Source organism: Anomaloglossus baeobatrachus, chromosome 4, assembly GCF_048569485.1.
Source record: "Anomaloglossus baeobatrachus isolate aAnoBae1 chromosome 4, aAnoBae1.hap1, whole genome shotgun sequence".
Taxonomy (NCBI): Eukaryota; Metazoa; Chordata; class Amphibia; order Anura; family Aromobatidae; genus Anomaloglossus; species Anomaloglossus baeobatrachus.
In genome coordinates, this window is record NC_134356.1 from 436,731,063 (window position 1) to 436,795,242 (window position 64,180).

Genomic DNA, 64,180 nt, shown 5'->3' on the forward strand with positions numbered 1-64,180 from the left:
CACTACCACGCTAGGAGGGGGTTTCGGGACGTCTATGGCATCTGCTGGCGTTGTGGGACTCTCCATGGTTTGAAATATTCCATGTGCATCCAGGTCCACAAGTGACAGGGTGCCACTGGTTGTGATCCCTTAAATATTGTATGCCTGGTGCAGCACTTGCAGTGCCTCTGCCTACTTCCTCCCGAAAGTGCCAGAATACCGCGCCCCCAGTGTTTGACGTCACTGCCGCCGGAAATGACCCAGGAAACCCTGAGTGCATGCCCTGAATTGGACTTTGTTGCAGTGGGACCATGTGTGCAGGTGCACACACTATATCCGCCCCCTTACGGCCCTGCCTGCAGCATGGAGCAGTAGCAGGTATTCTTACTGCTGGCGCTAGCTTCGCCCCTGGCCAGCCCAGCCTCCAGCATGTTGCAAACGCCGGGAGTACCTCACTGCGGCGGCCAGTATGTGCAGGTGCACATACCACATCCCCATGGAGCGGTCGGCATGGTCCGTCAACAGTGGCAGCGGTACACTCCAGGAGGGAAGTCGCTGCCACCCGGAGATGCCGATGTCGGCCGCATGTAGCACCGCATCCATCCCCCTATGGCCCACATGAGGGAGACACAGGTAGGCCTGGAACTTTCCCCAGTAAATAGAAAAGAGTCCGGCACACTAATAAAGAATGTTCACAAAAAAGCTCTTTTGAGGATTTTATTGACTTCTATTATTCTTGTGAGGATATCAGAATAAGCACATGTTCAAAGTCCAACGTGTCGACCATAATCTCTGGTCTTTCTCAAGGACTGTAGTATACAGAAAAAAAATAATAAAGAACAAAATAATAAAGAACATAGAAATACAGACAGTGAATACAATGTACACCATACAATTAAGTTAGAAACATATATAGAACACTGTCAAAAATTACAACATGAGACATATCACAATTTGTGAAGAAAAACCGGGATTGCAAAAAGTTTCACAAGAATTTACAATATCCATGAGGAAGCTTTTTTCTTTTTAGACTTTTTAGAAAATACAATATATATATACATCCAATATGTCGATAAAGAAGTATATATGGAAGGAGGTACAAGAATATACAAACAAACCTCAATGGGTTGTAGGATAACGTGTCTCACACGAAGCGAATTGTTGTGCTTTTCTAATGGTCAACACTCAAAAAGAGCCTGGGATTGAGGAGGAATAACAATAGTAAGAGACATACATACGGTCAACAGTTAAAGGAGAAACGATGTTGTGACTATAGATAGATTGTTTGAACAACTATATAACGGTAAATGTAAGATACAAGTACCTTAGCACCCTCAAGTTAATGATCAGAATGTTAATGATCCTCTTATCCACTCTGTCAAAAAGGCTGTATGACAAATGACACAAGATTCACTGCAAGGGAACAACCTGTAATATTGTGTTATTTATATGTGCCATTCAAAGGGTAGTAGTTACCTATCAAATCAGTTAGGGAGGAACTCTTAATGCCACCAGGGCCGTTCATGTATGGTAACTGGACAGAGAGGTTAATCGTAGCCCAAAGCACCGAAAAAGTAGAAAGACTCCAATTCATGAAGCCTGCGAAATACCACATATATTGTGAGAGAATGTCTTTGATACAATGCAAAGGACCAGTGCTATACTACCAAATGACATGCATATAAAGGTAAGAAAGTCAACTGTTACTGATTAGGGGTACGTCTATTGGATTGTTGGAAACCCCAATTAAATTATTGTGGACAAAGTCCTGTAATAAGACAAGAGAGAAAGATATCCATTATTATATAGGGAGGCTATACCGCTATGTATAATGAAAAGCATAGAGGAATAAAGGATATTTCTTACCCGGTGAATGAAAAGGGGTAAGGTGTGACTCAGGTGCGGTCTACAAGACCTAGGTATATAATTAATGAAATGTCAGGAACAGAGACAACTACAATCTACATCGTGCGCTCATTGTCATGCTCATACCTGCATTGGTGGTCCATGTGGTATAGGTGTCTGGAAGTGCCTGGGAGTGATGGCTAGCGTGTCCGGTACCTGGTTTAAGTAGTGTCTGAGAATCACGCCTAATGCTACTGCTTCCTGGTAGTGAGACGCAAGGTGGTGAGGCGTGGAACGCATCTCGCGCATGCGCCGCCCGTGACATGGGCGGCGCATGCGCGAAAGGCAAAAAACCACGCCTCATAGGAGGATCGTGATGACACAGTGCGTGACACTCCGTGCTCACGCGCCGCCCGGCTACAGGCAGCGCATGCGCGACAGGCACCACATACACCATGCCCCAAGGAGGAGTGAGAATACCAAAGAGTGGGAGGGAGCTCATCATACGCATGCACCGCCCGATCGGCCAAGCGGCGCATGCGCAGAAGGAAAAACTCCCCATACGTGAGTGTAACAATACATAGTGTTAGTCACCAGTTGTAGTAGGGAAGGTAATAATCTAGAAGAGTGATGTCATTAGTATAATGTAATCAAAATCTAAATATTCATTTGGTAATACGACAACTTTACAGTTATGGTATAAAACAATCGCTTGTCAATGAGGATGTCATAGATCCTGTGGAGAAACGGAGGATGAGATAAGGTACATGATACCAAATAATCTAGAGGAAAACTTCGTATTCCCGGTTTAGGCCCCTTGGTTCAAGGGTTTTGAGAGTTTGGATCCAGTATGCCTCCCTCTTTTTAAGCATCTGGATCCGATTGCCACCCTGTCTCATTGGTGGTACATACTCTATGATCTGGTATCTCAATTGGGCTATGGTGTGATTGTGGGTGATGAAATGATGGGGAATAGGAAGTAGCATCTGTTTACAGCGGATGGTGGATTTGTGCTTGCTGATGCGGTCTCGGATATGCTGGGTTGTCTCTCCAACATATCCGAGACCGCAGGGAGACTTGATCAGATACATCACGAATGTAGAATCACACGTAAAAAATTTGTGAATGGGGAAGATTTTTCCAGAGAGTGGGTGGCTAAATGAGTCTCCACGGGTTAGATTGTTACATTGTAAGCATCGTAAACAGGGAAAATTACCCTTTCTAGGGGTGCCAAGAAACGTTTGGCGTGGGAGTATCTTACCGGAGCCTACATCTGCTCGTACCAAACTATCTTTTAGGTTCTTAGGTCGTTTATTACAAAACAGTGGAGGTTCAGAAAAAATGTTATTAATGTCATGGAAGAACTGTGTTAAGGATTCGCGATTGCCCCGCCAGAATATGAAAACATCATCGATGTATCTCTTCCACGTAATGGCATATTGAATCCATAATGGGTGACACAATACATGAGTTTCCTCGAAATGTACCATATACGCATTCGCCTAAGGTGGCGCTAAATTTGACCCCATTGCGGTGCCCCTCCTTTGAAGAAAAAACTGGTCCTGAAATAAGTTGTTCTCAAGTACTAGTTGAAGTAAATCAATGCATAGAGAATTTTGTGACATGGAATGGAAACTGTATTTCTTGAGGAACCAGTCTGTTGCTAATAAGCCATCACGGTGTTCTATACTGGTATATAGGCTATTGACATCAAACGTTGCCAATAAGCTACCTGGTGGGACTGATTTTAGTTCATGTAGATGGGCCAAAAAGTCGGACGTATCCTTAGTATATGCCGGAATTTGTGGGATTAGGGGAGTCATAATCCTTTCTACTGTAATTGCCAAGGGTGATAAAATAGAATCTGTTGAGGCAACAATCAGACGGCCCGGTGGCGTTTGTAGGTTCTTATGGATCTTGGGCAAGATGTAAAATACGGGAGTGATGGGATGGGCTTTAATGAGAAACTCCGCTAATTTATTATCAATAGTCTGCTGATTCAAATGAAAATCAACTCTCTCTTTGATAAGTGTCTGAATTCGAGAGGTGGGGTCCCTAGGGATGGCTTGATAAGTGGATGTGTCCCCAATTGTCTATGAATCTCCGATAGATAATATGACTTATCCATTATAACTAAGGCCCCACCCTTATCCGCAGGTTTAGTAATGATCCCGGAATTATTTTTAAGGTTTTGTATGGCTCTATTCTCGTCTACTGTCATATTGTGCCTAATCCTCAGTTCTCCTGTTCGATGGATTTTACGGTCTTATCAATCTCATCAGAGACGAGAGAGATATATGTCTCAATAGAGTAGTAAATTTTAGGTGTACTGAAAGAACTTGGGATTTTAAGATTTAACGCCCGTAGGGAAAAGCTGTCCCCCTGTGTGGTGGTTGTCTAGGAGGACTGATTATCATCCCTGGTCATGAAATGCGCTTTGAGTCTAAGTGTTCTAAAAAAAAGTCTCAATTCCTGATCCAACACAAATGTATTAAATTTGGGTGTAGGGCAAAATGACAATTTCTTCTGCAGTACATAAATATCTAAAGGGGACAAATTATATGATAAGTCATAGACGACATTCGTCATACCTGGGAACGCGTCTGGACTTGATAAGGTGTTGTGGCCCCCACTGCGCCTCCTCTTACTGTGCCTTGTCTTCCTTTTGGGCCCTGTCTGGGTCCTAAAAAATGGCTAGAACGTGCTGAGAATTGTTCGGTATCTGAGCCTGAGGAAGTGGAGTAGCGGTTTGTCCGTACACGGTATCTGGAGGAGTCCTCTATGAAACGCCACCTATACACACGATTGTTGGTATAATCATCTTGATACCTGATGAATTTTACTCTTTTCCTTGCCTGAAGGGTCTTCTCAAACTCCTCAATTGTCTCTTTAGTCTTGGATCTGATCCTTTCCCATTCTGAACTAGGTAAAGTATTTGTAAGTTGTTGGCTCTATGGATCGTATTTTGGAACTGGTATCCTCTATTTCTTTATGTAAGTATTCAATTGTTAATACAATAATGCCCATCGAACATTTGTTGAGTATACTTTCATATTTTAAGCAATATTCTTGATTTTCTGCGAATAGTGTGGTTCGCAGCTGTACTCTTAATCCTCTAGGAATCCTTTGAACCTTGTGGTATTCCGCAAGTGTTGTACAGTGAAGGCCTAATGCTTTGTGTTTTCTAAGTTCCTTCTCATAATCACGTGATCGTATCTCCTCGGATGGTACGGATAGGAAAGAATTTGGTATATTCACTTTAGATAAAATATTAGTGACCTCCGTATTGTACGAAAAAGTGGAGAATGACATTGGGTCTTATAATTTGGATGAAAGGAGCTCAGGGCAAAAAATTAAGTCCAAATAGAGTAGTCAGGCCTGGCTCAACTATAAATTTAAGTTTAGGTGCTCGGAAAAATAATGTCCAGTAAATAGAAAAGAGAGTCAGGCACACTAATAAAGAATGTTAACAAAAAAGCTCTTTTGAGGATTTTATTGACTTCTATTATTCTTTTGAGGATATCAGAATAAGCACATGTTCAAAGTCCAAAGTGTCGACCATAATCTCTGGTCTTTCTCAAGGACTGTAGTATACAGAAAAAAAATAATAAATTACAAAATAATAAAGAACAAAGAAATACAGACAGACAACAGTTAAAGGAGAAACGATGTTGTGACTATAGATAGATTGTTTGAACAACCATATAACGGTAAATGTAAGATACAAGTTGATAGGTAACTACTATGGGGAGATAAGGTATGCACACCAGTGACTATGTAAGGGGAATACATTAAATAGCAGAAACTGCTGTGTGAATACTGACTTGAAAAATCCAATAGCTATATGTAAGAGTGTGAAAAATGGAATCTGCATTACTGCCATGAACATATGAATCAAGAGAAATGTAGCTACTGAATTGATCAATGCAATAGAGCCCCAACACTACGCCAAAGTATTTCTCTACGTTGGGGTCCCTAGCTTGTGTGTGTCCTCTCATGCAGTTAAAAAACTTACCGTGTATGGGAAGCTGAGACCCAGGCTATTTATGCGTATGATATGGATTGGCAATAGGTGTGGTTGGGGAGGGTTCACAAACGAAAAACTACTAACAATAAGGAATAACGTTTGGAACACCATTCTAAGTCTGAACTGGGTGCAAAAACCCAAAAAGAGTGAAAATTTTCACTCTTGCATATAGCTATTGGATTTTTCAAGTCAGTATTCACACAGCAGTTTCTGCTATTTCATGTATTCCCCTTACATAGTCACTGGTGTGCATACCTTATCTCCCCATAGTGATGTTTTTTTAGGTTTTTGCACCCAGTTCGGACTTAGAATGGTGTTCCAAACGTTATTCCTATTTGTTAGTATTATTTCGTTTGTGAACCCTCCCCAACCACACCTATTGCCAATCCATATCATACGCATAAATAGCCTGGGTCTCAGCTTCCCATACACGGTAAGTTTTTTAACTGCATGAGAGGACACACACAAGCTAGGGACCCCAACGTAGAGAAATACTTTGGCGTAGTGTTGGGGCTCTATTGCATTGATCAATTCAGTAGCTACATTTCTCTTGATTCATATGTTCATGGCAGTAATGCAGATTCCATTTTTCACATTTTCACTTTTACATATAGCTATTGGATTTTTCAAGTCAGTATTCACACAGCAGTTTCTGCTATTTCATGTATTCCCCTTACATAGTCACTGGTGTGCATACCTTATCTCCCCATAGATAGGTAACTACTAACCTTTGAATGGCACATTTAAATAACATAATATTACAGGTTGTTCCCTTGCACTGAATCTTGTGTCATTTGTCATACAGCCTTTTTGACAGAGTGGATAAGAGGATCATTCACATTCTGATCATTAACTTGAGGGTGCTAAGGTACTTGTATCTTACATTTACCGTTATATAGTTGTTCAAACAATCTATCTATAGTCACAACATCGTTTCTCCTTTAACTGTTGACCGTATGTATGTCTCTTACTATTGTTATTCCTCCTCAATCCCAGGCTCTTTTTGAGTGTTGACCATTAGAAAAGCACAACAATTCGCTTCGTGTGATAAACATTATCCTACAACCCATTGAGGTTTGTTTGTATATTCTTGTACCTCCTTCCATATATACTTCTTTATCGACATATTGGATGTATATATATATATTGTATTTTCTAAAAAGTAAAAAAAAAAAAAAGCTTCCTCATGGATATTGTAAATTCTTGTGAAACTTTTTGCAATCCCAGTTTTTCTTCACAAATTGTGATGTCTCATGTTGTAATTTTTGACAGTGTTCTATATATGTTTCTAACTTGATTGTACGGTGTACATTGTATTCACTGTCTGTATTTCTTTGTTCTTTATTATTTTGTTCTTTATTATTTTTTTTATGTATACTACAGTCCTTGAGAAAGACCAGAGATTATGGTCGACACGTTGGACTTTGAACATGTGCTTATTCTGATATCCTCACAAGAATAATAGAAGTCAATAAAATCCTCAAAAGAGCTTTTTTGTGAACATTCTTTATTAGTGTGCCTGACTCTTTCCTATTTACTGGACATTATGTTTCCGAGCACCTAAACTTAAATTTATAGTTGAGCCAGGCCTGACTACTCTATTTTGAACTTTCCCCAGGCAGCACCGTAGGTATCCTCCTCCAGGAACAGGAAACACAGAGGCTGCCACCTTTTTTATCTCTGTAGGTTTCCTGTTCATGGGGCAGACATTCTCTCATGTACAGTGCTGTCATGGTGAAAGGAAAACCAGATTATTTCTGTTCTTTTGTATAGTGGCGTAAGGGGTCAATATAGTAGATGCTCTGTTTGCCCAGACTCATGGTCTCTCTTGTAGTATTCTGGCGAAACCTAATTGCGCCTCTCGGAGACTGTTGTTTGACAAGTTTTGCATAACTTGAACCTTCCCATAGGGGTCCTTTACAATGAACTTATGTTGTGTCACGTTCTTGAAGGCCTTCCTATCCCTTTAGTACTGGGCTTCCCCTGGCTGGTTAGGCAAAATCCGGAGGGTGATTGGCAGTACAGGGAGATTATTAAGTGGTGTGATTTTTGTAAGGGCTCATTCACATGACCGTTCCGTTTGTCCTGTTCAGTTCCTGTTTTTTTGCGGACCCACGTACAGGACCATCTTTTCAATGTCTGTTGTGCAGGATTGGATGGTACACGGTAGTACTTCCATGTGCATCCGATCCTACAAAAAAGCACATTGGATGCCGTATGTCCGTTTCGTTATTATGGAACATCAGTAAAGTACAGAAGCACGGTCTGATAGAGCGCTAAGGAGGCCACAGTATTAGATTAATTTTTTTAGAATTTATTGTTTTCTAATACTGTGGCCTCCTTAGCGCTCTATCAGACAGTGCTTCTGTACTTTACTGCTGATCTTCCCCCCTGTGGGTTCACGGCAAGAGCTGCTTGATAGGGAGAGGTCAGATTACCAGAGACGCCCAGTGATCTGTCATGTGACCAGCTCTTCAGGAATTTGCTTCCCTGGATGGACATCGTGGGCTAACAGGTTAGAAGAGCTCTGACACCACACTCCCGCCTTATACCGTGGTTGTGCGAGGGCTGCACAACCACATTAGGTGAGCAGATTCTTGTTCTCCTCCTCACTGCTATCTCCCAGAACCTTCACATGCGCTCCCTTGTTTAATTTTTATCCAGTTATTATGGAACATGTCCTATTCTGTTCCGTAATAACGGACAGTGACTCAATACAAGTCAATGGGCCCGCACAATCCCCGGAAGCCACACGGAAGCACTTCTGTGTGACTTCCGTCGGGTGCACCTGCAGTCTGTGTCCCGCTCCCTGCCAACCCCACGGTTGCCCGCAGTGCAGTGTGTCCGCATATGCCAGCACTGCAATGTGTCCGCATATGTCAGCACTGCAATGTGTCCGCATATGCCCGCACTGCGACGCGAGCAGCCGCGGGTTGATGAGCGCTGCCGTCAGGAGGTTAGTAAGTTCATTACCTGCGGTGATTAACTCCTGCTCTCCTGACGTCAGCACTCGTCACTGACCGCCACGTTCTCACATCTCATCTTGCAGGCGGGCCAGAGACTGTGACTAGCGGTGACGTCACGTAATGATCGTCCTGGGACCCCCTTATTGGATTACGCCGGACCCGGATTTGTTTTTTCGCTTCAATAAATTGGTGAAAGAGGAAACGTTTTGGGGAGTGTTTTTTCAAATAAAAATTTGTTTGGTCTATTTTTTTTTGATTACTGACTGGGTTACTCATGTCGGGTATCTGATAGACGCCGTGACATCAGTAACCCCAGGGCTTGATGCCAGGTCACATTACACATCTGGTATCAACCCCATATTTTACCCCGTTTGCCACCGCACCAGGGCATCGGGATGAGCTGGGGAAAAGCACCAGGATTGGCACATCTAATGGATGTGCCACTCCTGGGGCGGCTGCAGCCTGCTATTCTTAGGCTGGGGAGGGTCCAAGAACCACAGACCTCCCTAGTCTGAGAATACCAGACCACAGCTGATCACTTTACCTTGGCTGGTGATCCAATTTGGGGGGGGGGAACCCCACGTTTTTTGTTTTAAATTATTTAATTTAAAATAACAGTGTGGGGTGCCCTCTGTTTTGGATTACCAGCCAAGGTGAAGCTGCTAGCTGTGGTCTGCAGGCTGCAGCCGTCTGCTTTACCCGAGCTGGCTACAAAAAAAATAGGAGGGGACTGCACATAATTTTTTTAAATTATTTATTTTTTTGGCTAAATACAAGGCTAAGCATCCTTTAGTGCCACATGAAAGGCACTAAAGGGTGCAAGATTACAAAATGCTGGTGAGTGGGACATTATGTCTTTCATCTATTATCTATCCCTCCATTCACATTCATTCCTTTATTTATCACTCTATATCTCTGACTATCTCTCTATCTAGCTAGCTTCTGTGTTTTGCGGTCCACAAAAAAAACGGAAGGCACACGGATGACACACGGCCCGTATAAGGAACGGAAGTCACACGAATGCATTTGTGAAAAAAACGGACCGTGTTTTGCGGACGAAATGGTCATGTGAATGAGCCCCAAGGATAACTGTTTGAACAATCTCCTCTCTACTGTCACTATGTGCTCTGATCTTGTTGAAGGCTCACGAGGATGCCTCTGCTGCTTATCCTTTAGAGAAACTATGCGATTCAAAGTTTTAGCGGAGCATCGTAAATCGTTCATGTGGGTCACCCAGGTAGCAAAGCAACGAAGCAACATTGTACCTCCATTCTCGTGGTGTTTGATGGTCAAGGTTGCATCAGGATGTGGTCGATTTTGTGTCTATCTGGAATGTTTGTGCACTTTCTAAAACCCTGTATACTCACCCATCCGGGTCTCTCCTACCATTGGCTATACCTGACAGACCATGGACAGATTTATCTATGGATTCTATTACTAATCTTTCTTCATCCTCTGGAAAAACTGTAATTTTAGTAGTGGTTTGTAGGTTTAGTAAAATGCACACTTCATTGCGTTATCCACTGTCCCTAATGCTAAAACTTTAGCTTAAGTGTTTGTCACTGCGTTTGTGAAGCTCCACGGGGTTCCCTCCGAGGTGGTGTCAGACAGGGGAACCCAGTTTGTATAAATTTTGAAAAGCATTGGGGGTACATCTCTTGTTTTTTTTGGTGTTCCATCCTCAATCGGATGGTCAGAAGGAACATCTGAATCAAAGTGTAGAAACATACCTTAGGTGTTTTGTGTCTGATCAGAAAGATTGGTCATCTTACTCACCCTTGTCTGATTTTGTGTTGAACAATCGTCGCAATGAGTCTACCAGTAGGTCACCTTTTTTTTGAAACTAGGTGCTAGGTTCATTGGTTTGTAGAGTGATTGCAGTCATTAATCCTGTGGCCTTTCGTCTTGAGCTACCGCAAGCACTTCAAGTGTAATGTTTTTCACAGGTCATTGCTCAAGAAATATGTTGCGTCTTTGGAGCAGTCACCCTTACCGTTGCTTCCAGTTAGTGTTGATGGTAATTTAGAGTTTCAAGTGGCAAGAATTGTGGATTCTCGTTTTCTTCACCGGTCTCTCCAATATTTGGTACACAAGAAGGGTTATAGTCTAGAGGAGAGTATGTGTGTACCAGGATTGGAAGTTAATGCCAATAGGTTGTTGCATTCCTTCCATGCGTCCCATCCAGACAAACCTGGTCCTGAGGGTCCAGAGGCCCCTCATACATATCCATGATGGAACACTAAGTGACATGCTCAAGGTGGAACTATAAGTCATAGAATTAAGAGTTAAACATTTTTTAGGATTTGTGTCATGTTAAATAAATCAGCATCCTTATAAATAAGGTGGGGTAGAGGGCGTGCCCTGGCCATGAGAGAGTGAACACCAGCTTCACAGTAGCTTCTCGGCCTGCAGTGATTAGAAACTCTCCTGCTGACAGGAAAATCAGGTGTCAGGGGGGGAAAAGAAAAAAAAAAAGAGGGAATACAGCTCCTACTTCAGTCGAATCACACGATAACCATAGACTGCTTTGAAGCATGCAGTGCTTCTTTCCAGCAGCGTCTCCATCTTCCCACTTAGAGGCCGAAAAAATGGTGTTAGCATCGGCATCTCAGCATGTCAGGGATGGCTCCCATGGTTTCTACGTCACTGCTGGTGGAAGAAGAAATGGATGGAGACTCAGCTACAGCATGTAATCCTCATGCTTGTAAGATCTCCGAGGTGCTTTTTATGTTGGACAATACAAGGGGTCAGCCGTCCAGCCCCTTAACCTCCCCCAGAGTCAAAGTTTGCAGCAGCACTTTCAGGGCCTGAGGGAGTCAGTAATGGCTCTCGCTACTAAAAATGATTTAGATTCCATTGTTTCAAGAATTGAGTTGTCCTAGGAGCAAGCCATTAACATTATTCAAGAACTGGGGTCTTTTGACAACAGGATCTCTGAATCTGAGCTTCCACATACAGTATATCCTTATCAAGGAGAACAACCACCTTGGAGAAGCAATTTGAGAAATCCAGGGCTCAATTAAAATACTTTGCATTGCTCCTGAATGATCAGGAAAATAGAAGTAGACGAAATAACGCGAGATTGAAGGGCCTGCCTCAAAGTGGGCCTCATGAGCTTGTAGAGACAAGGGTAATGGCCATTCTTAGCCTCCAGAGGTCTGCCAGATACGGTGTTATCTATAACATTGACAGTGTTAGTAGACTTTCCAGACCCAACTCTAGGCTTTCCTCTACTCCCAGACATGTTGTGTCACCTGCACTATTATGTGAATAAGAAACAGATCCTACAAAGGGCTTGGCTGCATGGGTGTGTAATTCTGGAAGGGACAGAGGTGAAGCTGTATCCTGACGTCTTTATCCATACTCTGAATATGAGGTACTTGTTTGGCCCCTGCTGTCCAAAATAAAATAGTCTTAATGCATCTTTATAGGTGGGACATCTATTCCAGCTTATTGTACATAAAGTAGATTCATCTTTCCTACTGAAAAAAACCCATAAAGGACCTTCCCAGTCTTCCAACGTTTTGGGATCTGATCATAACTTTTTCAGATTGGCTTTCTTTTGAACACCAGAGACCCTGCTGGAGGGACACAGAAGACGAAGATTATTCATCTCTTCATCTGTCAAGGCAGGCTCAGCAATTACATCTACTCAGCCGAATTTGTCTATACCCACTCCAACTCCTTTGATGAAAACTTGACATGGCTGTTCTACTTAATGAGTTTCTAGTTGATCTTAATTTTAGCATTGCTCAGATGTTTATTTTGTATAGTAGGCAGCAATGGGTGGTTCTTATTTGGGTCAATGTCTTTTACACAATCCTAGGTACTCGATTGAACTATAAGTATCTTGCTTGGAGGGATATACTGTATATTTTCCGCCTTCTGAATATGCAAAGTTTTGTTTTCAGTAGGAATTTAATTTTGTACCCTCCCCCAAATGGTTGCTGGGGGGGGTGTATTGCTTATTGATCTTTTGCAGTCCAACAAGCTCCCTCCACTTGGTTAGTTCCACTTCCATCCTACCCTAAGCAGGCTCCAGGCTGGTTCCTGGGCCTCTCTGCTTCTTATAAACATGTTTCTTTTTCCTCTTTTTTCAGCTCTACCTCTTCTAGCTTCTCTCTCAAATCTCTCTTCTCTATCCATTCCTTGTTACTTCTTTCTCGGCCCCCCCTTTTTTTTTCCTCTATCCTCTTCAGTGACTGGATCATGTATAAGCAGGTAAAGTCTGTGATTCATGTAGGCTCACTGAATGTAAAGTCTCCACAGCCTTGAAAAACACTATTCTCCTGAATATGCTATGGAGAAACAGATTACAAGTAGTCTTTGTACAAGTAACCCACTATTGTACAGGTAAACATTTTAAGCTTTCAGACAGATTTCCAATAGTTTATTATTCTCACTCTCCTGACTCAAATCTTTTTGCTATCAAGTTCGCTTGCTTCAGAGTTTATGGAGTCTCACTCTGATGAGGCAGTTTTTTTTTTTATTTCTCCAAGGCCAAATTGCCTTTCAAGTCTCCTCTTTTGCATCTTTAGATCCTCATACTGCAGGTCAATTTGTCCCTTGAACCTTCGGTAGATATATATAAAAAGGGGACCTCGTGTATACCACCAACTACAATATGACGTATTAGACAGAGGCTTCTTGAACATAAGTTGATTTACACCTGGTGTCTTCCACACCCATGAGAGTGGAATTACACATACTATTCAGTACATGACACTTATTTGTGCATAAATTACTTTTTCATCAAATATAGAGAACTACATTTGCTTGTTAAGGTCTCAGTTAATCGCATTTTTCTCAGACCATGTTTTGGTCACTCTCATAGTCTCATCATATTCCCAGGTATGGGCACTGGATACTAAATATGATATTAAAAGACCAGACTACTATCCAAGAAATCAAGAACTAATGGACTCTTTTGCCACCAACTCTACGGAGGGGATGTCTCCAAATATAATCTGGGAGGCTCAAAGGTGTGGTCAGGGGAATCTTTATGAAAACACGGTTCTCATGTAAAGCAGCAGTGAGTTTCAGCAATGATTTAATGGCTGACATTTATATACCTGAAACTTGCCATAAATTGCCTCACTAATCACAATACAAAATTAATGTAATTTTAGTAGTGGTTTGTAGGTTTAGTAAAATGTGCACTTAATTGCAGTTCATATTCTGGATATTACAGACCTAAACATTTTAAATCTTTCTAATAAAATTGAAGCTTATGCGGATGACTATCACTAATCTAGTTATTTCTCTCCCTCATTTGAATGTTGGAATTTAAAAAAAATTACTCTAACCCAATTTTAAAAATTAACTTAACTTATCTAAAGTCAAAGGCCTTGAACATAAACATACCTTTAAAAACGGATTCCTCATTGCAAGTCATTCAAATTTTGCTAGTCATCTCAGTCTTTAAAATACTTGGGGATTCTCCTCCCTGTTGACTATAATTTTGAAGATGGAATTTATTTCTTGCACTTACTGCAGGCCATTAAAGATGATTGTGCAAAAATGATCAAAAAAATCTTTTCTTGGTTTGGCAAATATGAATGTTCTTCCCCGCATCCCATATCTACTTCAAACCATCCGAATTAAAGTTTCTAGCTCCTTTTTCAAATCTTTCATATCCCTCACAAATAGGTTTTTGTGCAAACAAACCGGCAGATTAATGGGGTCCCTAGTATGTAGACCAAAACGCAGAGGTCAGATCTTTAAAAAAAAATATATTATTTGGCCACTCATGTCTAGAGTTCTTGACTGGTGAATACATGCCTCGGTGAAGCCTTGGGTACAAATTGAACAAAGTTTCTCAGAGATCTCCTTGTTTGCTCTTCCATGGCTTCCCTCCATTTCCCATCCTTCACCAAAATCTCATCCCACAATAAATACTACTCTTGCTTGCCGCTCCACATCAGAGATACGCAAACTTCTCCTCCCCATTCCATCTCCTTGACCTCCAGTTATTGGTTCTCCGGATTTCCACCCTGGTTTGTTATACTGTTTTCTGGCTGTGGATTGCCCGGCAAAGGTATAGCGCTTTCCAGATTGGCACAGGCAATGTCTGCCCCTCATTAGAGACTCTTCAGGTTACAGTGGACTCCATTCCACTACGTAAATGGCATTCTCTCCAACTCAAGACATTTTCTTCGCTCTCTATAAACTTATGACCATTGTGATCGAACACCCACTGCATTTGAAAATCTTTGTTTAGGTAAGGGTGTGCTGTGTCATACACTTCAGTACTTTCACTGCTAATCAATCTGATAGATCCGCTCCCTCCTAAGTTTTAATCACAATGGGAAGAGGATTTGGGCATCACTCTCTCCGGGGAACAGAAGGATAAGATATTGAAATTGGTGCATAGATCTTCAATAAGTACTAGGGTCCAGGAGGCAAATTACAAACTTCTCTTTCGGTGGTATAGGGTTCCAGTTAAATGAAACAAAATGTTTAAATTGGTGAATCCAAGGTGTTCGATGTGGATCAGGTGAGGGGAATTTTCTTTACATTTTTTGGTCTTGCCTGGCCTTACAATCATTCTGGATGAAGAGCATTATCAGAAAGGTTACAGGTATTATATATGATTTGAGCCCAGAGTTGTTCCTTCTCCATCTTGCGAAACCTGTCTCCTCTTATAAATGTTCTTTGGCGAAATTTTTGATGGCTGCCAGAGCCTATATTTGTTTGTTATGGAATAAGGCCAATCCTCCCGTTCTATCCCTCTGGATTTCTAAGGTCAAGAAATGAATGTATATGGGGGACTTGACTGCTTCCCTGTAGAATAGGTATGAAACGTTTTATAAAACCCTTGTTTTACTGGGTGGCGTTTAAACATAAGTGAATACAGTGATCTTCTGCATTCGGAGTCTTAGATTTCTGCCCTTTGTGCCTGGGCCAAATCCTCACCCCATGAGGCTTTGATTTATGATGGCTTTACCCTTTTTCCTCTATGTTCCTCCCTTTTCTTTGTCTTATTCCTACTAGGCATTCTTTGTTTTTACCCTTTTCTCTTATAATGAAAACTGGACAGAAAGATACATATATGTATGTTTTAGCTATCCATTGTTATACCTTATTTATGTCAAATAAGTAACTTGTCTATATATTGGATTGTTCCTGTTTTGTCTCAATAAAAATTTAACAAAGAAGACGTGGTGAAAAAATTTGGAATACTTGGAAAAAGAAACTACCATGATTCTTAATTTACGAAGGAATGCTCTTTAATAAACGCATACATTAACATTTCTCTTAATGTTGGAAAGTTGTCACTGAAAATGAACAAACTTAAAATTACAGTGAGACGAACAATTGGATCCATAGCTGTAAACCTTAAAGAAAAAAACAATGTACCCGACAGATTTGGAAAGCAGCAAAAGGATTTCTAAAAGTCTTGTCCCGCAGATACCGTATACAGGCAAAAGTACTATTGTGGACTGCACACAATATATTTCTGTTCTACAAATGCTACATGGAGGCGAATATTGGAATACATGTACTGTAATTCCACTTCAAGATACGGACCTTTTAAACACACCCCTTTTATGAGACACGTAATCGATTTAATGTGGATGATGGAACCCTTTGTGTAAATATATGCTCCTATCAAGAAGAAATTGGTATTCTGCAGTAAGGATTACTTTTAAGTCAGGTTATACTTATAGTGCCATATTTTCAGTATATCTTATAGTATTTTTTTGCCAAAAATGGGGACAGAATGCATTGAAGGCTACTTGGTTGGAATAAAAAAAAAAAAAAAAATGTTATTGCACATTATAGGCACCAAAATTTTGGCCATATAAATTTAGCCTTAGGGCTGGTTCACACTAAGCGACAGCGACAACGAGGTCGCTGTTACGTCACCATTTTCTGTGATGTAACAGCGACCTTGTAAGTCGCTGTTATGATCGCTGCTTAGCTGTCAAACACAGCAGCCGAAGCAGCGATCATAACCGCGAGAGCAGGGAGCCGCGCACACTGCTTAGCGCTGGCTCCTTGCTCTCCTAGCTACAGTACACATCGGGTTAATTAACCCGATGTGTACTGCAGCTACATGTGCAGAGAGCCGGAGCCGGCAGCACAGGCAGCGTGAGAGCTGCGGAGTCTGGTAACTAAGGTAAATATCGGGTAACCACCTTGGTTACCCGATGTTTACCCTGGTTACAGCTTACCGCAGCTGCCAGATGCCGGCTCCTGCTCCCTGCTCGCTTCATTTCGTCGCTCTCTCGCTGTCACACACAGCGATCTGTGTGTCACAGCGGGAGAGCGCCTTTGAAGAAAACGAACCAGGGCTGTGTGTAACGAGCAGCGATCTCGCAGCAGGGGCCAGATCGCTGCTCAGTGTCACACACAGCGAGATCGCTAATGAGGTCACTGTTGCGTCACCAAAACCGTGCCGTAGCAGCGATTTCGGTAGCGATCCGCTATGTGTGAAGCACCCCTTACTCATAGACAATACGTGAGCTGCCAAAGCTTTTTGATAAGCTCAGAATGATATCAAGGTGTCAGAGGAAGCAAACAAATCACTACAGACAGTTTCACCATCAGATGCAATTTCCAAACTTGCACTTCTACTATTCTTCGGGATTCAGTATCTGAAGAGGTTTGCATATTCACTGTAGGAGTGTACCCATATTACCAAAATTGTAGAGAGAATTTATACTTCTAATATGGCAATAAGTGGCAATTTCAGAAACTTTACAAAATGCACAAACACAAAATAAACATTTTATATAAAAATAATTTCAAAAGCATTCACAAATATGCAGAAAAGGACAAAAAATTGGAGCGGTTATTCCCATATATTTATGTGGTCAGCCTCTCTGTAATGCAACATGCACGGTAGTACAGATTACACTCCACTACATATTAACTTCTAGTGCACTGCAGAACTGCAAGTGCTCTAGGCGAAGGAGACATTGCCCTTGGTTACCAGTGATTGGATTATGTAAATTATATGGTATAATCAGTAAAAAGCAAACAGTTGCCTTCCACTAGAAAAAGTCTGGGTTTTTTTTTACTTGATGATATGTTTCTATTCACTTGAGTTGAAACACCAGTTAGAGCCTGTGAACATCTTCCGAGCTTTTTCTGTGAACCAAAAACGGGTGCATTTGTTGTTTCCAATTCCCGACAGTTCATCACAAAAAAAAAAAAAATAATATATATAGATATAAAATCACAGGTTCACAATATTTTTCAAGTTTGGAACCTAATAAGCCAATTCCGCCATTCTTGTGTATGATTACCAAGAATGAAGTTTCACAAATCTTAACCAGTTATGTACATGCCCTGTGAGAAGTAAAAGGGAGGACTTATCGCAATAATCTGAGCTTGGTCAAACTTACAGGTGTTTTTGGACTATTGCATTTCACAATAATAAAACACAATGCCAGAAAAAAATATGTATATATTACATCAATTGTATTACAGATTTTGCAGACTGAACTTTCAAGAATGTGAACTCTAAGTGATTCAGAGAGGTGAAAAAAAAAAAAAAACCAGTAGCACATTGTCATATTTTGCTGACAATAAGAATCAGAGCGCTTACAGTCAGTAAAATGTAATGTCGCTGTATTGCGTCAGACTACTCAGGGCTAGTGTCAGATTACTGCACATACACTAATTTTTAGGCACTTTCGAATAAAAGGTTGAGAGGCTTCACAATTTAAACAATAAAGGACTTTGGTTTGAAATTTAAATATTAAAAAAGTAAAAAACAAACAGTGCTGAAGAATCTCATGACTGGCCCACAAAAGGACACGGAGGTAGAGAAGCCGTGGCAGAGATCGGGCCCATGTTAAACATTCCATTCCATCTCTGCATTAACAAAAACTGAGCACATAGACATATGTAGAAAAAGAAATACTGGTTCAAATGTAAAACTTTACACTGCTTGATGAGGTCTGTCCTTTAATAACTCTTGCTTGGATAAGTTACAGCTTGAAAGCCACACTGACTCTCCGGATAATCCCCCAAATATCGGTTCTGTTATTCTCGATGGACCAGGACAAACAAACCCAGCAGGAATAAGACGGCATACTGAAAAAAAAAAAAGAAGGAAATCATTGAATCAAAATCAGTTTAAAGTTTTTAGACTTGACCCACAGGCACACAAGAAATTTTTTATTAGTTGTAAAATAAAAAAATATAACCTTTCGAAATCTTATGTTTTACATTATTAATGGTCTAATTTCTCTCCTAGATGCATTCTTCAAAAACAAGAATAAGCACCATAAAAAAAGCTCCCTGTTCCTTCAGCTTTATTGTGTGAAGCCAGAGATTCCATACATCACAAAACAGCTTCCGTATGATCAAGGGTTAATGAGTCATTTTATTTATCTTTATAAGTTGAAGACAAATAAGCAGCGATGAGAGAACCTGTTTGTAGGACTCCGGTGTAGCGGACAGATCAGTAATCTGTGAGTGATGCTTTTTAGGCTGCTTTCACACATCCGGTTTTAGCAGTGCGGCTAAATCCGGCTCTAAAACCTATGCAACGGATGCGGTGAAAAGAAGGGAATTTTGTTTACTTACCGTAAATTCCTTTTCTTCTAGCTCCAATTGGGAGACCCAGACAATTGGGTGTATAGCTATTGCCTCTGGAGGCCACACAAAGTATTACACTTAAAAGTGTAAGGCCCCTCCCCTTCTGGCTATACACCCCCAGTGGGATCACTGGCTCACCAGTTTTAGTGCCAAAGCAAGAAGGAGGAAAGCCAATAACTGGTTTAAAGACCAATTCAATCCGAGGAAACATCGGAGAACTGAACCATACCACATGAACAACATGTGTACCCGAAAAAACAGAAAAACCCCGAGAAAACAGGGCGGGTGCTGGGTCTCCCAATTGGAGCTAGAAGAAAAGGAATTTACGGTAAGTAAACAAAATTCCCTTCTTCTTTGTCGCTCCATTGGGAGACCCAGACAATTGGGATGTCCAAAAGCAATCCCTGGGTGGGTAAAAGAATACCTCATGATAGGGCCGTCAAACGGCCCTCTCCTACAGGTGGCCAACCGCCGCCTGAATGACTTATCTACCTAGGCTGGCGTCTGCCGAAGCGTAGGTATGCATCTGATAATGCTTGGTAAAAGTAAGTAGACTCGACCAGGTGGGTGCCTGACACACCTGCTGAGCCGTAGCCTGGTGCCGTAATGCCCAGGATGCACCCACGGCTCTGGTAGAATGGGCCTTCGGCCTTGAGAGAACCAGAAGCCCAGTAGAACTGTAGGTTTCAAGAATTGGTTCCTCGAGCCCCCGAGCAAGGGTGGATCTGGAAGCTTGCGACTGTTTACGCCGACCAGCGACAAGGACAAAGAGTGCATCCGGGTGGCGCAGGAGCGCCATGCGGGAAGTAGAACCTGAGTGCTCTCACCAGAACCAACAGATGCAAATCTTTCTGAAATTGATGGACTGGACGAGGACACAAAGAAGGTGAGGTGATATCCTGATTGATATGAAAATGGGATACCACCTTAGGGAGAAATTCCGGAACCGGACGCAGAACTACCCTGTCCTGGTGAAGGACCAGGAAGGGAGTTTGTATGAGAGCGTTGCTAGCTCGGAAACTCTCCTAAGAGACGAGACCGTTACTAGAAGGCCACTTCCCGTGAAAAACGGGAAGGGAGACATCCTTCAAAGGCTCGAAAGGCGGCATCTGGAGAGCAATTAGAACCTTGTTCAGATCTCAGGGCTCTAACGGCCGCTTGTACGGAGTGCTGAGAAGACAAACTCCCCATAGGAACGTGCGTACCTGAGGAAGTCGTCGTTTCTGAAAAAATACAGATAGCGCTGAGACTTGTCCCTAAAGGGAACTGAGCGACAACCCATTTTCCTACCTAGATTGCAGGAAGGAAGGAAACATAGACGATGCAACCGGCCAGGGAGAAACACCCTGCGCCGAGCACCAAGATAAGAACATCTTCCACGTCCTGTGGTCAATCTTGGCGGACGTTGGTATGCTAGCCTGTCTCATGGTGGCAACCACGTCCTGAGGTAATCCTGACGACACTAGGTTCCAGGACTCAATGCCACACCATCCGGTTGAGGGCCGTAGAATTCAAATGGAAGAATGGCCCTTGAGACAGCCAGTCTGATTGGTCTGGTAGTGCCCCCGGTTAGCCTACCGTGAGGCACCACAGAACCGAGTACCACAACATCCTCGGCCAATTTGTAGCGACGAGGATGGCGCGGCCGCAGTCGGTCTTGATCTAGCGCAGTACTCTGGGCAACAATGCCAGAGGTGGCACCTAAGGTAGCTGGAACTGCGACCAATGCTGAACTAAGGCGTTTGCCGCCAGAGCTCGATGATTGTGAAACCGTGCCATGAAGCTGGCACATTGTTGTTGTGCCGTGACGCCATTAGATCGACGTCCGGCCTCTGTCAGCGGCGCCAGATCTCCTGAAACCCGTCCGGGTGAGGAGACCATACTCTTTCGGCCACACCTCAGCGACTTAGGAAGTCAGCTTCCTAGTTTCCACACTTGGGATGTGAATTGTGGATATGGTGGATGCCGTGTCTTCCACCCACATCAGAACCTGCCGGACTTCCTGGAAGGCTTGCCGGTTGCGCGTTCTACCTTGGTGGTTGATGTATGCCACCGCTGTGGAGCTGTCCGACTGAAGTCGGATATGCTTGCTTTCCAGCCGCTGTTGGAAGGATTGTAGGGCAAGATACACTGCTCTGTGTTCAAGAACATTGATCTGAAGAGTGGACTCTTGCTGAGTCCACGTACCCTGAGCGCTGTAGTGGAGAAAAACTGCTCCCCACCCTGATAGACTCGCGTCTGTCGTAACTATCGCCCAGGACGGGGATAGGAAGGACCTTCTTTTTGACCAAGAGGTGAGAAGAAGCCACCACCGTAGAGATTCCTTGGCCGCCTGAGAAAGAACGACGACTCTGTTGAGGGACGTCGACTCCTCGTCCCATTGGCGGAGAATGTCCCATTGTAGTGGACGCAGTAAAACTGCGCGAAAGGAACTGCCTCCATTGCTACCATCTTACGTAGGAAGTGCATGAGGCGTCTCAATGTGTGCGACTGGTTCTTAAAGAAGAGCTTGCAGCCCGTAGTGAATGCTGTTTGTCTAGCGGCAGCTTCACTATCGCTGAGAGAGTAAGAAACTCTATGCCTAGATATGTTATCGATAGGGTCGGGGTCGGATCTGACTTTAAAAAGTTGATGATCCACCCAAAACTCTAGAGAGTCTCCAGCGCAACGTTCGGGCAGTGTTGGCATGTTTCCTAAGAGAGTGCCTTGACAAGTAGATCGTCTAAATACGGGACCACAGAGTGACCCTGAGAGTGCAGGACTGTGACTACTGCTGCCCTGACCTTGGCGAAGACCAGTTGGACTGTCGCTAGCCGGAAGGTAGAGCTACGAACAGAGGGTGTTCGTCTCCTATAACGAAGCGTAGAAACGCTAGTGCTCTGGATCAATCGGCACGTGTGGATAAGCATCCTTGATGCCTAATGATGCTAGGAAATATCCTTGGGACCTTGAGGCGATGACATGGCGGAGGGATTCCATCCGGAACCGCCTGGTGTCCACGAGCTTGCTGAGCATTTTTAGATCCAGAACGGGACGGAACGGCCCGTTGTTATAGGTAGCGCAAAGAATTTGGGGTAAAAACCGTGACCTTGTTCCTGAAGAGGAACGGGGGTCATCACTCTTTCTGCCTATAGAGTGCACCCTGTTTGCAGAAGAGCAGCGGCCCGGCCGGGAGGTGGAGAAATTCTGAAGAATCGAGTTGGAGGACGAGAAGTGAGCTCTATCCTGTACCCGTGAGACAGAATGTCTCACACTCAATGGTCATTGACCTATGGCAGCTAAATATCGCCAAGGCGGGAGAGCCTGCTACCGACCGAGGCCGCAAGTCATGAGGAAGCCGCCTTGGAAGCGGGTTTTCAGACTGTCGCTTTTTTGGGCGAGACTGAGCCCGCTAAGAATCTTAGCTCCTCTGATCCTTTTGAGTCCACATTGGACGAGGAAAAATGGGACCTGCCCGAGCCTCGAAAAGGCCGAAAACCCCGACTGCCTCTTGCTCTGTTGGGGTTTGTTGTGTCCGGGCTGAGGAAAGGATGAATCCTTACCCCTGGACTGTTTGATGGTTACATCCAACGCTCACCAAACAGTCGGTCAGCAGAAAAAGGCAACTGGTTAGGCAACCTTTTTTGGAAGCAGAATCTGCCTTCCATTCACTTAACGATCAGACCAGGCTCTGCTTAAAAACACGGAGTAGCGGAGGCTACCGCCGCACGATTCGCAGAGTCCAGGACAACCTGAATCGCGTAAGAAACAAATGCAGACATTTGAGAGGTTAAGGATGCCACCTGCGGCACAGATGTACGTGTAACCGTGTCAATCTGTGTAAGACAAGCTGAAATAGCTTGGAGTGCCCCAAGGGAGAGAATGCCGGAGCCAACGGTGCGCCGACAGCCTCATAGATGGCTTTCGACATCTGTCTGTCAGTGGCATCTTTGAGTTTGCAGTTCCATCTCCCACTGCAACTATGGATCTAGCTACAAGCCTGGAGATTGGAGGATGCCGCTCGGGACATTGGGTCCAGTCCTTGACCAAGTCAGGGGACAGGGATAACGTGTATCCTAAGCCGTTTGGAGAAGCGCATATCTGGATAAGCGTGGTGTTCCTGGACTGCCTCTCTGAAGGCAGAGTGGTCCAGAAAAATACGTGAAGCTGACTCCTCCACTGGAGGAGCTGTGAGAAATAACCCACATTCTATAGATGGACGCTATAAGATTATTTACTATGGCGTCACAATCAGGTGTATCCAGATTGAGAGCGGTCTCAGGATCAGAATCCTGAGCCGCTACTTCCGCCTCATTACACAGCGAGTCCTTCTGTTAGGACCCTGATGAAACCGAGGCCGCTCATAGCGAGCCCACTTAGGCTGTCTGGGACTGACGTCCGTGCAGAGCCGTGACTCTGGGATGCGTGTGACATTCCCGGAGCTGTTAGTTATTCACACTGAGGGGGGCCATGGATCAATGATTCAACAGTGCCCATATTGTGAGAGACATGTCCGGACTGCTAGGCTTCTAGTATCATAGCCATAGTCTCAGAAAATCTGTCAGTAAATACTGCAGACACCGTCCTCATCCCCTGGCCATTAGTGCATACAATGGGAGTCTATGTAACCTGCCGGCCGTGTAGCCGTACATGCTGTACCAGCTGTATAGAAAAACATGTGGTTCTGCACCTTTGTTTTACACAGAGAATATGCTGATAACTCCTCCGCATAATCCAGGAGGGTATATACAACGTGCGAGCAAACAGTGCAATGTATATAGTACAAGCATATCTATAAGTGCACTTCTGCACTAGTGGGGTTAGCACCACAGGTGCTGCTTAACGCCTGTCACAGCGATTGTGTGACTATCAGAATGCCAGGGTCTTCCACACTTGTCTCTGTATCGTACAGAAACTGACACTAATGGCTGCCGGTGTCCTTGTAGAGAAGGAAGCCGTGGGCGTGCCTGAGAAAGTGCGGGAATCCGGATTCACAGTGCACACAGTGAGAGGGGTGGAGTATGCAAAACATACTCCAGCTCTCAGCTCTGCTCTATGCAGCGTCACGCCCCTACCCTGACTGTCAGGGCTGTGGGCGGTAACGAAGGGAGACTAGGCCCAGAAGCCGGGGACTCGAGTTAACAGCGCGGCCGCCGTAAAAGCGCGGGCCGCGCTGAAGTCCCCGGCGCACCACAAGTGCCAGCCGCGCCGCAGTTCCAGCGGCCGGCGCGACCGATTCATAGAAGTGGCCAGCGTCCCGCCCCTCTCCTGACTGGCAGGTCTGGGGGCGGGAACGAACGGAAGCAGGCCGCAAAAGCCGGGGACTCTAGTTATCAGCGCGGCCGCCGTAAAAGCGCGGGCCGCGCTGAAGTCCCCGGCGCACCACAAGTGCCAGCCGCGCCGCTGCCAGCGGCCGGCGCGAGCGATTCCTGGAAGTGGCCAGTGTCCCGCCCCTCTCCTGACTGGCAGGTCTGGGGGCGGGAACGAACGGAAGCAGGCCGCAAAAGCCGGGGACTCTAGTTATCAGCGCGGCCGCCGTAAAAGCGCAGGCCGCGCTGAAGTCCCCGGCGCACTACAAGTGCCAGCCGCGCCGCAGTCCCAGCGGCCGGCGCGACCAATTCCCATAAGTGAGCCTGCTTCAGCAAAGCTGAATGAGGCCATGGCACAGGCGCCGCAGCGCTGATGTCCCCCGGCGCACTACAACACCCAGCATGCTGCGGTGTGAGCGCCAAATGCACGGGGACACAGAGTACCTTGAGGAAGCAGGGCCATGTCCCTGATGTACTCCGCTCCATCCAGCATCTTCTCCAGGGGCTGTAGATGGAGCACGGTCTCAGTGCCTGGAGACCGGTAAATCCCACTTCACCCAGAGCCCTGTAAAAAGGGATGGGGAAGGAATCAGCATGTGGGCTCCTGCCGCCGTACCCGCAATGGGTACCTCAACCTTACAAACACCTCCGACATACAGTGGGGTGAGAAGGGAGCATGCTGGGGACACTATATGTGTCCTCTTTTCTTCCATCCGACATAGTCAGCAGCTGCTGCTGACTAAAAAGTGGAGCTATGCGTGGATGTGTTGCCTCCTTCGCACAAAGCACAAAACTGGTGAGCCAGTGATCCCACTGGGGGTGTATAGCCAGAAGGGGAGGGGCCTTACACTTTTAAGTGTAATACTTTGTGTGGCCTCCAGAGGCAATAGCTATACACCCAATTGTCTGGGTCTCCCAATGGAGCGACAAAGAAAAACGCATCCTTTGCATAAGTTTTTACATGTGGCCCGTCCGGTTTTTGCCAGTTGCGGCACGCTACTGAGCATGCGCAGTGCAAAAAACCGCATGCGGCGGCCGGATGCGGTTTTTGCCGCATCGCGACGCATCCGGCATCCATAGGCATGTATTGGAAAAAGCGCTGCATCAGCCGGATGCGGCACGATGCGTTTTTTTTGCCGGACAAAAAACCGTGCCAGGCAACGTTCCATCCGGCCGCCGCATGGGCTACATATGCCGCATCCGGCAAAAACCGGACCGAACGCAAGGCCATGCGGCACAATCTGGCACTAATGAAAAGTATATGCGGAAAAAACGCAACCGGCGGCAAAAAAAAACACGTTGCGTTTTTTTCTGCAAAGAGCCGGATTGTGCCGCACAGCAAAAACCGGATGTGTGAAAGCAGCCTTACCTCTCAGCACTCCCGGTGTAACATCATCATGCTCTATAACACCCTGCATGAATGCCACATAGTGTTTAAAGGGAACCTGTCAGCAGAAATTTCGCCCAAAACCTAAAAGATTCCCCCTCTGCAGCTCCTGGGCTGCATTCTAGGAAGGTCCCTGTTATTATTGTGCCCCATGTGAGACCAAAATAAAGAGTTTATAAAGTGGTACCTTTTTGTATTCAGATACTGTAAATGTGACACGGGGGCGGGCTCTATGGCGTCCGTTATTCTGCCTCCTGGTCCTGTATGCCGCCCCCATCGCTCCTTTCCATAGCTGATGCACCGCCCACTGCTCCAGCCATCCCCACGCATGCCCAGTGCCAGTCTCACGGGACTGACGTGTACGCAGGGAAGAGATTATGGGCGGGGCTGTGATTGTTATCAGCAAGTACCCGCCCATAATCTCGTGACAAAAGGGACGTCATCCCTGGAAGCAGCCCATACAGTCTAGCATCCACCCTGAGCACAGTGTGACCGGTGGTGAGGTTTGCGCGCTCACGAGATTATGGGCGGGTACTTGCTGATAATCACAGCCCCGTCCATAATCACTTCCCTGCGTACACGTCACCAGCGGTCACACTGCTCAGTCCCGTGAGACTGGCACTGGACATGCGCCGGGATGGCTGGAGCAGTGGGCGGTGCATCAGCTATGGAAAGGAGTGATTGGGGGCGGCATACAGGACCAGGGGGTAGAATAACGGACGCCAGAAAGCCCGCCCCCGTGTCCCATTTACAGAATCTGAATACAAAAAGGTACCACTTTATAAAGTATTTATTTTGGTCTCACATGGGGCACAATAATAACAGGGACCTTTCTAGAATGCAGCCCAGGAGCTGCAGAGGGGGAATCTTTTAGGTTTTGGGCGAAATTTCTGCTGACAGGTTCCCTTTAATAGGAGCGGTTCCCTTTAATTATGATTTTCAACTCAGCACAATTATGGAACTTTGAGAACCTCTGGGCTGTACCTTCCCCTAAATAAGATTACCTATAGTGCTCATGTCCTGTTGGTCTCAGCTCAGAGAGAAGATTACATGATCATTTACTGGTCAATGCAGACTTAACTCTGCAATACCAGGTCATACTATATCTTACTCATCACAGCTGAAAACAAGACAAGAAATGTGACCTCTTAAAATCACATGAATCGGCAGTGACTAGGTGCAGCGGTTTTGGGATGTCATCACTGGAGCAGGGTATTGGAAAGTGTAGAAATGGAAGCAACAAGGGGAAGTCGGCAAGGTATTCATTTTTCAAGGTATATATTTTTTTTATTTAATAGGACACTATAGCTTTAATGACAGGTCTGCTTCAATAATTACATTTTTTAAGAAAAATATCAAAGCAAAGATTTATTTTGCCCAAATCAAAACTGCTCACCTTAAACTTGGGATAGTCATTCATGAGGATTGTGACAATGCCAATGTAAGGTACAAATCTGAAAAATAAAATCATCATTACATGAAAGTGGACTACTAAGAAAATACAACAGTTTTACTTGACAATTGTTCAGTATGGAACAATGTACAGAAGTGGCTGGTATAAAGCAATCATGGAGTGACACTGGGATCTGTCGTCACACACTGGGCAGTTGTAAGTGTTCCTAATGGTAACCATGCTATACAAATAGAATAGGACATAAAACATACTTTTCACATTAACAGGCTGTCATTTTGAAATTATTTTTAACCATTTTGACAAGTTTAATGGGGTATTTCGGTCTTATCACTAGAATATGTGGTCACGTTCTAGTCAGAGGTTGTCTTATACACAGGACCACCACAATCAATGATAGTGAATGGGGCTATGCTGCGTTACATGCACAGAACCTGCAGCACCCAGCAACACAAACGCTTATTTTAGCAGTGTGTGTGGTCCTAGCAGGAAATCCCAATTGACCGCATCATGTTGGCACTAACCTGTAATTTGTCACCACTAAAACACTACTTTATGCATAACAACCTGTTGGAAACGTGCTATACTATTCTACCTAGTTGTTGCTATTGCTAGGTCTTCTGAGACTGCACGACTATAGCACCTGAGTGGCACTGAAATGGCAGAAAGCAGCAGAGGCTTTGTCCACTTATTTTATTGTAACCCATCCAGTGTTTTTAGAAATAATACAGCCAAGTTTTAACATTTTTGTATGACAAATGTTTGTGAGCAATAATGAATTGGCATTATATGGCAGAATAAGGGTTACATTGTAACCAGCCTTCACGAAGACAAAAGGAAGTAATGAAGAATATTTACCAATGCCGAGGAAGCAGTACAGGGGAATACTAAAATATGACAATATACTGAATCTGCCGGCAGGACCCCGGGGATCAGCGAGTAGTGCTTTGTATTCAGATGCTTGCCTCAGCTGATGATGCACGTAGGAAACATTCTGGTGTTTATGTGAGAATTATTCATGGCGTGCTAATGATGTGAGTCAGTGACAGTGACCTATGGATGCATCATTGCAGAAGTGCTAATGATTCTCCATCGCCTTCAATATATATAATATGCGTCGCTTCACGTAACAGATTGTTGGGTTAACATTAGGGGGTTAAGAGGTAGTAAGTCATTAGGATTGACATAACACTATACTCTCACTTAACAGGCCCGCTCAAAAGTCTATGTGCATCATTGACTAAACTGACAGATGGCATTTCATAACTGTCAGGATTCTGAAATAAAGAAAAAAAATTCAGCGCACCAAATGTCTGGAGTAAACTTAGTAAAATAAGGCAGCTCTATGCAGAGATATCTACATTTCACGTAAGCAACAGTCTTCAAAGATGATATTTTCCACAAGAACAACAAGTTAAGGCTATGCTTACGGGTTGCATTGCAACAAATCCACCACGAACCACAATATAAACTGGTAAAATGTCGAGAGCACAAAGAAGGGCGTAAAGCTACAAGTAAGATTACTCTAAAGTGTGTTCATGTGGTCTGTTGCCATGGACACACATACACATAGGAGCTTTAGACACAATATGGCAACATTGAGTTAAGCAATTTTAGGGGGGTAAATTTAGATGCACAGGACAAGTAATAAAATTGTTGGAAGAATGGCAATCATGACCTCATTGCAGGTGGTATGATGCAGACAGCAGTTATAATCTACAGTATATATGCACTTCATTTTTAAAACTAGGTAAAATTATCACCGCTTTGACTTGATCAAAAAAAAAAAACAAAAAAAAAAAACAACCTTCTCTAAGATCTGAAGTGCAATATTTAGAACATTTTAAGGCTACATGCGCACGCTGCTTCTTTTTCGTGTTCACAAACTGCAGCCAAAACTGCACCTTGTCAGAGAGAGCCTGGAAATGTCACAAAAAATGTAGGTGCTTTTTTGGTGCATTTTTGCTGCTTTTTTGGTGCGTTTTTGGCTGCAGTTTTGTCAACAATTGTTTCATGTATTTTTCAGTTCAAACAAGCCCATAAAGCTTGTTGAATTGAAAAAAAAAAATTAGAAATAAATAAATAATTAAAAAAAACTGGCGTGCGGTCCCCCCCAATTTTAATGCCAGCCAGATAAAGCCATAAGGCTGCAGGCTGATATTCTCAGGATGGGGAGCTCCACGTTATGGGGAGCCCCCCAGCCTAACAATATCAGTCAGCAGCCGCCCAGAATGGCCGCATCCATTAGATGCGACAGTTCTGGGACTGTACCCGGCTCTTCCCGATTTGCCCTGGTGCGTTGGCAAATCGGGGTAATAAGGAGTTATTGGCAGCCCATAGCTGCCACTAAATCCTAGATTAATCATGTCAGGCGTCTATGAGACACCCTCCATGATTAATCTGTAAACTACAGTAAATAAACACACACCGGAAAAATCCTTTATTAGAAATAAAAAACACATTCCCTCATCACCAATTTATTAACCCCGACAAAGCCCTCCATGTCCGGCATAATCCAGCATGCTCCAGCGTCGCATCCAGCTCTGCTGCATGCAGGTGACCGGAGAAGCAGCAGACACCGCCGCTCCGGTCACCTCCATGCAGCTAATGAAAGCAGCCGCGCGATCAGCTGAGCTGTCACCGAGGTTACCCGCGGCCACCGCTGAATCCAGCGGTGGCCGCGAGTAACCTCAGTGACAGCTCAGCGTGGAGCCGGCAGGAGCGTGGAGCCGGCAGGAGCGTGGAGCCGGCAGGAGCGTGGAGCCGGCAGGAGCGTGGAGCCGGCAGGAGCGTGGAGCCGGCAGGAGCGTGGAGCCGGCAGGAGCGTGGAGCCGGCAGGAGCGTGGAGCCGGCAGGAGCGTGGAGCCGGCAGGAGCGTGGAGCCGGCAGGAGCGTGGAGCCGGGGACTTTCAGCGGCGGCGGTGAGAGGGGTCCATCATCTCCCCTGTGCGTGCACGCTGGGGACAGCGGTACTTCAGGGAACACGTGGAGGACGGGACTATCAGCGGCAGCGAGAGGGGGATGGACGTTGGCAGCTGAAAACATTGATTTTTCCCTCTCACTGCCGCCGCTGCTGATAGTCCCGTCCTCCACATCATCTCCCCTGTGCGTGCACGCTGGGGACAGCGGTACTTCGGGGAACACGTGGAGGACGGGACTATCGGCGGCGGCAGCAGCGAGAGGGAAAAATCAATGTTTTCAGCTGCCAATGTCCATCCCCCTCTCGCTGCCGCTGCTGATAGTCCCCGTCCTCCACATCATCTCCCCTGGGGACAGCGGTACTTCGAAGAACACATGGAGGACGGGACCACTTGCCTGACCTCACTTCCTGACAAATCACCTGCGTTTTTGCTAGCAAAAACGCAGGTAAAAGGCAGGTAAAATGCACCACTTGTGATTAGCATGCATTTTTCCTGCGTTTTTGATGCCCTCATTGATTTCAATGGGTGACAAATGCTGACAAAAACGCAGGAAGAATGAACATGCTGCATTTTTTTTGTCACAAACTTTTGACAAAAAACGCTGACAAATAAACTGCAGTGTGCGCATGACAAATCTGACTTCTCAGACTTTGCTGGGAAGTCAGATGTCAGAAAGTTCAGCTGACAAAACTGCAGCCAAAAAAGCAGGAAAAAAAGCAGCGTGCGCATGTAGCCTTATGGTGAGTGTCAGGAACTGGATACTGCCTCACACTTATTTCCTATTTGCTCAGCCTTGGTTAATTTATTTATTTTTTTTAGCCAAAAGCACTGAATACTTGTTTGAGCATAAACGTCTCCAAATCAGTAGTGATGAGGAGATTCTTTTCTGACAATCATAACATTTAGGTAAGAGACTTACTCTAACACAAAAAACAAAGCCACATAAACAACAACTTACCCTCTTGCTCTTCCAACAACGTCTTTCTTTTCCAGCCAGTTCTGGCCTTGCTTGTAAAGTCCTCGATCATCTACGGCATTGTTGTCTCCCTTGGTTAAAAATTTGATATCTCCATTTTCCCTTAAAAAGAATTATCAGTCAAATATTTACAATTATTATGAGCAGTTTTCATACATAGGACTAGTGACTAGTTTTGAGAACATTTTTTTCTGATTCAGACTTCACCCCTGTTGGCATCACATATTGTGCCTCTGTTCAGTGTACTGTATACTTCCAGTTTAACTATGTCATTCTATTCAGGTAAATGGATCCCTATGGATATGCTTGGTGTATATACCAGATCTTTACCTTTCAAATATGCTAAGCCTAAGGCCATAACATAATGTGAACAGGACCTTATTGTAGGCATCTAGTTTTTTGTCAACACTACTTCACCAATTAAGAACATCATTAAAGATATTCATGCTGCGGATGAATTTAGCACATAGAGGATTGCCTATAACAATTGTTTCCACATCAGCTGTATATGTATATGTTTATACTGACTGACAAAGCAGGGAGATGTTAACCCCTTAACGACCCTTGACGTACTGGGTACGGCACGGTGACATGGTGCTAAACGACCCATGACGTACCCAGTACGTCATGGCGAAATCGCGGTCCCGGAGCCCCGGGGAGTGCAATTTGTTTAATTAAACAGTAGATTCGGGAAGAAGGGGACCTCTGCCTGACCTCAGGAGGGGTGGTGCTTCCTCCCCGAACCTACAGAGGCTGTGATTGGCTGACGAACGCCGCTCAGCCAATTACAGTCACTAATGTTCCAGCCATTGAAAATCAGCCCTGATCAGTGCTGCTGTAGCACTGGCCATTGGCTGGAGCTGGGTGATCGGTGCTTCACCCGCCCCCAGCTCTGATTGGAGAGACTGGTCTTGTGACCGATCTCTCCAATCACCGTGGATCTGGTGCTGGTGACCTGTGTCCGTCCCTGAAAGCCGAGGAGAGCGGTCTCTGCGGGTGCCCATCGGTAAGTTGCTGCCCCCGCCGCCCGCCCCTGATCGCCCCGCCAGCCACGCCGCTGTCTCAGATCGCCCCGCCCGCCAGCCTCGCCGCTGTCTCAGATCGCCCCGCCAGCCCCGCCGCTGTCTCCGATCGCCCCGCCTGCCAGCCCCGCCGCCGTCTCCGATCGCCCCGCCCGCCAGCCCCGCCGCTGTCTCCGATCGCCCTGCCCGCCACTGCTAGCTCCGCCGCTGTCTCCGATCGCCCTGCCGCTGCTCCCGATCCACCGCTGTCCCCGCCGCCGTCGCACTCACCTTTTTCAGCCGCTGCTGCCCCCGAATCGGCCCCCCACTGTTCCCGATTGGCCGCCGCTGCCTCCTTCATTGGCTGCCCCTTCCCCATCGCCACCACACCACCTCCCCCCTTTATGTGCTGCAAGCCACCCTCCCCCTCCATGTGCTGCAAGCCACCCTCCCCTGGGGCCCCCCCTTCTCCATGTGCCATCTCTCTCTCCCATCAGACTCTGCCCCCCTCCCCGATCTGCTGCCTGCTCTCTCCCATCCTCTTCATCTACTGCCCCCTCTCACACTCCTCAATCTGTTGCCTCCTTCATCTGCTGCCTCTTCTGTCTGCTGTGATCCTGCTGCCTAGATCCATCCCGTAAGGTAGGTATCCCCATCTCACCTCCCTCCCCCCCCATCCGCTGCGCCCTTTCTCATCTGCCGCTCCGCCCTCTCGCATCGCATTATCCAGCGCAGTTGCTCGCTTCCAGACTGGAGTGGATGATGCGATGCGAGACTCGTGCATTGCTCTCACGTTTGGCACTGGTCTTAGTGGCAGGCGCTCATTTTTTTTTTTTTACTGAAGTCTATTTTTTATTTCGCCAAACTAATTTTTTTGCATGGATAAAGGGGATATTCATTAAGTTAATTGGTAGCCTTATCAGTAAAATTCACAGGAGAAGGAATGTAGTATTTGTGGGATGAGGCGGGTGATCCCATACTCCCATGTATTATTTCTACAGAAACTCATCGTCGCTTACTGCCTTCAAAGTGTATTATTTGGGATGATGTATGATCTCATGCATTCTCCCAATGCTGCCCATATGCACTCCCCCCTAATTATTCTTTATCAGTATGTGTGAGCAAATGGAAAAGTTTTTGTAAATATCTTTCAGGCTGAAATGATGTGTTTAATGCTGGAACAATAGAATACATGAGTCAGTTGGTGATGCTGGCTGAAAAGAGAGCATGTCTGTGTTCTTTGTCTTATATACATTGATATATATATTGGCACTGATATACAGCTAATATGGCATCGTCTCTGGATATCCCAAATGAGGACTCCATTATCAGTCTTCAACACAAATTCCTCCCTTGACAGCGTCTGCTAATAATTCCAATCAATTTTACTGTGAAATGGCGCTCCTTCTCTTCTGAGCCCCGCCGTACGCCCAAACAATTGATTTCCACCACGTATGAGGTACCTGTGTACTCAGGAGAAATTGCACAATACATTTTATGGTGCATTTTTTCCTGATACCCTTGTGAAAAAAAAGCTACCTGTTTGAAAAAACAATTTTGTGGTAAAAAAAAAAAGAATAAAATATTTTCACGGCTGAACATTACAAACGTTTGTACAAACTCCAGGGGTTCAAAGTGCTCACTAAACTGCTAGATAAATTCCATAAGGGGTCTAGTTTCCAAAATGGGGTCAATTGAGGGGGAGCTCCATTGTTTAGGCACTTCAGGGGGGGTCTCCAAACGCAACATGGCGTCCGCTAATAATTCCAACCAATTTTGCTGTGAAATGGCGCTCCTTGCCTTCCGAGTCATGCCGTGTGCCCAAACATTTGATTTCCACCACATATGGGGTATCTGCGTACTAAGGAGAAAATGCAAAATACATTTTATGGTGCATTTTTTCCTGATATCCTTGTGATAAAAAAGCTACCTGGGTGAAGCAACAGTTTTGTGGTAAAAAAAATTTCTTCTTTTCACGGCTCAACGTTATAAACTTCTGTGAAGCCCCCAGGGGTTCAAAGTGCACATCAAACATCTAGAAAAATTATTTGAGGGCTCTAGTTTCCAAAATGGGGTCACTTATGGGGGAGCTCCATTGTTTAGGCACCTCAGGGAGTCTTCAAACCAGACATGGCGTCCGCTAATGAGTGCAGCTAATTTTGCACTCAAAAATTCAAATGGCGCTCCTTGCCTTCCGAGTCCTGCCGTGTGCCCAAACATTTGATTACCACCACATATGGAGTATCTGCGTACTCAGGAGAAAATGCACGATACATTTTATGATGCATTTTTCCTGATACCCTTGTGAAAATACTATTTTTTATGGCTAAAGTAACATTTTTGTGTTAAAGTAAAATTTTCATTTTTTCTTCTACATTGCTTTGGTTGCTGTGAAGCTCCTAAAGGGTTAATAAACTTCTTGGATGTGGTTTTGAGCAGAGTGAGGGGTGCAGATTTTAGAATGGTGTCACTTTTGGGTATTTTCTGTTGCCTAGGTTTCTCAAATCACTCCAAATGTGATGTACCTAAATATTTTTTTTTTGTAAATTTTGTTGGAAAAATGAGAAATTGCTGTTGAATTTTGAACCCTTCTAACTTCCTAACGGAAATTTTTTTTTCCAAAAATTGCGCTGGTGTAAAGCAGACAAGTGGGAAATGTTATTTAGTAACTATTTTGTGTGACATATCTCTCAGATTTATGGGCATAACATTTCAAATTTTGAAAATTGCGAAATTTTCAAAATTTTCGCCAAATTTCCGAAATTTTCACAAATAAACGCAAAACATATCGGCACAAATTTACCACTGACATGAAGTACAATATGTCACGAAAAAACAATGTCAGAATCGCCAGGATCCGTTGAAGTGTTCCAGAGTTATAACCTGTCAAAGGGACACTGGTCAAAATTGCAAAAAATGGCCGGGTCTTTAAGGTGAAAACAGGCTGGGGGCTGAAGGGGTTAAAGAGAATCTATTGGTTAATTCATACTGCTAAAACCACGCACAGCAAGAATCAGAGCCTGGTGGCATGATTGCAACCAGGTATATTTTTCTCAGACACACTCCAGTGTGTCAGAGAAAATGTAGCTTGAAGATCTGTCCAGGGAGTAAAGGAATAGAAGAGGCTATATCAGTGCACCCCTGACTGGCCCTGCATGGCTCTAGTTGATTCACAGGTCTCTATGGACACATGGAAAAGACCTGTCAATCAACTTGATCGGTTCAGGGGTTAGCTGGCCAGTGATACTCCAGACTAGTCTCTTGATCCTATAGATCATGTCCAGATTTATGTTTTCTCGTAAACACTGGAGCTTGTCAGAAAAAATATAGCTTGCTGCAGTCATGTAGCCACGCTTTGATTCATGCTGGCCGTGATTCTGGCAGCATGAACTGACTGACAGGTTCCCTTTAAAAATGGTGAGATATATATAAAAAAAAAAAAAGCAATCCATGACATCATAACCTTTCAATGAGGCGGTATGTTTCAGTCTTAGACTATGTGCCCACGCTGCGGAAAATTCGCGGAATTTGCCACAATTTTTTTCGCGGAAATTCCACAGATTTTCCAAAAATCCGCAGTACAGCAAGTCCCCAGCCATGTCTATAGCATTTGTGCAGTGCTGTGCCCACGCTGCGTTTTTTTCCGCAGCGGAAATAATGCGAATTTCGCTGTGGAAAAATCTGCAGCATGTCAATTATTCCTGCGTATTTCTCCGCAGGGTCCCATATACTTACCTGCCTTGATAGCAGCGGTACAGATTGGAGTGCAGTGGAGCTAGGAACAGGAAGGAGGAGGTGGGTGGGGCCTGCACGAGCTCCGGTCATGCGACAGCCGGAGTTAGTTCAGGTCCGCCCACCTTCTCCTGCACAGTGCACAGATACGGCCAGAAAGTGTAGTGCTGCGTGATGGAGGTGAGTATGAACTCCCCAATCACTCCAGCACTTGTTCTGCATTGAGGATGCAGTGCCAAAGCCATGGTACTGTATCCTCAATGCAGAATGACCGCAGCATATCCCCAGGACATTCCGCTGTACATCCACAGCACATCCGCAGCATGAAAACAGACAAAGTTGTGCTGCGGATTTCTGGGAGCTCCTGCGGAATGTCCTGCGGATATAACTGCAGGACACTCTCCCCGTGGGCACACAGCCTTAGACGCTAAATTAAGATCTGATAAATGTGCTGGTCAGAACAAAGAGCGCACTGTATCATTGTGATTTTACATCAAATTTAGCTGTTGCACTAATTTTTTTCCTTCACTTCTTGCAATTTCCCAAGGTGTAGTTTTCAATGACCCCACTGTGCCATATGAGGTTCTGGAAATTAGGTGGAAAAAAGTTCCAAGCGTGCTGAAATGGTGGAAAAATAGATCACAATTACACTATTTTAGGGTTTTGTTTTTACAGTGATCACTGTAAAAATTGTGTGACACCAGGATTCCCCAGGTCAGTGATATCAAACTAATTTGTCCTCCATATTTTACGTAGTAATTGAAAAAATTCTGAATTTTGCAGAAAAGAGGTTTGAAGGGAAAAAATAATGTGTTATTATTTGCTAAGAATCATACGTAACTTTTTATATTTCCGTCAATGGAGCTAGTTTGTTAAGTAGCAAGACATTTTAGTTGCCATCACTTTGGGGCACATACAATGTTTTGTACTTTTTTTATTGCATTTTCTTTCAGGAAGCTGTAGCGGCCAAAAAATAGCAACTCTGGTGGTTCACATTTTACGCTTTTCAGCATTAATCATACAGATTAAATAATTTTATATTTGATAATGTATATAGGTCAAAATTCTGTGTAGATTGTTCTCTGACAACCACCCTGATACATTAAGGATGGCATTTGTACACCAGTCAATGATTGGCTTCATAGGAAGAAAGCGCCTCCCTAATCAATTTAGCCCATCTTTTAACTGCCATGTGCCACTAACAGTGACCAATGTACATTTCTGCTGTAATTTATGCCCCTTTTGTGGCGTAAATTATGACATTACAGTTATGCTTGGCTATGGCTGGTGCGAGCTTGAACTACTTTAAGAAAATAGGAGGCGCTTGACCATATTGGTGTAAAAATGCCAAAAGTCAAAAATATTTTGCAACTTTAGCAGTTTTACACCAGAACAACTATAGCATATGACCCGGATTCATCAAGACCAGGTCATTTTCTTGCTGGTTTTTATAAGGGGGCGTGTGGGTCAAACACTCCTTAAAGAATCAGAAAAGTCTGACAGTGGCATATGCCATACCACAAATGTGATTGGAGTAAAATGTTGGCGTTTGGAAAGCCCCAGTACACTATGCATTTTGACAAGCTATGGTGTCCATTTGGCCCATTTTGGCCGAGCTGGGGAAAAGTGACAAAAACGGCAATTTACAAATTTTATGCACAACTCTGAATGGCAGGGAAAAAAATAAATCAAAGACTGTTAAAAGCAATTTATTCCAGAATGCTGGTGAAATTGCTTTAATGAATTGGGGCCAATATCTTTACAGGGGCCCCATTTGGTTTCTTGCAACCAGAAAATTCAGACATTTCACGCTGCCTGTAGTGGTCATCAAGAAGAGCTTTTTACTATTTTTTTCTAATATATATATATATATATATATATATATATATATATATATATATATATATATATATATATATATATATATATATATATATATATATATATATATATATATATAATTTAATAGGTTAAAAACTTCAATAGAACCTGTATAAATCAGTTACAACTCACTTCTCGTGAATTTTCAGAACACGGTGAACAATTGGTATCTCTCTCCCTTCTATTCTGAAGACCACAATTTCCCCAACACGAATAGGATCATCAACGCGATTGGTCAAGAAGAGCAGATCCCCTCGATGAAAGGCTGGTTCCATGCTGCCACTGAAAAGAAAAAAAGAATCAGTAACCTAGCGCACATTGCGACACCGCATATACAGATATAATCATGGAAACAGTTTATAGTGCAATCCAGTTTTCCATATAGACAATAATGATAAATGATTACAAGTCCTGTACCCAAAATATATGAAATTTATGAGATTGCATATTTTAGTATTCCACTTAAAAAGGAACCTGTCAGGAGCAATATGCACCCAGACCACAAGCAGTTCTGGGTGCATATTGCTAATCCCTGCCTTACTGTCCTGTATCTAGTAGCATAGCTAAAGAGATCTTTAGAAAAAGTATTTCTAATGATCTTTTATGATATGCTAATGAGCGAGGGAACTAGTCCCAAGGATGTTAGTTCTTGCGCTCATTCCGCCCTCTTAGCATGTTAGCATGTCCACAGAGGGCTATTCAATGCCCATTGCCCAGTGTCATCAGCGGTGACCCGCGTACCTGTGTCCGTTGTCACTGCTTCAGACTGCTGGGTTTAGGGTCAGAGCGCATGTTAAGAAGTCACCACACTTCCAGTGATGCGTACTAGACCTCTCAGAAGTCGGGACGCGCACACCCGCCTTCATAGTGCGCACCAGAAGTGTGGGGCATGCTGATCAAGCACACAGACCCTAAATCCGGCGTTCTGAAGCGGTGACAATAGACACAGGTACGCGGGTCACTGCTGATGACGCTGGGCAATGGGCATTAAATAGTATGTTAGCACACCCCTGTGGGCATGCCAACATGCTAATAGGGCGGAATGAGCACAGGTGCTTCAGAAAAGAAAACATACATTTTTAGAAGCATAAAGGGGTACTCCTTGGAGATAAAAAATTATACTAATGGCCATGCCTTCAAACTATAAAAGGTGAGATCCATAGTGCTGTTCCCCACTTTAAAAACTGTAATTCAGTGTGATGCTGGAGCTGCTCCTCCCTTCTGAACGTTACATCACACATGGGGCGTGGACTGCTCAGTGTTGGTAAAAGCCACGCCCCCTGTTCATGGACGGTAGGGAGCAGATATCGGGGGCTGGGTGTTACTAAGCACCAGTGAGCAGGTCTCGTCGCTCTATGTGTGCTGTAATCCAAGAAAAGAAGTGGTGCACGAAAGAGCAGTTCCAAAGTCAGTATTAGTAATAATAATAATAATAATAATAATAATAATAATAATAATAATAATAATAATAGCAAATACCACCAATTAGAAATGTAGCATAGTTCTCCTGATTAGCTATGTTGCTTACCTCATGTGCAGGGCATTGAAGTTGCTTAGGTATTTATTATTACGACCATTCATACAGTTAATTAACCGTTAGTGGTCATAACCATGGATACCTAAGCTACTGCAATATCCTGCACATGAGTTAAGCGATAAAACTAATCAGAACTATGCTACATTTCTAACTCTGAGGTATTTACTAATATTATGACACCTATCACAAATTGAGATAGGAATACCCCTTTAAGACAAGACTCTTCAGTGCACTCCACATAAAAATCTGGACCAATGTATTTTAACTGTACGAACCACATATTAAAAAAAAAAGAAGGGAATTTTGTTACTTACCGTAAATTCCTTTTCTTCTAGCTCCTATTGGGAGACCCAGACGATTGGGTGTATAGCACTGCCTCCGGAGGCCACACAAAGCATTACACTAAAAAGTGTAAGGCCCCTCCCCTTCTGGCTATACACCCCCAGTGGGATCACTGGCTCACCAGTTTTAGTGCAAAAGCAAGAAGGAGGAAAGCCAATAACTGGTTTAAACAAATTCACTCCGAAGTAACATCGGAGAACTGAAAACCGTTCAACATGAACAACATGTGTACCCGAAAAACAACCAAAAATCCCGAAGGACAACAGGGCGGGTGCTGGGTCTCCCAATAGGAGCTAGAAGAAAAAGAAAAGGAATTTACGGTAAGTAACAAAATTCCCTTCTTCTTCGGCGCTCCATTGGGAGACCCAGACGATTGGGACGTCCAAAAGCTGTCCCTGGGTGGGTAAAGAAATACCTCATGTTAGAGCTGCAAAGACAGCCCTCCCCTACGGGGAGGCAACTGCCGCCTGCAGGACTCTTCTACCTAGGCTGGCGTCCGCCGAAGCATAGGTATGCACCTGATAATGTTTGGTGAAAGTGTGCAGACTCGACCAGGTAGCTGCCTGGCACACCTGTTGAGCCGTAGCCTGGTGTCGTAATGCCCAGGACGCACCCACGGCTCTGGTAGAATGGGCCTTCAGCCCTGATGGAACCGGAAGCCCAGCAGAACGGTAGGCTTCAAGAATTGGTTCTTTGATCCATCGAGCCAGGGTGGACTTGGAAGCCTGCGACCCTTTGCGCTTACCAGCGACAAGGACAAAGTGCATCCGAGCGGCGCAGGGGCGCCGTGCGGGAAATGTAGATTCTGAGTGCTCTCACCAGATCCAACAAATGTAGATCCTTTTCATACCGATGAACTGCATGCGGATAAAAGGAAGGCAAGGAGATATCCTGATTAAGATGAAAAGAGGATACCACCTTAGGGAGAAACTCCTGAATGGGGCGCAGCACTACCTTGACCTGGTGGAACACCAGGAAAGGAGCTTTGCATGACAGCGCTGCTAGTTCAGACACTCTCCGAAGAGACGTGACCGCTACCAGAAAGGCCACTTTCTGTGAGAGTCGAGAAAGTGACACATCCCTCAGAGGCTCGAAGGGCGGCTTCTGGAGAGCAACAAGGACCTTGTTTAGATCCCACGGATCTAACGGCCGCCTGTACGGAGGTACGATATGACAAACCCCCTGCAGGAACGTGCGCACCTGAGAAAGTCGTGCTAGACGCTTCTGAAAAAACACGGATAGTGCCGAGACTTGCCCTTTAAGGGAGCCGAGCGACAAGCCCTTTTCCAACCCAGATTGCAGGAAGGAAAGAAAGACAGGTAACGCGAATGGCCAGGGGGATACTCCTTGTGCAGAGCACCAGGATAAGAAAATCTTCCACGTTCTGTGGTAGATCTTAGCAGAAGTGGACTTCCTAGCCTGTCTCATGGTGGCCACGACCCCTTGGGGTAATCCTGAAGACGCTAGGATCCAGGACTCAATGGCCACACAGTCAGGTTCAGGGCCGCAGAATTCCGATGGAAAAACGGCCCTTGGGACAGTAAGTCTGGACGGTCTGGTAGTGCCCACGGTTGGCCGACCGTGAGATGCCACAGATCCGGGTACCACGACCTCCTCGGCCAGTCTGGGGCGACGAGTATGACGCGGCCGCAATCGGATCTGATCTTGCGTAACACTCTGGGCAAGAGTGCCAGAGGTGGAAACACATAAGGGAGCCGGAACTGCGACCAATCTTGCACTAAGGCGTCTGCCGCCAGAGCTCTTTGATCGCGAGACCGCGCTATGAAGGTCGGGACCTTGTTGTTGTGCCGAGACGCCATTAGGTCGACGTCCGGCACCCCCCAGCGGCGGCAGATTTCCTGAAACACGTCCGGGTGAAGGGACCATTCCCCTGCGTCCATGCCCTGGCGACTGAGGAAGTCTGCTTCCCAGTTTTCTACGCCCGGGATGTGAACTGCTGATATGGTGGATGCTCTTTCCTCCACCCACATCAGAATCCGCCTGACTTCCTGGAAGGCTTGCGGACTGCGTGTCCCTCCTTGGTGGTTGATGTATGCCACCGCTGTGGAGTTGTCCGACTGAATTCGGATCTGCTTTCCTTCCAGCCACTGCTGGAAGGCTAATAGGGCAAGATACACTGCCCTGATTTCCAGAACATTGATCTGAAGCGTGGACTCCTGCTGAGTCCACGTCCCTTGAGCCCTGTGGTGGAGAAAAACTGCTCCCCACCCTGACAGACTCGCGTCTGTCGTGACCACTGCCCAGGATGGGGGCAGGAATGATCTTCCCTGTGATAATGAGGTGGGAAGAAGCCACCATTGCAGAGAGTCCTTGGCCGTCTGAGAAAGGGAGACTTTCCTGTCTAGGGAAGTTGTCTTCCCGTCCCATTGGCGGAGAATGTCCCATTGAAGTGGGCGCAGATGAAACTGCGCGAACGGGACTGCCTCCATTGCTGCCACCATCTTCCCTAGGAAGTGCATGAGGCGCCTTAAGGGGTGCGACTGACCCTGAAGGAGAGACTGCACCCCTGTCTGTAGTGACCGCTGCTTGTCCAGCGGAAGCTTCACTATCGCTGAGAGAGTATGAAACTCCATGCCAAGATACATTAGTGATTGAGTCGGTGCCAGGTTGGACTTTGAAAAGTTGATGATCCACCCGAAAGTCTGGAGAGTCTCCAGCGCAACATTCAGGCTGTGTTGGCATGCCTCTTGAGAGGGTGCTTTGACAAGTAGATCGTCTAAGTAAGGGATCACCGAATGTCCCTGAGAATGCAAGACTGCTACCACTGCCGCCATGACCTTGGTGAAAACCCGTGGGGCTGTCGCCAGACCAAATGGCAGAGCTACGAACTGGAGATGGTCGTCTCCTATCACGAAACGTAGAAAACGTTGGTGCTCTGTAGCAATCGGCACGTGGAGATAAGCATCCTTGATGTCTATTGATGCAAGGAAATCTCCTTGAGACATTGAGGCAATGACGGAGCGGAGGGATTCCATCCGGAACCGCCTGGCGTTCACATGCTTGTTGAGCAGCTTTAGGTCCAGAACAGGACGAAACGAGCCGTCCTTTTTTGGAACCACAAAGAGATTGGAGTAAAAACCTTGCCCTTGTTCCTGCAGAGGAACAGGGATCACCACTCCTTCTGCTTTTAGTGAGCACACCGCCTGCAGAAGGGCATCTGCTCGGTCGGGATGTGGGGAGGTTCTGAAGAACCGAGGCGGAGGACGAGAACTGAATTCTATCCTGTCCCCGTGAGACAAAATGTCTGTTACCCACCGGTCTTTGACCTGTGGCAGCCAAATGTCGCAAAAGCGGGAGAGCCTGCCACCGACCGAGGATGCAGAGGGATGAGGCCGAAAGTCATGAGGCAGCCGGCTTGGAAGCGGTTCCTCCGGTTGCTTTCTTGGGGCGTGAATGAGCCCGCCAGGAATCTGAGCTCCTTTGCTCCTTCTGAGTCCCTTTGGACGAGGAGAATTGGGTCTTGCCGGAGCCTCGAAAGGACCGAAACCTCGACTGCCACTTCCTCTGTTGAGGTTTGCTTGATCTGGGCTGGGGTAAGGAGGAGTCTTTACCCTTGGATTGCTTAATGATTTCAGCCAATTGTTCACCAAACAGTCTATCTACAGCTGGTTAAACATTTTTTGGAAGCAGAATCCGCTTTCCATTCCTTTAACCACAAGGCTCTGCGCAAGACAACAGAGTTGGCAGACGCAATTGAGGTACGGCTTGTAGAGTCCAGGACAGCGTTGATAGCGTAAGTCGCAAACGCAGACATTTGCGAGGTTAGGGACGCTACTCGCGGCACTGCTGGACGTATGATAGAGTCCACCTGTGCCAGGCCAGCTGAAATAGCTTGGAGTGCCCACACGGCCGCGAATGCTGGAGCAAACGACGCGCCGATAGCTTCATAGACAGACTTTAACCAAAGGTCCATCTGTCTGTCATTGGCATCTTTAAGTGAAGCCCCATCCTCCACTGCAACTATGGATCTAGCCGCAAGCCTGGAGATTGGGGGGTCCACCTTTGGACACTGGGTCCAGCGTTTGACCACGTCAGGGGGAAAGGGATAACCAGCGTGGTCCAGAAAAGTACTCAGTTTACGCTTGGGATACCTGAAATGGAACTTCTCCTGCTGTGCAGCTGCCTCCTCTGCAGAAGGGGCAGGGGGAGAAATTTCCAATAGAGTATTGATGGCCCCTATAAGGTCATTTACCATGGCGTCACCATCAGGAGTATCCAGATTGAGAGCGGTTTCAGGATTAGACTCCTGATCCCCCTCCTCTGTCTCATCATGTAGAGACTCTTCTCGCTGAGACCCTGATCCGCGTGATGACGTGGAGGGTCTCTCCCAGCGAGCACGCTTAGGCTGCCTGGGACTGTCATCTGAATCAGAGCCGTCAGGCTGAGATGCCTGGGACCCCCTTGAAGCACGGATTAACTCCAACTGAGGGGGACCGGGGAACATTGCCGCAGCAGTGTCCATGGACTGAGTAACTGGCCTGGCCTGCAAGGTCTCTAGGATTTTTGTCATAGTGACAGACATCCTGTCAGCAAAAACTGCAAACTCTGTCCCCGTCACCGGGACAGGGTTCACCGGCGACTCTGCCTGGGCCACTACCACCATAGACTCCGGCTGACGAAGTGGCACAGGGACCGAACATTGCACACAATGGGGGTCATTGTAACCTGCTGGTAGATCAGCCCCACAAGCGGCACAAGCAGCGCTCACAGCCTGTGTCTTGGCACCCTTGCGTTTTGCAGATGACATGTTGTCGTCTCCTCAGAGCAATTAGGGTATACAGCCAAGAAGCGACCTTACAGTGCAAAATATATATATATATATATATATATATGGTACAGAGAAAAAAGTACACAAATATAACACTGTGGCACTAGTGGGGCCAGCACTTAAGTGCTGCTTACCGCCCGCTTAACGCGGGTGTGTGGTCGCCAGAAATCCCTTGTCTGGGTCTCCCAGAGCCTGTGTCCGTTCTCCAGCCAGACTGCATGTAGGAATGGCTGCCGGCGTCCTGTGGAGAGGGGCGGGCCCTGGGCGTGTGCAGACAAAGAGCGGGAAACCTGCGTCCCACTGTGCTCAGTGAGAGGGCTGGAGCATGTAAATAAGACTCCAGCCCTCGGCGCTGATTAATCGTACAGCGTCTCTCCCTTGCCCTGATTGACAGGGTGGGGGCGGGAACGAAGCGGAGCTAGGCCGCAGAAGCCGGGGACTAAATTTATAAGCGACGCCGTCGTAAAAGCACGGTCGGCGCTAAGTCCCCGGCGCACTACAAGTCGCAGCCGCGCCGCCGCTCTAGGGGCGGCCGGCGCGGCAGTCCCCAACACATAAAGTCACTCAGAAAAACTGTAGTGACTGTAACCCCAGCGCGCAGCGCTACTGTCCCCGGCGCACTAGCACACCCAGCAAGTCTGGAGTGTGCGCGGCCTGTACATACGGGGACACAGAGTACCTTAATGTCGCAGGGCCTTGTCCCTGAACGGTACCCAGCTCCGTATCCAGCAGGTTCCATGGGTCTGTGGATGGAGCCCGGCCTCAGGGCTTGGGGGCCGGTAAGATCCCACTTCCTCAGAGCCCCTCAGGGGGATGGGGAAGGAAAACAGCATGTGGGCTCCAGCCTCCGTACCCGCAATGGGTACCTCAACCTTAAACACCGCCGACATAAAGTGGGGTGAGAAGGGAGCATGCTGGGGGCCCTAGTATGGGCCCTCTTTTCTTCCATCCGACATAGTTAGCAGCTGCTGCTGACTAAACAGTGGAGCTATGCGTGGATGTCTGACCTCCTTCGCACAAAGCAGAAAACTGGTGAGCCAGTGATCCCACTGGGGGTGTATAGCCAGAAGGGGAGGGGCCTTACACTTTTTAGTGTAATGCTTTGTGTGGCCTCCGGAGGCAGTACTATACACCCAATCGTCTGGGTCTCCCAATGGAGCGCCGAAGAAAACAAAAAACCTGTTGTACGGTACTGTAGTAAAAAGTGCAGTATTACTGCGCATGTCTCCCCCATTCTAACAGCAGAGATCAGACACCTGTACACCATGATTAAGTAGATCGCTGCAGACAAGAGGATGTGGTTATTGAGTTACAAAGATGAGGAGGGCTTCACGTCATGCTACACCCACATTGCGAGGGGGAAAAAAAAAAGAAAACACACCAAGGGTACAATGTTTGAACCTGCCTTCATAGTGAAAGACCTTAACCCCTTCAGCCCCAGGGCATTTCCTTTTTTTTTTTTGCTCCCCTTCTTCAGAGAGCCGTATCTTTTTATTTTTCCGTCAATCTTGCCATATGAGGGCTTGTTTTTTGCGGGACGAGTTGTACTTTTAAATGAAACATAAGTTTTACCATATAGTGTACAGGAAAACAGCAAAAAAATTCCAAGTGTGGAAAAACTGCAAAAAAAAAGTGTGATCGCACAATAGTTTTTGGGATATTTTATTCACGGTGTTCACTATATGGTAAAACTGATGTATGGGTATGATGCCTGAGGTCGGTGCGAGTTTGTAGACATCAAACATGAATAGGTTTACTTTTATCTAAGGGGTTAAAAAAAATTCACAATTTGTCCAATAAAAGTGGCGCACTTTTTTTCGCGCCATGTTCCGAAACCCGTAGCGTTCTCATTTTTCTGGATCTATGGCTCAGTGACTGCTTATTTTTTTCGTCTCGAGCTGACGTTTCGAATGGTACCATTTTTGCACAGATGCTACGTTTTGATCGCCTGTTACTGCATTTTGTGCAAAACTTGCAGTGACCAAAAAACTTAATTTTGGAGTTTGGAATTTTTTTGCCGCTACACAGTTTACCGATCAAATTAATTAATTTTACATTTTGATAGATCTGGCATTTCTGAACGTGGCGATATCAAATGTGTATATATTTTTTTAACCCTTTATTTTTCAATGGGGCAAAAGGGGGGGTGATTTGAACTTTTAGGTTTTGGGGTTTTTTAAACTTTTTTTTTTTATTTTACTAGTCCCCCAAGGGGAGTATATGGATCAGCAATCTGATCGCTCATCCATATCTGTAGATCTCAGTTACAGAGCTGAGAACTACAGATATGCTGCTTTACTCTCAATGCCGGAACTATGCCAACACTGGGAGAAAGTGACCCGTGATAGTTACAGACGTCATCACATGACCCTGTGCTACCATGGCAACCACCGGAAGTCACGTGGGGCGGTGGTAAGTAAAAGTAATGGCCACGCGCATATACATCTTGCTGCCAGATTTTGGCAGCGAGATGTAAGGGGTTAAAAGTTGCGGGTGGACAGCGATTCTACTCGTAACTTGCAGGCAAACATGTCAGCTGATGTGTGTGGATCGCCGCGGCCTGCCCACGTCAGGGGGCGGGGATTAACCTCACACGATCCATGACGGATATATCCGTCATGGGTCGTGAAGGGGTTAAAACTGTCAGACTGTGGGTTATGGACAATTTACATACAGATCAATATAATGTACATCACCTCTTTAGCATTTTCCTTCATGAATGAACCTCATTTCAATTCAAAAGACAAAGTTCAATGATAATTTGCCACTGAGTAATCAGACAGGGAGCAGCCCCAATACAAGGTCAAAGAGACAGCACTTCCTGTACATAATGTTCATTAAAAAGTAATAAATCATCAATAGATTTGAGGGTAAAATCTACTTGGTGGCACTTCGTTTAGAATATTACACCGGTCCTTTTCCTAAGGCACAAGTCAAGTCTATTTACTTTTCCTATCCATGCTTAAGGAAAAATACATAAAACCTTTGGTTAGCCTTTTACAAGCACCTCTCCCGATTGCTCTTTAAGACAGAACACACCGCCACCTCACATACACACTTCTTGATATTTACACAAACATCGCAAGACGACCAGTACATCGCATCTGAGTGACCTTTAAAGGTAATCTCCACTAATTTAGAGGAGATGTCAGGTTCACCAAGTATTTGCTTTATTAAGCTATCAATCAAAATAAATATGTCTAAGCGGCCGACAGTGGAAAGAGAAATAACTAAATGGGCAATAGTGATAAGGAAAAGGGTAAGGTGATTATCAGTGAAACCTGCCGACAGGACTGGCTGATCTTACAGCAGGAAAAAATACGGTTATCTGGAAAATTTACATAATTCTGATTAGCTGACAGTTGATGAGGCAAAAATTCCTATATTAATAAAAATTAGGGTTATTAACTCGAGAGGTAGAGCGATAATTCCTGAGCACTCATACTCGGAATATGTACTCTGGACACTAGCCACTGATTACTGCCTGCAGCCGCAGGACCATTAACCCCTTACTGCAAAAGGACATATGTATATCAGGAGAGGACCACAAAAATGCAGCCTTACCAGAATTTGGAGGGGCTTTCAAATGAATGGTGACAAAATTTGGCCCTAAACAGTTTTTTAGTATATATACTTAGTTTATTGACATATACCTGTAAAATTGGGAGGTAATTTAATATCACATTTGAAAGTAGCTCCAATTTGCAAGACAATTGCATGTTTGGAGGGTTTTTGGCAGCTAAGCAGGGCCTTACCAGTGTAAGAAAAAAACCTACATGAATATTCCAATATTTATGACAGCGCATTAGTGTCTCCATCCTTTGTAGACAAGGTGGGGGTTTGTCTCAACTTCTGAAATGGGTAAAATTTCAAAGTTCCTGTAAAAACAAGCAACTTTTCTATTTACTCATTAAAAATCTTGTCCATTTTCAAAAATCCAGGAATTTATTCATCTTATACCTTGGCCACCCCTGATATGACTGCAGTTGTTTCCTAAACAGTGAGTGTGTGCCTGTTACAGCCTGCTTCAGGGCTCCTGCGCTCTTCCAATGCTTAAGATGCCTCTACTAACTGCAAGAGACATTGTACACCTTGGACCAATGGCGCATGCATGTCACTGGTCCCAAATGTCAATCTTCAAGAGCCCACACCCTCCCTCCCAGCTAAGCAGAAAGTCAGGAGGCAGGAGCGTGGTGTTCTTCTGAAGATAGATTAGACAACCCTTTCATTGCTACATTCAAAGCTTTACTTGCCTAGGTCTAACAGCTGCACTGATACTTGGTTGCACACACTTTCATCAGGTATTGGGAAGGAATTCCTGCCTGTGGCATACATTTATGTCTTATATAACAGAAATGGGTTAAATATGGATTTTAGAGGGGTTGTCCACTACTTGGATAATGTCTTCTCAATACCTATCATTCTACCAGTAAATAACACCTATACTCCCCCCAGTGTCAGCACCGTTCCAGTGGTGTGTCAGCATTGGCTCTCCTAGGGATTGTGTGACACCGATACATCACACGGTTGCTGCGGCCTATCAGCACTGACTTCACTGGAGTTGTCCAGGATAGTTTTTTTTTTTTTTTTTTACCAAGGATAAGAATTAGATCTAGCCTGGCAGAGATCTCTGCTGGGACATAGCTGTCTCAGACTGCTTCTGCCGGCGAGTCAGCAGCTTTCACTGATGACACGTTGTCGATGTTGTTACTGGGACTGGGTGGAAAAGACAGGTAGTTAGCAACTACCTTCCTGTTAGTTCTTAGGCCAATGGCTAAAAAATAAAATAGTCCCATATAACCCCCTTAAACATGGTGCTGTTGAGTAAGGATACTGCTTGTTCACGGGATGTTTGGATCGTTTACACTGGCACAAAAATCAACAGCACATTGCCCAATGTACACAAATGATACACTAGACATCATTCATGCCGTATGGGGACTGAACGATGGTAATAAGTGAGCGCTGATTCACATAATACATGCCACATACAAAGGTCTACATGTACATAACTTCACTTCCATAAATCTGTGGACAAAAAAAATAAAACAGACTGAGTTTTACAGAGATTCTGAGTTGACAAATGTCAGGATTAGATACAGGGGATAGTAACATAAGCAACAGCTCACCCTCTCACTTTAGAAAAAAAAATATTATATATACACATCTCTCCTGGAGTCACTGATGGCTTTACAGGGGGAGAAATGACAATAACCCTCCATGACAGGGACCGCTCTACTCCTATACCAGTCTGTGCCTTGTATTATCCATGATGATTGTACTTATTATGTATACCCCTTTTCACATGTAAAGTGCAAATAAATGGCGCTGTAAAAAAAAAAGAAAAAAAAAAAAAGAATGACGATATAATAAATTTTGCTATAATAAACGGCTGCGATCCTGTCAGTTTGCAACTTTCCCCCTCTAATAGTAACAGATCCAGGATGGAAAACTTTTCATGCTGCTTCCAAACTTCAAATGAGTGCAACAAGCCGAATAAAGGTTTGATCCTGGTATTATTCGGAAGCTGTAACATGACACCCTGAGATCAGCTCTATCGCTTATATTCCAGTTGCAGCAACAAGCGTAAAGTCATGACGGATTACGCATGTCCTTCACTGTGTAAGGGATAACATTTCTAAAGTATTTGTGTTTGCAGCGCCAAACAAAGAACAAATTGATGTCTTATACATGGTATACGCTGACCTGTGGGATTTCTATATAAAGCCTAGAAGCAGAAGAAGATCAGCGTTGTAGCCATTAGCAAAAAAAATAAATAAAAAGCTATTGAAAGCTGTAGCTGGAGTGATGCTGACAGACAGGTATGGCAATGTGTGGATGGGATGACACTTGCTTACCTCAGGACAACAACTATAGGGCTCTCGCTGCCAGTGATCACCATCAGGCCTTTCCATATCATCAGTGCAGAGGACACGATCATACCAAAGTTTAAAACCTGGTAATATAGCTAAAAAAGACAAAACAAACCATTCATTTCTGATCACCTGAGTAACAATACAGTATTTACATTAATACAAATCGTTTTATACTACTTCATATTCGTGATCACTAGTGGAAAAAAAAAAAAAAATTAAAATCAATACCATGCCGGTTCCCTATTGTTTAAACAATGGGAGCCTACAGGCGGCATTCTTTGCAGTGTGACCCCAAACCATTTACGGTTAATTGATATTTTTGAGCATTCAAATTATACCATTAGCTTTTTTTTTCTTTTCTGCTCCTGTCTATTTCCGAATTGTTTATGTCTAACTATTAGGTTAGGGCCCCACTTTGCGGTCTCGTACTTGCAGTTCTAAACGCATGTTTTGGGCTTAATTGATTTGACCAAAGTTGTCTTTTTCAGAAATTTAGCGCTGAAAACGCATGCGTATTTACCGCGTTTTAGATGCGTTTTTAGCTCTTTTTACCTGCTTTTCCACCTGCATTTTGATAGATGCGTTTTGAACATCATGGACACTGCTAAATAAAGTTTAAATAGTCAAACTCAATGAAAAAAAATTGGAAAAGAAACAAATCATATTTTTGTGAAAAATATCGAAAATAGATTAATTTAATGAAATTATAGCGGTAATATGATATTTAATGGAAAAATTTCAATAATTTATTAAAATTCTTATTTTTAATTGTCGGACTATAAAGGGACATATGAAATCATTATTTTGAAGTCCAAAACGCATGTTTTCTGCACTGGAAAAGCAGGTACGCAGGAATTTGCTGGAATCTTAGTTTTTGCCATTTCTCATAGACTTCAATGTTAGCAAAACGCACCCAAAATGGCAAATACAATTGACATGCTGCTTCTTTGAACACATGGTTTTAGCCACAAAATATCCAAATTAAACGCAGCGTTTTAAAACGCAAAGTGGGGTCTAGAAATCCACATTTTCCATAGACTTTGCTGGGAGATCAAAACGCATGCCTTTTGACATGAAAAAGGTGCTTCTCAAAACAGACCACAAAAGCACCAAAAACACAGGTGGAAACGCAAAGTGGGGTCCTAGCCTTAAAGGGGTTGTCACATCCCAGCTATTCACTTTAATTAGTCCATTTGTGGAAGTAATCAGGCTATGTGCGCACTCCGCAACTTTCTGGTGATCACGAAGATGCATGTTTTTGGCCCCCCACCAAAAAAAACGCCCCACCAGCAAATCCGCATCCAAAAACCAAATGCGTTTTGCGCATTTTTAGCCCAATGTGTTTTTTTTTTAAGTCAAATCTATTGATAGAAATTAAGGATTACTAACAACAAAGAAGGGCTGCAGTGTGTACATCACCCAGGCCAAAATCTAGTACTCTACCAGGATACAGCTAAACCCCCAATAAGTGGAGGCATCACAGGTGCAGGAGGAGCAAATCACACACACTTCCAAAGAATGGAGGAGGTGATTACTGGATGATAAAACTGCACACTAATGGCTTGCATAGAGCACTGTTCACACACGCGGATGCACAGTCACAAGCCCGCAGCCTATTAGGTTCCATACCGGCCTGAAGACCGAGACAGCCAGGCTAAAAACAGTGGAATGCAGGCGGCACTATGCCCTCCACCCTATGTCGCTACTATTTGCATCCTCAGGATGCAGACAGCAGTGAAGACATTTTGGTGGCGGGCGATGCTGCTGGTTCGGTCTTCCTCCACTCATTGTAAGGCACAGCAGATGCTATGAAGCAATATCAATGCGTGTGCGGTGCAGAGCGTCAGTTCACCAGAGGCCGGAGCAGAGAGCTAGGGGAATGGGAGAGAGGCAGGTGTGTGGTGCTTTTTTGTTTTTCATTTGTATGGGATGTTTGCATGTATATAGGAAGGCTTCATACTGTATATATGAGACTATGTGGGGGCTCAATGTATATAGGAGTCTATGTGGGGGTCAAAACCAGAGACCAGTCCGCCTCGCAGGTAAGTAGGCGACAGGTTCCCTTTAATATTTGGTTGCACACCCTTTAGAATAAATAACTGCAGTTGCATCTTACAAACATCAATAAACTTGTTACATTCCTCAACTGGAATTTTAGACCAAACTGCTCCAGGTCTCTCATATTTGAAGTCCTTATAATAATCCATAAAACCAGGCACTTCAATTGAAGAAAAGAAAAGAAAAAAAAAAAAAAAAAATCAGATATTTTATATATTCAATCCAGTTGTGAAGACGTTTCAGCATTTATTGACCTTCAATTCACGTGCTGGAGATTAAGGATTGCTTGATTAGGAGCTGCAATATGCAGAGCGGTGTCCACCACTGTCTGAGCTGTATATCTCATATTTGAAGGGCGCCATCTCCCAACAGCAATTTTAAGATCTCTCCACTGGTCTTCAATGAGAATTCGAGCTGGAATCATTGCTGGCCACTTCAGAAACTCTCCAGTGCTTGGTTTCCATCCATTTGTGGGTGCTTCTTAGGCTATGTGCGCACGTGTGCGCTCTGCACCGCACGGAAAAGGTGCGCTTCAGAGCGCAGCTGAACAGCTGCGTTCTGAAGCGCATGGTGCCGGCAGAGAACGTGCGCTCTGCATGCTGCCTCTCCCTATAGACAGCATGCAAACCGCACGAAAGAAGTGACATGTCACTTTTTAGAACGCAGCGATTCGGGCAGCAGCCGAATCGCTGCGTTCTAATATGCCATGTGCGCACGGCTCCTGCACAATCTCCATAGACTGTGCAGGGGACGCAGGACGCATGCAGTTACACTGCGGTGCAGAACGCAGCGTAACTGCATGCAATACACACACGTGCGCACATAGCCTTAAAGTATGTTTAGGGTCATTGTTCTGCTGGAAGACGTGGCCTAGGACGCAAACCCAGCTTTCTGACACTGGGCACTACATTGCTACCCAAAATCCTTAGCTAATCTTCAGATTTCATGATTGCTTGAACAGTCACGGCACTCAAAACTCCAATACATCTTTCAACATCCACCATATGTGACTGTAGGTACTGTGTTCTTTTTTTTGTACGCCTCATTCTGTTTTCAGTAAATCGTAGAATGATGTGCTTTTCCAAAAAGCTATATTATTTTATGTAATTTAAAGGGCACCTGTCATGTCATACATGCAGCCCAATCTGTTGACAGTATGGTGTCGAGAAAGAAGCTGAGCAGAATGATATAAAGGTTTCTGGGGAAAAATTTGTATCAACTTGTAAATTATTCATTGAAATCCCTGCTGTTTGTATATCTACACAAGTGCAGTGGGCAGTCCTGCTCAGTGACTGACAGCCATCTCTTCCTGTCATTCAGTCATAAAGGGAAAACTGTAAACCAGTGTCATCCCTTTGACATCCACTTTTTTCTCTTTCATTTTTAAAGAGATGTAAATCGTTGGAACTTTTTCTTATCCACCGACTAAGTAATGTATCTGTTAAAGGGAACCCGTCAACAGATTTTCCCAATATAAAGTATGGCCCCCACCTTTAAGGCCTCTCTTACAGTATTCTAGATAGCTGTATACAAGTCCACAATCCCCTCTGCGTAGTACAAAAATACGTAATTACTTACCGGTAATGTGTTTTTTCTGAACCCATGACGGCACCCTTACATCGTGGTGCCGTCATAGGTGCTGGAAAAATACGTAATTACTTACCGGTAATGTGTTTTTTCTGAACCCATGATGGCACCACGATGTAAGGGTGCCGTCATGGGTGCTGGAAAAAAAGCCAAAAAAACCTTTTATGACACCCCATACGGTGCTGTCCGACAGCCATCACTGGTGTTGCTTTAGGGCCTCCTCCTGCTCTGCTTCATGTGGATGATGTATCCTACATCATTCCACATAGTGTCCCCCAATCATGCTCATGCGCAGGTATACTTCGCTTCGCCTTCTGAGATCAGAGCAAAGCACTGTAATGCGAATGTACTGGCGGTCATTTGCGCTCTATCCTTTTCTGTTGCATGCACATTACAGTACTATGCTCTGAACTTAGCAGGGAAGATTGCAGCAAGCGTGCGCAGGAGCGCGATTGTGGGGGCACTATGTGGATGAGGTAGGATATGTCGTCCACATTGGGCAGGGGACAGTGATTGTGACCAGAGAGAAGGCATGGAAGTGACGCTCATTGGACCAGACCACACTGTATGGGGGTATAATAAGTACTTTTTGTGCTATATATAGAGGGGATTGGAAACTGACATACAGCTTACTAGAATACTGTAAAAGAGCCCTTAAAAGGTGGTAGACATACTTTATAAAGGGAAAACTTGGTGACAGATGCAATTAAAAATGGATAAAACTAGGATGCAATACTTGAATACAAAGCATGTCTTCCGTTTTTCATAAAATCCCATAAATGTTATTAAACAAGTCTGATCGGCAAAACGGATGTGTGTATGGCTGAATGACTCTATGTGTCCATGTTAACAGACAGCACGGTGACATCTTACACAGATGTGAGTGTAGCCTTATATTTAGGCTGGAGTCACACTTGCGTGTGATTCGGGCGGTGATCGCACCGCACTCTCTCCTGACAGGAGCGTACAGCTGCATAGAAATATATGAAGCTGACGCGCTCTGTCAAGGAGAGCAGAGTCCAGGTGATGAATGTGACTCTCGTGAGGATCACAAGTGTGACTTCAGTGTGTAACTGACATGTATGGCAATTAGGAAAAAAAAAAGGGATGCAAAGAGGCGTGTGTAAAACTCACAATATGGGTCTCAAATGTCTTACTATCTGCACCTTCTTTGGGGCCAAATACTGGTATGAATTTTTAACAGTCAAAACGTGGTATAATCCTGCATATTATGCAGTGAGAAAAGCCCAATGTGTTGTGTGCGGCATCATTATGATGGATTGAGTGCAACCTCTCAGGTCTTGTTTGCATTTATAAGGAGGTGTTTTGCCACATTGTGTAGAAATGCTGGAGGAGAATTTGACATCAGTTGTGTCGGGTTCAGGCCTAATACAAATGATGTATTTAGGCACCCGGGCTTATTGGGAATCTGTCAGCATGTTTTTCTATGGAATCTGAGACGAGCATGATGTAGGGAAAGAGCCAGATTCTAGCATGTGTCGCTGGACTGCTTGGAGTAGTTTGAATAGAATCATTGTTTTCGCTGTTGTACATGTAGCAGTAGTCATCATGCTGAGCTGTATAAACCCAATCCACATCCATGATTGTATCCCAGCCCCACCTCTGATTGTCAGAATGCTGCCACAGATTGGCCTGCACGAGACCTAGCCCTTTAGTGATAATCTCCTGCTGATAAAATACTGATTGTACTGAAACTATTAGGGTAAGTTCACACAGTGCGTTTTTCGCGGCGTTTTTGCGCAGTTTTCGGGTGCGTTTTTGCTCAGAAAACTGCATGACTTTGCTTCCCCAGCAAAGTCTATGAGTTTTCATTTTTGCTGTCTGCACACAACGTTTTTTTTCAGCTGCGTATTTGTGGTGCCACAAAAACGCAGCATGTCAATTATTCCCGCGTTTTTCACTGCGCTTTTCATCCATTGAGTGCAATGGGATGTTGAAAGACGCAATGAGAAACGCAAATAGGTGCGTTTTGGTGCGTTTCTAAGACCAAAAACGCAGCTATAAACGCAGGAGGTGGGTAGTAAAGTGACATGTACAGGAAGAGGATTCCTTCTGTCAGTAAACACAGAAGCGTGAATCCTCCCGGTACCGTCACCGCCGGTTCCACCTCCCGTCCTGTGCATGTATGCTCCCGTGCGGCGCCATGTACGGGCAGGAGGTGGAAGCAGCTGCGAAAACAAAAGTGAACAGTAGAAGAAAAAAAAAAAAAAGTCATACTCACCTGTCTGCAGACTCCCGGTGCCATTCCCGCTCCCAGATCCTCCTCCCGGTACCGCCGCTCCGGGTGTGTGCAGTCTCCCCGGATACGCCGCTCCCCGGGTGCAGGATGCAGGACCTGGCGATGGATCACCTGATGCAGTCACCTGACGCATCAGCTGATCGTAAGTCTCGGGGTGACGCCAGCGGCCGGCCGGCTTAACTTATCAGCGGATGCGTCAGGAGACTTCATCCCTGATTACCGGCAGCTGCTGCAGCGATCGGACAGGATCAGACTCGCTCTAGGAGCTGCCGGTAATCAGGACGAGTTTTTTTTTTTTTTACACCGATGCATCATCTGATCGTATAAACGGCTTGAATACAATCAGCTGATGTGTGATGTGATTCAGGCCCTTGAACCTGACATCATCTGATCGCTTTGCCTTCCAGCAAACCGATCAGATGATATTGGATCCGGATTGGACGGCGCGGGACCCTTGACCCAGGATTACTGCGGAGGGGGGTTCTTTATTTCAATAAAGATGGAGTCACTAATTGTGTTGTGTTTTATTTCTAATAAAAATATTTTTCTGTGTGTTGTGGTTTTTTTATCTTTACTAGAAATTCATGGTGGCCATGTCTAATATTGGCGTGACACTATGAATTTCGGGCTTCGGGCCAGCTGATAATATACAGTTAGCCCTAACCCCATTATTACCCAGTGAGCCACCCGGCATCATGGCAGCTGGAAGAGTTGGATACAGCGCCAGAAGATGGCGCTTATATGAAAGCGCCATTTTCTGTGGTGGCTGCGGACTGCAATTCGCAGCGGGGGTGCCCAGAAAGCATGGGCACCCTGCACTGTGGATTCCAATCCCCAGCTGCCTAGTTGTACCTGGCTGGACACAAAAATTAGGCGAAGCTCACGTCATTTTTTTTTTCTAATTATTTCATGAAATAATTAAAAAAAAAAAGTGCTTCTCTATATTTTTGGTTCCCAGCCGGGTACAAATAGGCAGCTGGGGGTTGGGGGCAGCCCGTACCTGCCTGCTGTACCCGGCTAGCATACAAAAATATGGCGAAGCCCACGTCATTTTTTTTGTTTGGGGGGGGGCAAAGAAATCCTGCATACAGTCCTGGAAGGATGCTGAGCCTTGTAGTTCGACAGCTGCTGTCTGCTCTCCTGCATACACTATTGGATGGAGGATGCTGAACCTTGTAGTTCTGCAGCTGTCTGCTCTCCTGCATACACTAGTGGAGAATGAAGAACATATTGAAGAAGGAAATGACATCAGACCTTTTTTTTTTGTTCACTGATAAAAAAATGCATAAAGACGCATAACGACGCAGTGAGCAAAAACGCAGCAAAAACCGCACCAAATCGCTGCAAAAACGCGTGCGTTTTTGGCCGCGTTTTTTTTACGTGGGTGCGTTTTTGTGCGGTTTTTGCCGCAAAAAACGCACAAAAACGCAGAGTCAAAAAAACGCAGTGTGTGAACCTAGCCTAACAGCCTTCCAAGTGACACATCTATTTCACTTTCTGCCCCTATTATGCTATTCTCATATTAAGGGCAGAGTCACATTGGCAAATGACTCACACGAGTGCAATGAGAGAAAATCTCACATTGTACTCGGCTCCATTTAAGACATAGGTGAAGCTCACATCTGAAAATTTTTCCTCAGCCCTCATCGGACTGGGGAAAGAAAAAGGAAAAAAACAAAACAAAATCGCAGCATCCTGCGATTGTCTGCAAATCTCAAATCACTTGCTTCCGTACAAGTCTATCGGTGTGAGTGAAACATCAGACTGCACGAAATATACGCACAGGCTGACAATGGAGGAGATGGGGAGATCAGTGTCTCCCTCTCCTCCGCAGGTGTGATCCGATGGCAGCAGAGCGGGAGCAGAGGGTCATCGGATGCCATTCGCTAATATGACTCCATCCTAAATATCAAAAACCTGCTGACCGATTCCCTTCATAAAAAGCAGTTAAACAAATTTGGAAGTGTCCCCACTGATAGGAGGCGGCACAGGCAGTTTAAGGTGATCGGCCGGCTACTGTGAGCGATCAGCTGATCGGCCGGCTACTGTGAGCGATCAGCTGATCGGCCGGCTACTGTGAGCGATCAGCTGATCGGCCGGCTACTGTGAGCGATCAGCTGATCGGCCGGCTACTGTGAGCGATCAGCTGATCGGCCGGCTACTGTGAGCGATCAGCTGATCGGCCGGCTACTGTGAGCGATCAGCTGATCGGCCGGCTACTGTGAGCGATCAGCTGATCGGCCGGCTACTGTGAGCGATCAGCTGATCGGCCGGCTACTGTGAGCGATCAGCTGATCGGCCGGCTACTGTGACCGATCAGCTGATCGGCCGGCTACTGTGAACGATCAGCTGATCGGCCGGCTTTTGTGAACGATCAGCTGATCGTTCACAATAGCCGGCAAAACAGTATATAAAAAAACCACAACGGATCGTTTTTTACAGCATCAGTCACATCAGTTGTGCCACTATCTGCAACGCATCCGATGCATCAGTCTCACGACTAATTGTGACTGATGCAAAACGGAAGTGTGAACTTAGCCTAATAAGTGCGTGCTTCATAACCAATGCCTTCCATGGATTCCCGTCTGCTGATCACCTCGAGGACAGAGTGAGTGAAGTGGGGGTCTTAGGGCACAGAACTCCCACTGATCTTGTTACAATTCTAAACATGAAATAATCCTAGTGGACCTATATACGTCACTGTCAACAGCTGAGAATAATGGACTAAAGAAAGATGTGGTGTTATACGCTTTGTGGTCATCAACTGCTTCACTGCACATTCTAAATACAGAAATGACGTAACCCTGATATTTCATAGTCTGACCGCTCCTTGCCCACTGTAGTCTATGGCCAACTATAGATATGCAACTACATATGTCAAGGGAGTCATGGTGGCTCAGTGGTTAGCACTGTTGCTGTGCAGTACTGGGGTCCTGGGTTCAAATCCCACCAAAGACTACACCTGCAAGGAGTCTGTATGTTCTCACCGTGTTTGCGTGGGTTTCCTCCCACACTCTAATGACATACAGATAGGGACCTTAGATTGTGAGCCCCAATGGGGACAGTATTGCCAATGTATATAAAGCGTTGTTGAATTATTGGTGCTATATAAGTGAATATTATATGGCTGAACAGGTTTATGCATTATATAATCTTATGAGCCCGGTCACCTCTGCTTCGCAATGCCAGACCTGTGATACCACAAACAGCTGGCGCCTAAAAGGAGCCCACTGACTCCTGTGGGGTCCAGAAAGGTAGGAAGAGGTTTCTAAAGGGGCAGGGTCCTGGGGGAGAGCAGCCTCCATACTATATACTACATACTGCAGAGCAGCCAGCAATGGCGGGGGAGCCCTCACACTGCAGGGCAGCCAGCAATGGCGGGGGAGCCCTCACACTGCAGGCAGGGCAGCCAGCAATGGCGGGGGAGCCCTCACACTGCAGGCAGGGCAGCCAGCAATGGCGGGGGAGCCCTCACACTGCAGGCAGGGCAGCCAGCAATGGCGGGGGAGCCCTCACACTGCAGGCAGGGCAGCCAGCAATGGCGGGGGAGCCCTCACACTGCAGGCAGGGCAGCCAGCAATGGCGGGGGAGCCCTCACACTGCAGGCAGGGCAGCCAGCAATGGCGGGGGAGCCCTCACACTGCAGGCAGGGCAGCCAGCAATGGCGGGGGAGCCCTCACACTGCAGGCAGGGCAGCCAGCAATGGCGGGGGAGCCCTCACACTGCAGGCAGGGCAGCCAGCAATGGCGGGGGAGCCCTCACACTGCAGGCAGGGCAGCCAGCAATGGCGGGGGAGCCCTCACACTGCAGGCAGGGCAGCCAGCAATGGCGGGGGAGCCCTCACACTGCAGGCAGGGCAGCCAGCAATGGCGGGGGAGCCCTCACACTGCAGGGCAGCCAGCAATGGCGGGGGAGCCCTCACACTGCAGGGCAGCCAGCAATGGCGGGGGAGCCCTCACACTGCAGCGGTCGCTCCTCACTGCTCCACGCTCAGGAGCCGCGAGCTCAGCCCAAGTCTCCACGTTGCTGTGAGGTGTCAGCCGCCATCTTGTCAGCGCTCCTCACCTGTCTCTTGTTCATCCGCCGCACATCATCCAGAAAGTCCATAGACAGCATCGTCCACTCTCTGGTTTAACCGGCATCGACCGGAGAAACAGAAACACCGGAAGTTACCTCGGGCTATGTGAGAAGAAAGCACTTCCGCTATCAAACCGGAAGAAGCTCGACAGCCATCTTTTGTGAGGGCAACACAAAGACTGGCACAGAACGATAGGCGGTATAGGAAGGCAGCCTGTGTGTGTGTGTGTGTGTGTGTTTGAGATTATATATATATACATATATATATATATATATATATCTATATATATATATATATATATATATATATGTATACATATATATATACATATACATATATATACATATATATATACACACACTAATGCATATATAGAAATATATATCTCACATGCACGCTAATGCAATATATATATATATATATATATATATATATATATATATATATATATATATATACATGTATATATATACACACACATGCACACTAATGCAGCTATGATATGTCCCATCTACATTATATATATATATATATATATATATATATATATATATATATATATATATATATTCCATGGCTGATATGGTTATAGACCAATACAAAAATGTGATAGTTTTTCATGTTTTAGTACGTTCCCCAAAGAAACATATTCATTCCTCCTTTGGTGCGGCTTTTCCCAGGGCCTTTGTGCTTTGTGTACTTTTTCTGTAATCCCTGTTGTTTGGGGTGTCAGCAGTAAATTGGGGTTCAGATCGGGAAAGTCGTTTGTTGTTCCCTATTTTTTTCTTTAATGTGGAAATCTGGAAAATAGCCATTTTGCTTTTGTGTATTTTTCCCACTATTTGCAGCGCGGTGTCGTCCCTTCAGCCATGAAGGCTCTTAGTGAGCGGCCCATTCTATTGTGTCAGGGCCAGGCGGTCGGGCAGACCCAGGAGGTGGATCCACTGGGCCGAACTCTAAGATGGTGGTAAGGAGTCCGGTAGCTGCAGCAGTATGGGCAGTAGAACAGTCCGTGCAAGTGAAGGTACCGAAGAAGTCCCTGGGACCACGGAGTCACGGATGGTAGTCCGGGTGACGTAGCTCAGGTTCGGAAGCCGAGATGATGTCAGGCGGGGTCCGGAACCTTTTGGAGCGAGATGACGGGTCACAGCAGGGATCCAAGATGGTACGGACTGTCAGATGGCAGACGGACAGCGTGCGGGGTTCGGGATTCAGCAGGACCGGCTGGCGAGGCAGGATCAGCTCTAGAAGAGAGATACGTGAGTATGGCAAGACGACACAAGGAGACCTGACTCCTAGCTTGGAAAACACGAAGATCAGGCCCCGCCCTCTTGGACAATACACCCCTTTATACCCTGTACCTGTTTAGCCTCATTTCCTGTTAATGGACGCTGGCCCTTTAAGAAAGGGTCAGTGACCGCGCGCGCGCCCTAATGCGCATGCGCGCAGCCCGGGTGCCAGAAGCCAGGGAAGGAGGCTGAGAAGAGGACGCAGGGGAGCCGGCCAGGGCCTGGGAAGCCGTCGGGCGCCGCGATCGGAGACCAGGGGGCCTGGGAAGGACGGGCACCGGAGCCAAGGACCCGGGGAGCGTGGCAGGTGAGCCGGGGAGCGGGGCTGAGGACCCGGGGAGCGGAGCAGAGGACCCGGGGAGGGAAGCCAAGGACCCGGGGAGCGTGACATATTGTTTGCCGTTTCTGCCTCTTTTCAGCAGGTATAACATTGCCATCTTGTCACTGATGTGGCTGTGTGAGGATTGGTTTTGTGCAGGAGAAATATTAGTATTTTTTGTTCTGTTTTAAGCTAAATATAATTTTTTGCGACATTTATATATTTTTGCTGCACAAGTAAACAATAAAGCAATTTTTGGTTTAGTTTTTTGTATATACTTCACGTTTACACCCACTAAACCTGCTGAATAAACTTTTCAGTCATCACAGGTGTGTACATACTTAATATGCAGTGTCGGACAGGGGGGCTTAGGGTCCACAAGTAGAATTGACTTATGGGGACCCCACTACATGCAAATATACTTGTTACACATTATCCACATTAGAGTGGAGCGTCTACTGTAAAATACAAAGTATTAGGCCACAATGAGGCCACAATGGGCACATTGTGCTATAATTGTGGCATTGTTATATTGGGGGGCCACAATAGGGGCATTGTTAATGTATTAGGCAACCATGAGCACACTGTTAATCAATAAGGCCACAATTGAGGAATTGATAATGTAGGGGGCCACAGTTGGGGAATTGCTAATGTAGGGGATCATAGTTGGGGAATTGCTAATGTAGGAGGCCATAGTTGGGGAATTGCTAATGTAGGGGGCCACAGTTAGAGAATTGCTAATGTAGGGGGCTATAGTTGAGAAATTGATAATGTAGGGGGCCATAGTTGGGGAATTGATAATGTAGGGGGCCATAGTTGGGGAATTGCTAATGTAGGAGTCCATAGTGTGGGAATTGCTAATGTAGGGGGCCATAGTTGGGGAATTGCTAATGTGGGGGATCATAGTTGGGGAATTGATAATGTAGGGGGTCACAGTTGGGGAATTGATAATGTAGGGGGCCATAGTTGGGGAATTGATAACGTAGGGGTCCATATTTGGGGATTGATAATGTAGGGGGCCAGAGTTGGACACTTGCTAATGTAGGGGGCTATAGTTGAGAAATTGATAATGTAGGGGGCCATAGTTGGGGAATTGATAATGTAGAGGGCCAGAGTTGGACACTTGCTAATGTAGGGGGCTATAGTTGTGGAATTGCTAATGTAGGGGGCTATAGTTGAGAAATTGATAATGATGGGGGCCATAGTTGGGGAATTGCTAATGTAGGGGGCAATAGTTGGGGAACTGCTAATGTAGGAGGCCACAGTTGGGGAATTGCTAATGTAGGGGGCCACAGTTGGGGAATTGATAATGTAGGGGGCCACAGTTGGCCATTGTTAAAGTAGGGGGCCACAGTGGGGGAATTGTTAATGTGGGAGGCCACAATGGGTTCATTGTTAATGGAGGGGGTCACAATAGGGGAATTGTTAATGTATGAGACCACAAATGGGGTATTCTTCATGTAGGGGGGACACAATTGGAACATTGTTAATATAGGGGGCCACAATTTGGGTTAAAGTGGTGGCTACAATGGGTGCATTGTTAATAACTTGGCATTGTTGATGTATGCGGCCACAATTGGGGCAATGTTAATGTGCCCCCATACATTAATAAAGTCCACCATATAGTAAAATGCTCCTATATAAAAATAATATCCCCCTTATGGTGGCCTGTGGTGTTATCTAATTGTTATGGAGCCTCCTTGGTTTACGTATGATACCTGTTATGACACTTCATGTTTTTCCATATGCATTGCCATATTGCTCCTTGGTTGGTGGGCTATAATTGTTATGGCCTGGTCTGGTGTTCACACACTGGATTCTAGAATTAGTTACTAGATTTCCTAAAATAATGAATTATACATTAGATTTAGCTGACATTTTCACATTTTATTTTGTTAATATAATGGTTTCCATTATGATTATGTTATTTTTTCACAATTTTCCTTTTTTTTCTGTTAAAAGAATGCGGTTATAGCGTTAACAGGTTCAACACAATACTTTACTAATTACTTTCCCTCCAATGGTTAAGTTGGAGTGTGTCACTAATTAGTCATTGTTCATAGGCCTGCATTTACCT

General features: G+C 45.3%; 1 protein-coding gene and 1 non-coding gene across 2 annotated transcripts; both read right to left on the reverse strand.

Moving 5' to 3' along the window:
• Nucleotides 1-16,021: 16,021 nt before the first annotated feature.
• SEC11A (SEC11 homolog A, signal peptidase complex subunit) lies at nt 16,022-60,590 on the reverse strand. Its single transcript, XM_075345484.1, has 6 exons — nt 60,483-60,590; nt 50,495-50,604; nt 38,101-38,250; nt 31,337-31,456; nt 27,443-27,500; nt 16,022-18,864 (listed from the first exon to the last, which is right to left on the reverse strand). The coding sequence occupies exons 1-6, from the start codon at nt 60,531-60,533 to the stop codon at nt 18,814-18,816; spliced, it is 540 nt and encodes a 179-aa protein (XP_075201599.1). The 5' UTR covers nt 60,534-60,590; the 3' UTR covers nt 16,022-18,813.
• On the reverse strand, nt 27,077-27,168 carry LOC142304878 (Z30 small nucleolar RNA). The gene has a single exon (XR_012753522.1). It is a non-coding gene; the product is annotated as a Z30 small nucleolar RNA (small nucleolar RNA).
• Nucleotides 60,591-64,180: the final 3,590 nt, after the last annotated feature.

Excerpts from the sequence above, each read along its gene's own strand:
- SEC11A (XM_075345484.1), bottom strand. The coding sequence starts at position 60,533 with ATGCTGTCTATGGACTTTCTGGATGATGTGCGGCGGATGAACAAGAGA. Across the intron at positions 31,457-38,100 it reads GTTCTGAAAATTCACGAGAA|GGAAAATGGAGATATCAAAT; the intron begins GTGAGTTGTAAC and ends ATTCTTTTTAAG. Across the intron at positions 27,501-31,336 it reads GTTGTTGGAAGAGCAAGAGG|ATTTGTACCTTACATTGGCA; the intron begins GTAAGTTGTTGT and ends TTTATTTTTCAG.